The following is a 65,486-nucleotide window of genomic DNA, read 5'->3' on the forward strand; positions in this document are numbered from 1 at the left end:
CATGGCTCAGCATCGGTGATTCTGTGAAACCACCCTCTTCACCCCTCTCCTCCTACCCCCAAGCTCCTCTATGTAGCTCGAAATGCCAAGGACTGTATGGTGTCCTACTACCACTTCCAAAGGATGAACCAGACACTCCCCAGCCCGGGCACCTGGGAGCAGTACTTTGAAACCTTTATCAGTGGAAAAGGTACGAGACTGTCCTCCTGTCTGCCCATCCCCACAGCAGTAAGGCTCAGCCGGACCCACCACACACACACACCACGATGACCCCCTAGGACACCGAGTCCTCCCCCAGCCCCAGCAAACACACCCACCTGATCTGGAAGCTTTATTCCAGGTCACCTGACCTGCAGAAGAATCCCATTGCAAAGGCATCCCTGTCCCAACATGAGGGTGTTTGTGATTACTTGTAATAAATATGATGCCACTTGGGAAGCATGTTGGGATAATCTCCCCCAAGGCTGTCCTGTTCCACTTTACCCCCATGTCAAACAGCTCAGGACTCTCAGGGTATATCTGGCCTGTAATTTGCTTCTCTCTCCAACACACTTCAGGTAAGTAACATCCTAAGTATCACAAGGTTTTGTGTGATCCCTGCATAGGCTGTTTGCCATGTTTCCTGTGTCTTACAGTGGGTTGGGGCTCCTGGTTCGAGCATGTGATAGGATGGTGGGAGATGAGAGACAGATGCCAGATCCTCTTTCTCTTCTACGAGGACATCAAGAGGGTGAGTAAAGGCCATGCAGGTAAAGAGCCACTTCATACCCAGCTGCCAAGAGATCCCGAGCCGTTTCCTGGCTGCATGTCTGGGGGGGATAAGTGCATCCTTCTGACAACGTCTTCCCTTCCAATACGATGTCGCCCTCACCACAGGACCCAAAGCAGGAAATTCAGAAGGTGATGCAGTTCATGGGAAAGAACTTGGATGAAGTCGTGCTGGACAGAATCGTCCAGGAGACAACATTTGAGAAGATGAAGGCAAATCCCATGACAAACCGTTCTACGGCTCCCAAGGCCATCCTGGACCAGTCCATTTCCCCCTTCATGAGAAAAGGTGGGTGGGCTGCAAAGACTACACAAATGTGTAAAGCAAACATTCAGTTTGCCTGGTAGCACGGCGCCTGCCTCTCGGCAAGAAGGCATTAGGCTGTATTAATCCCAGGACAGTGCATTGTGCATCATGTCTGCTGCTGGTGAGGGCGGGAGATGGATGTCGTCACAGAGGAGAGCTTGCTGGGGTGTCTGGTCGCCAGGCACAAAGAGTCCTCCAAGGGACCACTCCAAACGTCCTGGGGATGCCTGGTCTGAGGTCTGGGACCCTGGCAGCTGCAGGGTCTGGCTCTTTGCTCTGAGGCTCCACACGCACAAGACGAGGGCCTTTCTCCACTGAGCAGCTTCCTTCCTCGCTGCCCATCACTCCTTCTTCCTGCTTTACAGCTTCTGCTCATCACCTGGTCTCATCACCTGGTCTCATCATGGCCCAACATCAAGATGTTCAACTGCAACTACTGCTGTGAACTGCCTCTTTCTATGACACCCCTTAGTTCCAATTCCCAAGAGAGGGATTCTAATTGGCCCAGCTAACATTTTCTAAAGGTTAAAAAAAAAAAAGCTTTATCGCTTTTTAATTTAAAAAGTAATACATGTGACTGTGATTGTAAAAACATAAATCAACATAGAAACGCATTTAAAAAGTTTTCTTCACCAAACCCTGCTCCTAGAAGCCCCTCCATAGCACAGTTTTATCAACACAGACTTGGTCCATGGGGACCATCCCTTGGCAACTTCTTTTCTTCTTCTTCTTTTTTAACACATGATTGAATTTATTTTGTTGCATTTTCCAGTCTGCAACAGCATCCCATGTTACTGACACAAGCCAAACAATTCCATTTCTTTTCTCCTCAGGTCATCAGAGATGAAGATCTGGGGAACAGCCCTTCTTCCTGAGCTCACCCCCACCTTCCTGCACCCCCTTCCCTCAGCTCACGCAGACACATAGGCACCACGGTGGGAGGTGACTCCCCAAAATCCAAGTGAGGTCCCATGATACACCATCCCTCACCAGAGGCTCAGACATGCCGCCAGGGCAAGGCAGGTGCATCCACGAATCTCACTGTTTTAGGGTCCGGTGTTGGACCAAAGTACAGATGCATCAGAATTCACTCTCCCCCAAGAGACAGACATTCAGCTCTTACTGTTTTCAATCCTTGTCTTTCTAAAGAAAGCTACGGTAAACTGCTTTGTGTCTACGTTCCTATGTCCTGACCCACTTCTGCTGCATAGTTTTCCAGAAGACGTGTTGGTGGGACAAAGGGTATTTCCACCTTTTTAAGTTATTTTCATAGTTACTCTTTGGTGAAAATAGTATCTCATTCATATTTTTTCCCCAAAGTCTTTTTTCATTAAGCGGGAACTTGCATCCAGTGAACTGAAATGTACAGTTAACAAGTGTTGATAAACGTATGCACCCACACAACCAGCACCCTAATCAAGGATTAAACACTTTCACCCCCCAGAAAGTTCCTTCTCCTGCCCCTTTCCTGTCTGTGTCTGCCCCCAGAGACTACCACTGTGCTCGCCCCTATCACAACACCGATTGTGCCTGATCTTGGCCTCCCCGTAAATGAATCAGGCAGACGTACTGTCTTGTGTCTGCTCTTTTACTCAGTGGATGTCTGGAGACGCTCTCACGTGGCCGAGCGTCAGAAGCTCACTCTTTCTCACTTCTCTGTGGTCGCCCTTCATGTGACTAGACCTCAGGTGGGGCCCAGCCACATCTCCTTTGGGTCGATCTTCCACTGATTTAGGAGCCTGGCCCTGGTGCAGGTGCCCTAGGGCCATGTCTTCACCAAGAGCAGCAGGAGGACAGGTGTCCCCGGGGGACATGGGGTAAGGCAAGTGTGCAGGCACTGACTTTCAGCCAGTGACACTCGCCTGGGCTTTCCCCTTGCAGGAACCGTGGGGGATTGGAAAAACCACTTCACTGTGGCTCAGAACGAGAGGTTTGATGAAATCTACAGGCAAAAGACGGAAGGAACCTCAATCAACTTCCGCACGGAACTCTGAGCAAGATGGAAGCAAAGAGGCGGCAACCAGGGTGCAGGCCCATCCTCCAGCCCAACCCGAGAATCTCGGGGAACACGTTGTACACCGTCTCTGTGACTACATATTAACAGTAGGTACCAACTTCATCTCTAAAATGGATCATGGCTAATGCCCATTTTCTCAACTGTTCTTTCCAAATTAAGAAACAAGATGGTCGGACTTCCTAGGTGGCGCAATGGGTAAGAATCCTCCTGCCAATGCAGGGGACGCGGGTTCGAGCCCTGCCCCAGGAAGATACCATATGCCGCGGAGCAACTAAACCTGTGCACCACAACTATTGACCCTGTGCTCTAGAGCCCGTGAGCCACAACTACTGAGCCCATGTGCCACAACTACTGAAGCCCATGTGTCTAGAGCCCGTGCTCTGCAACCAGAAAGGCCACTGCAATGAAAAGCCCATGCACCACAATGAAGAGTAGCCCCTGCTCGCCGCAACTGGAGAAAGCCTGTGTGCAGCAACAAAGACCCAACACAGCCAATTAAATAAATAAATAAATAAATTTATTTTTAAAAAAAAGAAACAAGATGGTCTCAATAAACTAAATAAAACACAAGACTTCAACACTGCAAGGATTTTTTAAATCTCCATTATTCTGGAAAGTGGATTCTAGTTTTCTAGTCTGTAACATAATAATACTTTGCGTATCTGTAAGCAAAGACTAGGTTGTGTCTTTATGAAGAATATGAAATTTCTGTCTGCCCTGGCCTCTCGAGGAACCCCAGCTGTGCTAGGACCTGGGTCCCACCTGGTCACTATGGGAAGGGACCCATGGATGGCGGGCCAGGTGCACAGCCCTGAGGAGTCATATTCCGAGGTCCTTCCCTGGTGGGGGGGACAAAAAGGGGTGGGGGGAGAGGCTGGAGACCACCCGCTGACCCAAGGAATCTTGGTGCTGGGTTGAGTAGGAAACAGGAAGTTCAGGTGGTGAATTCTCATAAAAGAGGAAAATAGGAGACGGGAGCAGCATCAGATGTCAGCCCAGACATGGTGGTCAGGCTTGGAGGTAACTAAGTCTCGCTTCAGTGCTGGGCCCTCCAGGGACCCCCATCAGTAGGCTGGGTGCCCTTCATGCCCCTACATCTGCTCCAGTTGTAGCCCCACTGCTCATTGCACACTTGTCAATTCACTTGTCTATGTCCCCCACTCGGTTGTAAATTCCTTTGCGTTCGGTCACACGTCTTAATCAACATTTCACTCCAGTACCTAAGGCAGGCACATAACGTGTGTCCAGAAAGTGCTTTTGAGTGAGTGGATGGAGCTTGGATGAATGACCACAGGAAGGCGGGCACATGTCAGGTCACAAATTTCCAGCTTTTCGTCCCAACTACTGTCATTCCAAAGCTGAGGGCAGCAGGAATATTCACCCAGGGACCCGGCCATGAGGGTGCATTAAACCAACTGAAATTCAGACTTTTTTTTATTACCACCCTCCTCCGGCAATTCTCAACAATGTCAGGGATAAAATATTCCTATGGGCAGGGGGGTGGTTCTATGGGCCTAAGCTCTAAACAGTTGTTTGATTACTGCTGAGATTTAATCATAGGTACATAAGCTTCACATTAGCACCTTTTCATTACATGAAAAAATTGTCTGGATACCCCACAGATTTTAGATTGTAAATTTTGTGCTGTTTGGTTCCCCATCTTAATCACCTTTGTGGAAATTAACTGAGAGAACCCCCGGCTCTCATCACTCTGACACACACAGACGCAGCTACATCTGCCTCTTTCCAGGGCAAGTCTGTAACAGTTCAGAATCTTTCAAACTCACTTCAAGTACAATCAGTGAACTTGTAGTATTAAAGTATTTCTGTGTTTTAAACAGTGGTAGAATCAGAAGAAACAATGACACACAGTTGTCATAAAGACAAAGGAGCAGAACTTGAGTTTCTTCACTTCCATCAATCATGTGACTCCTTGGCGTTTCCATTTGTATTCAGAGTTTAAAATGGTGAAATTTAAGAGTGTGAACTGTGATGTGTAACATTGTTGTTTAGTGAGTGCAAAGTTTTGTTCACACAGAAAATAGTTTACTGATTTTGAATAAATTTGAAATTTTCTCTTTTGTAATTGTCAACTGTTTGTTTTAAAACTGGAGAATAAAACAAGAAAATGAAACATTACATCAGTGGTATGATTAATCACTGTCTGAATTGTACTTTGTACAGACATTTCCATTTTATTAAAATGGCCTCGTGATTTTTTTTTTATACCGGAATGACTCTATACACAAAGTTGAATAACAGAAAAGTTTCACTGACTACATTTTTTACTGACCATTATTATTATTTGTTTCTGCTCATGATTAACACTGAAAATAATTCTGTTGGATATGGGAGGAAGTGGTTAAAAAAAATGATTTGCTCCAGAGTCAGATATGGTCCAACTCACATACTGCATTGTGGTTTGTATGTTTATTTACATTCTATTTCCTCTTCCTTGCTAACTAGGAACTAAGCATACTGACTTGGAGTCAGAGGGTTTTAAAGTCTAATTCTGAGATCAGATGGAGCTGCAGGTTTTTAAACTGCCCACAAATCATCTTTACGTCCAGCCTTCCAACAACCCCATGGAAACCACACGCCAACTGGAGCACGTTCTAATCAAGGTCATGCTTGAAAGCAGCCTTGCTAGTAAAACACAGCGTTTGCAATTGGACCAGCTCTCAGCTGCTCATGCAGGAGAAGAGACAAAGATATAAAACCAACCTCAGGGGACTGGGTATTTAAGCAACATGCCAAGATGAGGAGGTCATAGCATGCCCTCTGCCCAGATGCCTGTATTTGTCAATAGCCAGAAAGGATGATTTTAAAAAGATGTTGCTTCTGAGAAAGAGTTACTATCCATCCTGCATTCACTCACGACTGGACACCAGCTTCATGATGCAGGTGGCACAAGGTGAGCAAGCCCCCTCCCAGAAGCTGCTGTCAGGTGAGTGAGACGAAGGTCAGCAGAGTGAGGACCTGCATGTGTGAGGGCTGAAGCGGCCACAGTTCTTTGGAACAGGGGGCTTATGGACTGTGGCTGGGTTTGAGGGCTCAACTTCCCCAGAAGTGGCCCTTCCTGGGCGCTGCAGCCTTGGCCTCGACCAGGAAAAGAAGACTGTGGGTGGAGGGGGTGGGAGCAGGGGCAGGGCTGGAGCATCCAGACCATCAGGGCCCAAGAGGAAGCTGAACACCCACACCAACTTCCAGCATCCCGGTTACAAAAGGTTTTGTTTAAGGTTGATACGTAGGACACAGCTCCCTGTAGAATATCTTTTCATTGCAATTGCACACACATTTCTCCAGTGCCCTGTGTTACCTCATGAAGATCAGCAGGAGAGGAGAGGAAGATCTGGGTGATCAAGCTCAGCTTGGTCTCCATCCAGGAAAGGAACGTATACTCTGAGGGCATCAACAGAGGCTGTCAGGACCGCTCTACACATTCAGCAACATCCGCCCCAGGACAGCACAGCCGAGATCGCCAGGCCAAGTCACCACGAGTCCCAGACACACACGAGTCCTGGTTAGGACTCTCTGGCCAGGCTGCTTGTGTGCCCGGAGAGCAAGGCTGCTGCACACCCACTTAGGGGCACACCTGGGGGCGGAGGTGGCCATTCAGTTCTGCCAAGCCTCTCCCACCTCCTTACAGAGCAAGCCGGTGGGTCATTTGGAAATGACACTGATTGATGACAAACTGAAATCGTAATGAGTGACCCCAGTTCAGGTAAACAAACATGGAGCCGGGCAGCCTGGTTTCAGACCTGTCCCGGTCCCACTGAGAACTTGAACTTTCTGTGACCTGCACCAAACCCAAGGATACCAGCCTTTCATAAAACAGCACCTGCCAGCTGCCACGTGTGCTCTCAAGGCCATTCACTCGGTAACTAGGCAACCACTTCAGACCCCAACCAAACCTACTTAACCAGCTCCCCTACTTCCAGCCACTCGGATCCTAACTCCTGACAAATGGCTCATGGAACTAACTGTGGTCTTGCTGGGTTTGCCTGTATAAGCCTCTCCCACTCCATTGTCCATCGGAACACAATTCAAGTGCTTCTTGGCTCTGTGTCTCCTGGGCTAAAGTCCTAACAAACCCCAAGTAAACACCTCTTTGTTTCCATCAGGTCTCCATGTCTGAAATTTGGGTTAATAACACTAAAAGCATGTGGGAAATGTAGGTCACCTGTGGGCAGAAGCACTTTCTGTGTCCCCCACTGTGCCAGGTTTCCAACCAAAGAATACCATGGTTTACCTGTGCCAGCTACTATGAAGATCGATTTATAAAAAAGAAGAGAGCAAGAGGGGGAGGAGGGAAAGAAGGAAGGAAGGGAGGAAGAAACAGAGGGAGGCAGGGAGAGAGGGAAGGAGGAAGGAAGGGAGAGAGAGAAGGAGAAAAGGAAGGAAGGAGGGAAGAAAGGAAGGAAGGAAGGTAGGAGGAAAGAAAAGAAAAGAAAAAGCTACATCCCCATGAGACTAAAGTAAGTTCTTCTGGGCTCTTGAATCCAGCCCTGGAGGGAGTCAGAACCCAGCTCGGCCCAGTCACATGGAGAAGGAGACACGCTCTCAGGTCACCTTGGGAACCACTGCCAGGCATAGAAGGTACCTCCCTTTGTGCTCAGTCACAGGGTGATGAATAGGAGTGACAGCACTGGGCCATGGCTAACACACAACCCTCAACCCCAACAACTCTCTCCAATGGGTGCTTCCTGCTGGCTAGAATCTTCCTAAGCCAGGCAACACATTCTTTTAGTTGCATTTCTGAAAATCTCTGCTGAGACAACCTGCATCAATTGAAATAAAATACTTTGCCCCCTTTTTAATTTCCTTTTGTTTGTTTCATTTTGGAATACATTTTCCCAAGGGCCCCAGAGAAGAAGGCCAAATTCAGCACCCAAAAGGATGCTGTGGAGGAAGTTTTGTTGACCAAAGCCAGGTATCCCTTTTGGGATGATATCTGGTGCTTTCAGGGTAGGCCCAATGGTCTCATTGCCACGAATCCTAAAACAGGTGTGTGAAGAGAGGGAAGCCGGCTGTGCCGAGAGCAAGGTTCCCACATGCTCACCTCACCCCTCGGGTCAGGCTCCCAGACACGCCATGGCCAAGGGAGTAGCGGCTCAAGATGCCGAAGCATGGCACACATGCACACAGACAGTGTACACACATGTGCATACATGCGCGCACACACACACACACAGAGTCAGGCTGCAGGAGCCAGAAGAGTACAGTTGCCCTTGGTATCCATGGCAACTGGCTCTAGGACCTCTGCAGGTACCAAAATCCACAAATGCTCAAGGCCCTGATAGGAAATGGCACAGTACTTGCACACAACCTACCTACATCCTCCTGTATACTGTAACGCACCTCCAGATTATTTATAATACCTAATACAATGTAAACGCTGTGTAAATAGTTGTAAATACAATGTAAATATAATGTCAATACTATGTAAATAGTTGCTGGCACACAGCAAATTCAAGTTTTGCTTTTTGGAAGTTTCTGGAATTTTTTCCCCTGACATTTTCAACCCAAGATTCATTGAATCTGCAGATACAGAACCCATGGATATGGGGGCCAACTGTACATGGGGAAGTAAATTACCCTAAACCTGCTTGCTCCTGGCCCAGAGCATCCCCTGAGCCATCCATTCAGTTTCCTTATAATCTTATCTAATCTTAGATTTCCTCCTCCTATCTCACTTTTCCTCCGTCAGCTCTTGATTTTGGAAGAAGCAGAAAAGAAACCAATCAGATCCCCAGGCAGCTGGCAGAGGACACACAGTGATATGCATGACCAGGCCTCACTCCCTGGGGTCAAAGTGAGGAGGTTGGAGAGAACGTCTTAAGATACTTGCATACTTTGTTTTAATAAACATGTACTGAATTTCACAGTGCACTCTGTGTTGTGTTATTGTTGTGGGATTTTACAGAGTGAAGCAAGACACAGAGGCTATATGCAGGAAGCAGCGTTTGTGCCAGCACAGGCTCAGCGGATTCGTATCCAAAGGCTGAGCCCCAAACACAGCGGGGCACTCCCTTATATACTTTCATTAAACTCCTATACATTGGAATTTTTTGTCTCCCAAATAAGCTAACAAGCAAAGGAGCATATAACCTGATTGGGTACTTCCCCTTCTACGGCCTCTGGGCCGTTGCTAAGTTACAGAGTTAGGCAGGAGTTACACAGCAACAGATTTATGCAGGAACCATGCGAGAGGGGCTTCAGATATATGGGCACATAAAGATAATGGCAGGATCCAACTGCATTCCCTTCTAGTTGAGCTATGGTCTCTGGGTCCTAGTGTTACTTTGTTCTGGGGGAGCTCCCACCACATTATGACCAGGGGCCTGAAGATGAGGCAGAAAAGCAGTCCTAACATCTAAGTACACAAGGCTGCAATGTGGATAAGCAGGAAAAGAAAGTCCTTTAGCCCAGAATCTGCGTTTATGAGCTGTGTGACCTTGGACAAGTTAATTAACCTCTCTGGGCCCCACTGCTATTTGATCTTCATTCCACTCCTGGCACTGACTTCCTAAAACCCTTGGAATTTCCTAGCAGCAACTGTGCCTTTTGTTATGTTAATGAGATGACTTTTGGAAAGCCCTAAGTCACCTAAGGGTGATTAGAGGGTGGAACTTTCAGCCCCACCCCTGACCTCTGGGGAGGAGAAGAGCTGACTGGAGACTGAGTTCAATCACCAATGGTCAATGGTCTAATCAATCACACCTGTGTGAAAAAAATCACACCTGTGTGATGAAGCCCCTGTGAAAGCCCAAAAGTACAGGGTTTGGAGAGCTCCCGGCTTGGTGGTCACAGGGAGGTTGGGGAACATGGCACCCGGGTCGGGCAGAGGAGCTCCACGCCCCCACCCAGGCCTGGCCCTGTGGCCCTCCTCCAGCTGGCTCTTCCTGAGCTGCGTCCTTTTATAATAAGCTGTTGATATAGTAGGTAAACTCTGAGTTCTGTGAGCCCCTCTAGCAGACTAATCCAACTCGAGGAGGGAGTGATGGGAGCCTCCAATGTGTAGCCAGTTGTACAGCAGCACAGGTGACAACCTGGACAGGTGAGTAGCGTCTCAGTGGGGGGTGGGGGGCAGTCCTCTGGGACTGAGCCCTTAACCCGTGTGGTCTGATCCTGTCTCCAGGCAGATGGTGTCAGAACTGAGTTCAATCTCGGGACACCCAGCTGGCCCTGGAGAACTACTTGGTGGTGGCAGAATTGATGTCAGAATCGTACTTCCCGTAAAACTTGGGGAACAAATGAGCTGAAGAATGGAACGCCCCGGGGAAAGGGTCCAGCTAGGGAGCTCTCAGGGTGCTTTGTTTGCTCTGTGTCATTTTGCTATAAAAGCATCAGTAGTAAGGGGAGTCATATTAGCAACAGCAACACCGGGTTAATTTGGGCAAAGTCAGGTTTACAGTCAGATGACTCAGGATCAGCCTGAGGAAACAACATTATTCTATTTACCAAACAAAGAAAAAAAGTCCTGAAGCTTGTGCAAACCTGAAGCTTATGCAAACCAGGAAGAAGGACATTAAAGTACTTCCCGACCCAAGTGGCTCCTCTGATCTGCTGGAGGCCCCATGCACTATAGCTCCCCAGGGGACATGCACTCATTTGCAGACTCACGATGACACAGGAGGATTTTCTTTCCTTTGCCCCTGGTTCACCCACCCTTGCAGACCATCGCTGTGACCTGAACAGCACGGGGCCCTGCTGTGCTTCACAGGATGACCACAGCCCTGCTGCCCTGGGAGTTGGCCCTCTGAAGCCACTGTAAACAGGGAGGGTGGGTGGATCCCATGGGTCCTATGACGTCTTAGCAAAGTCTCCTCTTTAGGAAAAGAAGGGCGCCAGCCCGATCCAGCCCTGAAGCCGGCTCCACCGGGCATCCACCTAAGTCCCAGTCCCCCAGGGAGCCTTCGTGCACCAGCTCTTAGGCCCACGTTTACTTTTTTCTTTCAATGTGCATGGGTTCCCCATACGAGCACATGAAAGGGTGATGGAAAGAGAAAGGCAAGCCCACATAGAATTCTCTACCTCTGCTAGAGGACATGGACCCTGCACACATGTCCACAAAGCGAGGGGAACGTTCACAAGCTCTGCCCTGCAGGCAGTGGGAGCTGGACAAGGGCCCCTAGAGCCTTGGGGCTGAGAGAGCTGGTTGAACCACAGTGGCCTGTGGAAGTCCAAGAAAAATAGTGTTCTTCCTGTCCGAGAGGTTCTCAGAGGCAAGAGTTATGCAACCAGCTCTACAGCCTCTTTGAGCCTCAAAATGCCTTTATTCTCCTTTGTTCTGAGAGATGATTTGCTTCTCGCTTTATGAAATCCACATAAGGTTATTACCTGCAAGTACCCACCAACCACATAAAACAGTTTTTTCTCCAACTGGTGCTCTAGTTGGCTCAAAAACCACTGGTTATTTTTTCAATTCCCTGGAAAGGTACTGTCATTCTTCGGTGCAGACAAATACTGCCTAATACTTGGATTATCCTACCTGGATATATCCTACCTACCCCTAGATGATTTCACTGCTTTATTTCCTCCAATTTCAAAAATTAAGAAGCAAAGGTCATCTGCATCTATGGTTTATATTATTCATAGCATTCGCCCTTCTTAGAAGCTAAAATAAAGATGCAAAGACATATCCATCAGGCAAGAGAACATTCCAGGTGGGGTTAGCAAATACCTTTCTGATGGAGGGGAGGGGCATCCAGTACAGAATCGAGGATGAGGAAGAGTCTGTAGGAAAGAGAAAAAGATATGAATGGAGAGGGTGGGAGCAGGACATGGCCAGGGAAACTGTGGATAATGTATGATGTCACCAAGATGAGGTTCACGAAGGGGAGAAATTTACCTGTAGGAACAGAGGTCAGAACAGTGCTTAGTTTGACCCGGGGTGGTGGTGAGGCCTTGCCTGGAGGAGGGCAGGTGGTGGAGACATCCTGCATCTTGATCTGGGGGCTGTCACAAGACAAACACACATGTGAAAATTCATCAACACATAAACTGGAGTTCTGTGCACTTTACTGTCTGTTAATTACACCTTGATTTTTAAAAATCTATCTGGTGAGGATTCTATAAAACTCTTAGAGGAAAATATAGGCAGAACATTCTGTGACGTAAATCACAGCAAGATCTTTTTCAATCCACCTCCTAGAGTAATGAAAATAAAAACAAAAATAAACAAATGGGGCCTAATGAAACTTAAAGCTTTTACACAGCAAAGGAAACCATAAAAAAAACAAAAAGCCAACCCTCAGAATGGGAGAAAATATTTGCAAATGAAGCAACAAACAAAGGATTAATCTCCAAAGTATACAAACAGATCAAAAAAGCAAACAACCCAATCAAAAAAATGGGCAGAAATGGTAAATAGACATTTCACCAAAGAAGACATACAGATGGCCAAAAAGCACATGAAAAGATGCTCAACGTCACTGATTATTAGAGAAATGCAAATCAAACTACAAGGTGTCACCTCACACCTGTCAGATTGGCCATCTTCAAAAAATCTAGAAACAACAAATGCTGGAGAGGGTGTGGAGAAAAGGGAACCCTCTTACACTGTTGGTGGGAATATAAGTTGGTGCAGCCACTATTGAGAACAGTATGGAGGTTCCTCAAAAAACTAAAAATAGAACTACCATATGACCCAGCAATCCCACTCATGGGCATATATCTGGGGAAAAACATAATTCAAAAGGATGCATACACCCCTATGTTCATTGCAGCACCATTTACAATAGCCAAGTCATGGAAGCAACCTACATGTTCACTGACACAAGAATGGATAAAGATGTGGTACGTATATATATATCAGAATATTACACAGCCATAAAAAAGAATGAAATAATGCCATTTGCAGCTACATGGATGGACCTAGAGACTCTCATACAGAATGAAGTCAGAAAGAGAAAAACAAATATCGTATAATATGTGGAATCAAGAAAAATGGTATAGACAATCTTATTTGCAAAGCAGAAATAGAGACAGAGATGCAGAGAACACACTTATGGTTACCAAGGAGGGAAGAGGGGGTGAGATGACTTGGGAGATTGAGATTGACATATACACACTACTATGTATAACATAGATAACTAATGAGAATCTACTGTATAGCACAGGGAACCCAGTGTTCTGTGGTGACCTAAATGGGAAGGAAATCCAAAAAACAGGGGATATATGTATACATATGACTGATTCACTTTGCTGTATAGCAAAAACTAACACAACATTGTAAAGTAACTATACTCAAATAAAAATTAATTTAAAAAAAAGTCTATCTGGTGATAGTCTTCAGATATGACGGTCTAAACTCACACTAACAGACAAGACCAGAGCCTTGAGAATTCATTCGGCCTCAGAAGCTGGGGCGGAATTCCTGTGTCTAGCTCATGACATGACAGTTGTCTCTGCTCAACCTGGGAGGGGGTTTATCCAAATACCGAGGACGCAGGATTTCTGACTCCAGGTGAGGAGATGGGGGAGGGTAGTGCCTGGACACATGTCCCAGGTGTTCCTTCAGTGACATCACCCAACTCCCCGTCTTCAAGGGCATCCGTATGTCCAGGAAATGACTCTGGGATGGACGCGGGTGGTTCCCTGACCGAGCGGCTCTACCTTCCTCCAGGCAGCGCTGAGATGGGACCCCACCAGAGCCTCAGTATAATGAAGGTCTGATCTGGCACAGGGTTGAGGATTTTGTACCAGCTTCACTCAGAAGGTACAGAGCCATGCAAATCACCATTCCTTGTTTGCCTGGACACACAAGCCTGCAGGTGAGCAGAGTCCGTGCCCAAGGCACTGAGGATATAAAACACACGTGGGTCCCTCCTTTGCTTACTTTTTACTTTGTGCTGCTGGTGCCCAAACCAAGACGGAGGGAATGGAGAAGGACATGGTGGAGAAGACAGGGGAGTTAGAATGGTCCCTGCTTCCCCGAGGGGAAGCTTCCCAAATAGATGGGATTATTCTACAGAAGAATACATGCAGGATCTGGGATAAAATCTGGGCCTTCCAAGCCAGGCCTAACGACCTGCTCATCGCATCCTACCCCAAAGCAGGTATGTGGTACCTGAGGGGGAGTAGGAGTCCGCACGTGTCAGCTCTGAGTGGACAGTGTGGAGGCCGACAGAGCCTTGTCTGTAAATCAGACAGAAGCGCAAAGGATCTGACATGTGTCTACAAAGTTGTAATTTTTTTTTGTTTTTTTAGAGTTAAGTCATTGCTTTCTTAAAAATACATAACTAGTTAAAGTAGATTCTTCAGGTCAAAACATTCATGCTAATCTTTTTTTTTCTTTCATTCAACAAAACTCTATCAAGACTCTTCTAAACACCAGGGACAATCCCCGGGCATAGTGACAGACAAAGTGCTCATGGTCTCTGTCCTGCTGGCACTTAGGGTCCAGTCTGGAGCTGGACATCAGGCCACTGGACTGCCCCTCACACAGGTCCTTGGTGACAACATGTGATTAGGGCCTTGAAGGAAACATGGGGGCTTAATGAGAGGCCGCCAGTTGGGCCCAATTTAGATCAAGCGAGGGATCGTGAGGGAAATCTTCACACTGTGACGGTCATGCAGGGACTGTATTCATTTACTTTGGCCCCTGTAAACGAGCAGCACAACCCAGGGGACTTGGCAGAAGTGAACTCTCATGGTCCTGGAGGCTGCAGGTTGGAAATCAAGGGTCATCAGGGCTGGTTCCTCCCGGGGGCTATGGAAGGCTCTGCCCGGGCCCCTCCTGGGCTTGCGGGCTGACAGCCATCTTCACACTCACATGCCTTGTTCTCCCCGTGTGCACGTCTATCTCCAAATTTCCCCTTTTCATAAGGACCCCAGTCACACTGGGTCAGGGCCCACCCTAATGACCTCATTTTAGTTCATTGCTTCTGTGAAGACCCTGACCCCAAGTAAGCCCGCTCGAGGTCCAGGTCCCCACCCACTGCTCACCTAAGGCAGCCTGTTGTCACCCCAAGTCCTCGTCCTTGATCCCAAACCAGCCCCTTTCTGCCCACGTCACAGGTTGGGTCCCCAGGAGGCAGGCTGAGTCGGATGTGAGTATGTGGGCTGTTTAAGAGTGAGTGCTCTGGAATCACTTCCTCTGGAAGAAAGGGGAGGAGGCAGGATGGAAGCTTCCACTCTGTCCTGGCAAATCCTCATCCAGCCCGTGGATTGGCCCCTCTAGAGCTGGGGTGGCTCCTCTGAGCTGGCACCACCCCGAGGGGAGGGGGTGAGAGGCCTGGGGGTCAGAGGCAAGCTGCCCCAGGCAAGGGGCATGACCTTGGTCCCAGAGAGGATGAGGAGCTGAGGGCTGTCAGCTGCCAGCACCCCAGCAGCTGGGAAGATAAACTCTTCAGTTTAGAAGGGAATCGGGTGGCACACCCTCAGCCTTAAGAACCTCCATGGACAGCTCTGGGGCATCACTCCAGCCACTGAGAGTCCATTCAGGTTAACATCCAGCCAGTAGGCAGAGTCCACGGAAGGGCAGAGACCAGATCACCCTGGAGGCAGACGGTGGGGTTGACTGTGGGAACCCGTGCTGGTAGGACCAGGCCGTCCTGGGCTGGAGGGGGGTTACTGGTCAGTGTGAGTCACGGTATGAGGCTCCCGAGGCGCAGGGCAAGGCTGGAGGGTGAGGCCACTGAGTCTGGCAGAAACCCGTGCATGGCCCAGACCACTGAGGGAGATTGGGTTTCCAGAGTCACTCACCGTGTCCACGGCAGCAAAGCCAAGTCCAAGGTAGAGTCTGCAGGCATAGGACACCCACAAGGTCCTTGAGAGGCCGGCCCCCACCTCAGAGTCCAGGAGAGGAAGCAGAGCCAGGCCATGGTGAGAAGGTGGCTCCTGCTGCTCTCAGGGCAGCCTGCATTGGGCAAAACCAGATGCTACAGACTTGGGACAGTAAACTTACGGGGAGGCAACGAAAGGGCCAAGGATGAATCAAGTTCTGATTCCAGGACAGAAGGAGAAATGGGAACCAGTCAGGAGCTAAGCAGACAGGGTGCCAGAGCACAAGCCCAGGGACCACCATCCAGGTGCCAGGAAAGGAGCCAGGTCCACAGGAAACAGGTCGGGGCACCTTCCTCCCTGGGTACCTGAGCAAGATGGTCTCACATGGACCAGCCCCGGCCCTCCAGGTCCACTGGTACCAACACAGTCAAAGATTACAACACTCAACATTTATGTAGTGCCTACTGTCAGCTGGCACTTGCGATCTCAAAACCACACCAGCAAAACTGACACTCGGTGGGTTTACATAATTTATCCAGAACCACCCAACTTGTAGCACCCAGGGATAGGATTGCGGTCCATCTGATTCCATGGCCCCACACACGTGCAAACCAGGTTCCTCCCCTAGAAAAAGACCAGGCCAGCCAAGTGTCAGGAAGCCAAACAGGGACAGACTTCCTGGGAGGCCAAGGGTGCACAGGCTGAGAGGAGCCCCAGGGAGAACGGGTATCACCCCCAATGTAGCAAAGGTTGTTTTCCCACTTAAAACCAATTTAACTTCCATGTAGAAGTCAACTGTTTAGGCCCTGAATCTTTCTTGGTCTCTTAAAGAAGAATTCATTCAATCTAGATTTTTCCCATTTTGTTCTGTAGATTGCCTGGAATTCTTACTTTTCCTTCCTTTTCACACTATTGGCATTGGATCAATGTCATGGTTCTAAAAAAAAGTAAACAGAGGGGAGACACAAGATTATTTATTACTTATTAGCGGCCAAAGTGTAATTGTAAAAGTGAGTGTTAGGGAATTTCTGTGATTTTCCTCCAATGGAAATATTTTAAAAATTAACCCCTATTGTTACATACGCTAATTATTTGTATTATCATTTTCTAGCAATACCAATGCATATTCAGATCTTTAAGAGTATGTCATCAGAGTATAAAAATGAATTGCTTCTCTTAAACTTTCTGGTGAGGAAAAGATAACCTTAATAGCTGATTTCAGGACTTCCCTGGTGGTGTGGTGGTGAAGACTCCAAGCTCCCAATGCAGGGGGCCTGGGTTTGATACCTGGTTGGGGAGCTAAGATCCCATATCCATGCCGCAGTTAAGTGTTCACATGTCACAACTAAGGAGCCTGACTGCCGCAACTAAGACCCGGTGCAACCAAATAAATAAATAATAAATATTTTAAAAAATAGTTTATTGTAATTCCATTCAATGTAATGAGTAGCATACGTGAGGTATTGATAGACAAATGAATTCTTTTTCTAGCATAAGATGCTTCTAAACTGTAAGCTGCAGAAAATCAACCATCTGTTCCTCAGTTCCGTTTTCCACACTTTCTCAGGAACGACCTGGACACAGGAGATTGTAGATCTAATACAGAACGGCAGAGACCTTGTGCAGAGCCAGCGGGCTCCCATCCACCTGAGACAGCCTTTCCTGGAGTGGATGCAGACATCGGACTGCTCTGGCAAGTCTCCAGTTTACAAAGTCGTAATCTTCACATAAAGATGGGCGATTTGGGAGTGGAGAATCTGAAAGTCTACCACACACTGAAAGACACACTCCCGAGGGTCCCCAACTCTAAACACTGGATGAAAGTTACCTTTTCCTGTGCAAACCTAGGTAGACAGACCCCTTCACCTAAAAACTCATCTAGCCCTAATGCTAAACAATAGAGAGGCACTCTCTCGCTATTAAATGAGGTGTCACCAAGTTACAAGCAGCAGGGAAAGGGGTCTCTTCCAGCTCCCTCCTCCCCCAGCAGGAGGACTTCATACGCCAATGTCACGGGGGCCTGGCATCAAGGACCCCAGATCTAAGGTCAGCATTCCCGATGCACCTTCCGTGGGGAAATAAACAATGCGTGGTAGCATCCTGGCAGTTTCCACGGGCCAGGCGTTACTCCATTTTTCTGCATTAGTGCATTTTGTCCTCACAACACACTGAGGAGTTGCTGCTTTACACCCATGTTAAAGACAGAGAAACTCAGGCACAGGAAGCTATGAGCCACGGCTGATAAGACCGAGCCAAGATCTGGGCTCGGGGATTCTGTTTCTGAAGCCCATGCTCTTAACCACTAAGCCGTAGTGTGTGTGTGTGTGTGTGTGTGTGTGTGTGTGTCCTGTGGGAACCATGCCAGGCATACGCGTGCACCTGAAGTACAGGGTGGAGTTACATAGATTGAGGGGCCCAGCATGGTGGACAGTCATCTCTAACAACACTGTTCCTGTAGATCCATTCTAATCCAACCTGAAAACTATGGACTTAGGGACTCACCTCCGGAAAATGAATTAACAAACTAACACATATTGTCCTGTCTTGTGTTTTCTTTCTTTTTTCTTTTCTTTCTTTTTTTTTTGACCCAGCCTAACGTGTGCTTTTTTTCTAAACTGCTCAGTGTCACATCAGGGTGCTTGGGGGAAAGCTGTAAAAATAATGGTTAAAAATAACTGGGGACAGATTTTGAGTATTCAAGGCTACACTAAGTAATTTAGGTTTGACATTAGAGGCCTCCTGTGGACAGTCTGTGGAGTCCACAGGCCTCTTCAACAATTTCACTATTATTTTATTTGAGCGGTAACTTGTCCTGCATCTTCTGATCCCACCGCGTGGCTGAGGTGGCCTCATTTCCACAAGGTGGTCTGGTGCTGGGTGGTTCTGCTGTTAATACTGAAGGTTAATGGGATGAGAAAAGGAGGGGGGGGTCGGTGGTAAGTGAGACCCCGAGGGAAGACCGTGCATCAGAGTTTCTAACGCACAGTGCACCATAAAGTGTTAGTGCCAGCAGAGAACAAGGAGGAATGGTTTTCAACATCCAGGCAGGAAGAAGGGCTGAACATGACCTAAACCCCAGAAGCCATAAATGAAAAAAACTGACAGAATCAATTCATAAAAAAATAAAACCTTTTTAAAAACTAATGAACATGGGATGAATTGGGAGATTGGGATTGCCATATATACATTACTAATAAGAAAAAAATCAAATTGTTAAATATTAAAAACAATCAAACATGCTGGAACATTTTTCAGGAATCGACCAGGCAAATGCAATGCCTCCCCCAAGGACTCTGAAAACTCACCTGCCTGTGCAACTGCTGCCCCCATCCTTCTGGGAGAAAAACTGTAAGGTGAGGTCAGAGCAGAAAACACTCAGAGCCGGTTCCTCCATGAGAACGTGGGGCGTGTTCTATTGCATCATCCCCGTGTGTGTCTGCCGGGAGCACCAGGGCAGGTGGGGGCCTGTGACCATCTTCCCTGTCCTTCACCCCTGGTGGACAAGAGCGGGCTGGGTGGGTACACACCACACCGAGTTGGGGGCGGGGGGTGCAGTGCAGGGAGAATGGCCCCTCAGCAATGCTGTTGGGGGAAGTTGAGACCTCACTGGAGCTCAGAGAGGTTACACAAGCTGCCTGATGAGAACCACCTGGCAGGGGGCCAAGATGGGCTGTAAACCTAGGTCTTCCTGACCTGACAGCCCATGATGGTCCCGACAGCCCATGATGGTCCCACCACCCCATGCTACCTGCCCCAAGCCTCCCACACCTGCAAAATACTCCCTAAGCATCTACTTGGCTGGCCTGCTCCCGGCCTTAGGTGGTATCTGAGGAAGCAGAAGGTGGCATTGAAGGAAGCATAGAAACCATCCTCTCACTTCATTTCTCCTATAGCTAAACCACCTCTTTCAAGCATCTAAGGGTGCCTGCAAGTTCTAGCATTTTGAGACCTGATCAAAAACCAGGTTACTGTGTCAAAATTTTACAAACATCAAGATTATTTTCCACATGGAGGCCTACAGGGCACAGATGCATTTTCACAAACATCTTCAACTGGTCACTATGGATTTGTTTCCCTGGTGGCCTCGTGGTCCCCAGAAGGGCTCACCTGTAGGAGGCTCAGATGGGCCCGTGGCAGGAAGCCAAACCTCGGCCTTCCCTTTCTGCATATGTGGGATGGCGATGTGCCCTCTGATGGTCTTGTCAGGATCCCCTACACCACCCCCAGCTCTCCAGGCCGTATCCAGAGCCTCCATCCCTCTACCTCGCCAACCCGACTAAATCTTCCTGCAAGGATCCTCAGCTCAGGGAAAAGAAAAAAATGGCTGCAGGCAAATGTCAATATACCGTTAGTGTAGGCAGAGCCAGGCCTGGCTGGGGGTAACAGTGAAATAAGAATAATTACACCATTGACCTGGAGAATATCACATTGAGGAGCCAGGCAAGGTGCTCCCAGAGCAGAAAGGCAGGTGCACAGACCTCCTCAACACATAGGGTTGACAGGGGTGACAGAGGGGCTGGTCGTGGAAAGTGAACAGGAATTCACTGAGTGACAAGGGAGGAAGAGCATTCCTTTTCACCAGAGGAGCAGAAGCCAGGACCCTGGCGCTTAAGACAATTCTGCGAGGCCAGAATGAGGCCTGAGAGGCTGGCAGGACCCAGAGGAGAAGAGGCCTTGCTGCCAGACCACCACGTCTGGACTTTATCCTACGGGCCTTTCAGGTCCATTGAAGAATTTAAATGAGGAAGTGAAATGATGCCATTTACACTTTGGAAAGCTCCCCTGGGGCCCTGATGGGGTGGGGGTGACCCGAGGTGGGCAAGACTGAAAGCAGAACATCAGCGAGGATGTGGAGGCACCACTTCAGGGTGGCAAGGAGATGAATTCCAAGGGGACAAAACGGACAGAACCTCCAGGACCTGGCCAGGTTCAGCTCTGAAAACAGTAGAGAAAGTGTCTGGTGTAACTCTTTGGTTTTAATGGTGGTGGTGGTGGTGCTGTGAACGGAAAGAGGGGGTGAAGGGAGAAGAATAAGTCTGGGTGAAGATGGGTTGAATTTTGAGCCCTTTGAACCTGAAATGCCCGCTGGACGTTTAGGTGGAGACATGCGAGTCTCTAAGTCGGGAGAGAGGACTGTATCAGGAACAGCTCTGTGAGTCACAGAGGAGTGAAGTTAACAGCAGTGGGGGAAGATGTGGGAAAAAACAGGAAAGGTAAACAAAATGAGAATAAACGTAGGCCCCAGGCAGCCTCCAAAAAAACCAACATTTAATTAAAGGTTTTAAACTTTTAGTGATTCCCAAACCCTAGTGACAAGTTGTGTCTCTGCTCCTGACAAAGGGCACATCTACACAAAATTTTTCGTACTGTTTCAGGGAGGCCTGTCCTCTTGAGGTTCATCAGTTTAAGACCACCTGATTTAAAGGGAGAATGGCAGGAATGGGACAGGATGGGCTGACAAAGGATGGCCAGAGAAATTAGAGCAGCCTGGAAGCCTGCAGGAGGAGGGGTGAGCGTGGCCTGGTGGGGGGATGAGAGAGCCTGGGGAGGACCAGCACACAGGGCCCTGCACACCCGGTTAAGGAGGTTTAACTTAATCCCGAGAGCAATGCATGGATGTTGAATTTTTATACAGGCAGCAACCTGATCAGATTTACAAGTTTATACTGGTGGCTGGTTGATGGGCAGAAGACAGCAGGTGTGTCTGTGGCCTCAAGGACCTGGTAGCTGTGAACACAGATGCTGTGCACGTTGAGTGCCCCCATTTGTCTATCATTTACACTGTTTCTTCCCACCACTCCAGATAATCTACGTGGCAAGGAATGCCAAGGACACCATGGTGTCCTACTGCCATTTTCAGAAGATGAACAGAAGACTCCCCGACCCGGGGACCTGGGACGAGTACTTTGATACATTCCTGGCCGGCAAAGGTAAGCCAGGTGGAATGAACCGGTCTTCACTCCTATCTGCAGGGGATAAGGTTTCCCCATAAAGTTCTCCTTCTGTGAGAAACAAAATTCACCTGCAGAAGGAGCTCTGATTGTCTGAGGGGAGGACTAGAGACATGCCCCTGAGAGGTGCGGCGTGGCCATGACCACTGTCACCAGAGGTCAGTGGATCTGCTTCCAATGACAACATACCCACTGGATGAAGCCAACACAGTATTGTAGGGAAACCAGCTACATGCAGAGAAGGTTCCAACTCTATGCCTATGCTAAATGTTCTACCTGCATTAACTTGTTTAATCTTTAGAGCTTCCACTGAGGGCAGGACAGGCGCAGTGTTCCTAATTACCTTTCCATCAAAGAGACTGACAGATGCTTTCTACCTAAGACTTACCCTCTGTAAACAGGGCACAGGAAAGGCCGATCTGGGGGAGGACCACTGATGAATGTCTGCTTTAGTTTTTGGATAAACCTTAGTGAGCAGTTACTGTGTGCCAGACACCTGCTATCACGCCATGCCCTTGGCACCACCAGGCTAACTTTCAGATGCCTCAGCCTCTCCAGTCATGCCGTTATTTCTCCCATTTTAAAACACAGAATTAAAAACTGCCCTGCTGAACCTCCCCAGCCCAAGCAACTGCTCCCTTTCTTCATTCTCTTGACTGCAAATGCTTCGGAAGGCTGATGCCTGTGTCTCACCCTCAGCTTCACCCCTCAACCCGCCCCTTCACCCCACCATACCTGGCTCGGGGCTGCATGCCCTCCTCACCACCCTCACCCATTAGCCAGCCATGCTCTCCCTGGGGTGTTCTCCTCGAGGCCTCCAGGATGCTGCCCGCTCCCGATGTTCCCCCCCACACACACTCCATGGGCACAGACCCAGCATCTCAGAGGCCATGCGTCCAAACCTGAACTCCTGTTTCTCCTCCCAAACCTGCTCCCCCTGCGGCCTCCATAAGGCTTGCTAATCGTGTCCTACAAGATGCTCAGGCCTGAACTCCTAAGCCTGTCCTGAGCCTCTTCTTCCTCACACACTCCATCAGCCCATCAGCAGATCTGTCAACCCCACCTTCAGAAGACCTCCAGAACCCTCACCTCCTTCTCCCCCCATTCCCCCCATCACAGCCTCCCTGGTCAGTGGACAGCCCGGCCTTTCCCTCAATGGCCACCCTCGCCAACCCACAGGCTCTTCCCAACACAGAAACCAGGGAGATTCCATTAAAAGGGAAGTCAGACCACCTCAATCTTCTGCTCAAAGATCCCATGGTGCTCCAACCCACTCAGAGTGAAAGCCAGACCCCCCCCCTGGAAACTTATGGCCCAGGGACCAGGCTCTTGACCCTGTTTGCCTCTCCATCCCCGGCGTCCTCGCTCTGTTCACACCCCAGTGGCCTCCTCGAGTACCTTGAGTGCGAGCACCTCCTGTCTCCGCGCTATGCCCTGCTGGTCCCTATGCCACGAGCACTTTCCTCCTTTCTTCTGGGTCTCACCCAGCATCGCCTCTCTAAGAGCCCCTCTAGCCAGCTTACCAGCAACCTCCTAGGTCTCCTCCCCATTCATTTTCTCCTGTGCACAGCTCATGATCGAGTGGCCTGCACGTCCACATTTCCCTCATCTGTCTCCCCGCCTAGATGCACGCCCAGAGCACCTGTCATGTCCACTGCTCTATCCCAGTACTAGGAACAGCAGGCTTGTGGAATAAATTAATCCATCCCAATATTGCTTTATGAGGTATGTACTGTTCTTGACCCTTTTCCAGGGATGAGAATTAAAAAACAAAAACAAAAAAAAAAACCAAGGCTCAGAGAGGTTAAGTAACTGGCCCAGGGTCACACAGCTGGGTCAGGGCTGGGATTAGAACCCAGCAGGCTCCACAGCCTGAGAGACTAATTTTGCCAGCTTCCGAGAGAAAGAAAAGTCTTGCGGAAAATAGATGTAAGAGGTGTGAACAGTAAGTTCTCCCGCTCCAGAGCAGCAACACCCACAGCTGCATCTGTATTCTGAGGACAGACCTCACCTTCCCACCCTCACCTTCTCACGGCCCAAATACTTGTGTCTTCCTTTCAGTGATCTGGGGGTCCTGGTACGACCATGTGAAAGGCTGGTGGAGGAAGAGAGACAGCCACCCCATTCTCTGCCTTTTCTAGGAAGAAATGTTGAAAGTAAGAAATACCCTTGAATCTTGACTTCACAATATTTTTTCTCAGAGCTACAGATCCAGGATAGAAATGAAGAAAAGTGACGTGTAAAGGTTTATCCCTACAAAGTATTTTGCATGCCAACCCCACTTCTCCAACCACTTTGCCTGCAGCTGCAAGACTCCCAACATGACACGGGTTCGCCTTCCCAAACCCAGCAGGAGGTGCCTGCTTTTTCCCACAGCCTCCCCTACCTCCCCCAGAAGCTCCTGTTTCAACCAGAAGGTCCCCCCATCCCCAGCTCTCCTTCCAGGATTACTACCTCCCCTGTTAACTTGCTCTGACTTCCGAGGAAAGGAACTAGGACTCTTAACAGGAAAGAACTAGTGAGGAAGAATAGAGCTGTTTTGGTTTGCTTTCTTAAAATATTAAAGTTTTATCATTTTAAACAAAAGTTCCCCATTAGCAACATCTTTTGCATGTGTAATCCTGGTTCAAAGTCTGTTTCGTAAGATTATACGCAAAATAAATCCACGGCCCAGTGTAGTCCCAGCTGCCCCATGGTCACCAACAGCTCTCTCCTCCTCCCCTTTGCCCCTTTCTGTCCTTCTACTTGGTTGGATCAAACCCCTCCCCCCGTCACCCTTGCTCTCTGCAGCTTTCCTGGGTGTCAGCGTAGCCCCCGCAACCCCAGCCCTTAGCCTGTTTGAGAGCCGCAGGGACCAGCCGGCGGGGCTGGGAAGGACATGTGACCCCAATCAGGGCAGCCGGTGGGGATGGGACCCCTGCAGGGGCCTGGAGAGCCCCCCACCAGAGCAACTCCCACCCCAACCTGGAGCCCTCTTCTGCAGAGTGCACGGGGCTCTCACAAGCTCTGCCTGTAAACAGGCATTCCCATGGGGCCAGGAGTCTAGTCACCAGACACCGAAGCAGAAGCCACACAGCTCCACATGCACTTGGAGGAAACATGTCGTGTTTAGTTTGAGAGACACCCCCTCTCCTCCCAAACAGCACCTTATCTGCTCCTGCACAAGTGAAGTTAAATACTGTTTCCCAGAGGAGACACTTCCCAGCATGGCCCTTTGGCATCAGCTCCAGCATGGCGGAAACGCAATTACTTGCATATAATTGCACTTTAAACGGCCACCTTTAGTGATTTGACATTCATAAATCTACATATAATAATAAACATAACTTGTTAGAATTACTTTTATTTATTTATCTTTAATTTATTTATTTATTATTTTGGGGGGGGTACACCAAGTTCAATCATCTGTTTTTATACACATATCCCCATATTCCCTCCCTCCCTCGACTCCCCCCCCACCCTCCCTTGAGTCCCCCCCAAGAATTACTTTTAAACGTAAACTAACAGGCTGTTAAAACACTGGTTTTAAATGTTTTAACTGTTTATTCCCAAACTGAGCTCTCCAAGGTTTGACCGTGGTTACATTTTTTTCCTTGGATAGAAAAAAAATCTACCACCTCTCTTCCACTCTCCCCCACAGGATCCAAAACATGAAATTAGAAAAGTGATGGAATTCCTGGGGAAGAACTTGAAAGAAGAGGTTTTAGACAAAATTGTCTACAACACGTCGTTTGACATCATGAAAACCAACCCCATGACCAACTATATAAATGACGTGAAAATGAATCACCAGCTGTCTCCATTCATGAGAAAAGGTGATGTGTATCTGCTCCTGTCTGTCCCCTGATAATAGACAAATTTTCTGATCCATAAGTGATTTTCTACCCTCCAGGCCCAGTGAGTCACCACCTACAGTGTTTTCTGAAGTGAGCTCTTCGAAGTCCGATTCCAAGAGAGCCCATGTTTTGCCCTCAGAGAAGGGTGGGCATGCGTCCACACACCATCCCTGCCCCTCTGCAGCCTGTGAGCGTAAATAAGTTTCAGAGAAGGAACTTGCTTAATTCCGCTTAACTCAGAGCTTCAAACATGTATTTGACCCAAACTCTTTCTCAAGTGAAGCCTCTAATCTCCAAGAAGCTCATGTTGCTCCTAGCACATTCTGGAGGACAGTGCAAAGGTCATAGGCCTTAAGAGTCAGAAGGCTGGTCCCTGAGTCAAATCATTTCCCCGAGAGTGACCACAGAGGCACAGTGGGCCTCGGAGTCCAGCAAGGGCCAGGCCCTTCAGCCACATACCCAGAGCCCACCGGATGCTACCACACTGCTGACCCTTTAACAGAGACAAACTTCATGAGGCTGTCATCATTTTAGGAAAATGAAAAACAAAAACAAAAACAAAACGCTAGTACATTTTGATTGATAACATAAGCAAAAACTTAAGGCTCAAAGGAGAACTTTTCTCTCTAATTTGACCATTAATGAACCTGATTTCTTTTTTTCTACTGGAAAAAAGGTATTGTCTATTTGTCCAGAGACACATACATTTATAGGCACAGCAAGATACTATACATGCTGGAGGGTGGTTTTTGTTTTTTTTTTTTTTAGGTTTGGGGTTTTCTCCCCAGTTTCACTTAGGGATGGTTGACAAGTAAAAAGTGAATATAAGGTACATGGTGTGATGTTCTGACGTGTGTACACACTGAGAAATGATCACCACAATCAAGCTAATACCACAACGCCTCCATCACATGGTTACTCTTTTTGGTGGGGGAATGAAAATACAACTGAGCTCTGCTCTCAGCAAATTTCAAGTATATAATCAATTATTGATTATAATCATGATGTTGTACGTTAGGTCTCCAGAATTTACTCATCTCATAAATGAAAGTTTGTATCTTTGATCAACATCTCCCCTTTCACCCCATCCCCTGGTAACCACCATTTTAGTGTTATTATGAGTTCAGTTTTTTTTTACATCCACACATAAGTGAGACAGCATAATGTCCTCCAGTTTCACCCATGTCGACACAAATGTAGGATTTCCTTTTTTGTTAATGCTGAATAATATTCCACTGTACAGACAAATGTCTCTTCGAGATAGTATTTTGTTTCCTTTGGATATAACCTAGAAGTGGGATTGCTGGATCATATATATGGTAGCTCTATTTTTAATTTTTTGAGGAATATCCATACCGTTCCCCATGGTGGATGCACCAATTTACCTTCCCACCAACAGCACACAAGGATTCCCTTTTCTTCACATCCTCATGAAAAGTTCCTCTTTTAACTTGTTGTTGATAGCCATCCTAACAGGTGTGAGATGATAGTTCATCATGGTTTCGATTTGCATTTCCCTGATGATTAGTGATGTAGAGCATCTTTTCATACACTTGTTGGCCATCTGTCTCCTTAGAAAATGTCTCTTCAGGTCCTTTGCCCATTTTCAATCTGCTTACTTGTTTTTTGCTATTGAGTTGTATGAATTGAATGAGTTCCTTAGAAATATTTGCTTTCATATATTTTCTCCCATTCTGTAAGTTGACTTCCCATTTTGTGTAGAAGCTTTTTAGTTTGATGCAGTCCCACTTGCTTTCTTGACTTTTGTTGTCTGTGCTTTTCAGTGTCAAATCAAAAAAATCATTGCCAAGTCCAATATCAAGGAGCTTTTTCCCTATGTTTTCTTCTAAAAGTTTTAGTTTCAGGTCTTATATTTAAGCCTTTTGAGGTTGATTTTTGTGTATGGTATAAGATGATTTTATTCTTTTGCATATCTGTCCAGTTTTCCCGGCACCATTTATTGTTTATTTTTTTAATTAATTAATTTATTTATTTCATTGGCTGTGTTGGGTCTTTACTGCTGTGCACAGCTCTCTTTAGTTGCGGTGAGTGGGGGCTCCTCTTCATTGTGGTGCGCGGGCTCCTCATTGCCGTGGCTTCTCTTGTTGTGGAGCATGGGCTCTAGGTGCGTGGGCTTCAGTAGTTGCAGCACATGGGCTCAAAAGTTGTGGCACACAGGCTTAGTTGCTCCATGGCATGTGGGATCTTCTTGGAGCAGGGATCGAACCCATGTCCCCTGTATTGGCAGGCAGATTCTTAACCACTGTGCAAGCTAGGAAGCCCCCTGGCACCATTTATTGAAGAGACTCTCCACTCCTCATCGTGTATTCCTGGCCTCCTTGTTGACAATTAGTTGACCATATATGTTTGGTTTACTTCTGGGTTTTTAGTCTATTCCATTGGTCTGTATATTTCTTTTTATATCAGAACCATACTGTTTGGCTTACTGTAGCTTTGTAATATGATATGAAATCAGGAAGGGTGATGCCTCCAGCTTCATTCTTCTTGATCAAGAGAGATTAGCTATTAGGGGTCTCTTGTGGTTCCATACAATTTTAGGATTGTATTTTTTATTCTGTGAAAAATGCCATTGGACTTTTGATAGGGGTTGCTATCTACTGAATCTGTAGATTGCTTTAGTGATATGGACATTTTAGTAATATTTGTTCTTCCAATCTGTGAACACAGGGTATCTTTCCATTTATTTGCTTTTTCTTCAATTTCTTTAATGATTATCTTACAGTTTTTAGTGTACAGATCTTTTACCTCCTTGGTTATATTTATTTCTAAGTATTTTATTCTTTTTGATGCTATTGTAAACAAATTTTTTTTCCTTAGTTTCTTTTTCAGATAGTTTGTTGTTAGTATATAGAAATGCAACTGATTTTTATATGTTTATTTTGTATCCTGTAACTTTACTGAACTTGTTTAGTGGCTTTTTTGTGGAGTCTTTATGAGTTTTCCACATATATGATCATGTCATCTGCAAACAGAGATAATTTTACTTTTTCCTTTTCATTTTGGATGCCTTTTATTGCTTTTTCTTGCCTAACTGCTGTTTCTAGGACTTTCAGAACTATGTTGAATAGAGGTAGCAAGTGTGAGCAACCTTGTCTTGTTCCTGATCTAAGAGGTTAATTGTTTTCTGGCTCTTTTGTAGTTCCTTTTTTCTTTTCTTCCTCTCTTGCCGTCTTCCTTTGTGATTTGGTGATTTTTTTGTTGTTGTGTTACGCTTTGATTCCTTTCCCCTTATCTTTTATCTACTATAAGTTTTTACTTTATGGTTACCATGAGGCTACATAAGACACCTTATAGATATAGCAGTCTATTTTAAGCTGATAACAACTTAACTTTGACTGCATACACAACTACCCGTTTACTCCCATCCCCCTACATTTTGTTTCTGATGTCACAATTTACATCTTTTTACATTACATCCATTAACAAATTATTATAGCTACAGTTTTTAGTACTTCGTCTTTTAAACTTTATATTGGATTTAAAGGTGATTTTCACACCACCATTACAGTTTAAGAACATTCTGAACTTGACTATATATTAAGCTTTTACCAGCGAGTTTTTTACTTTCATATGTTTTTATGTTACTAATTAGCATCTATTTGTTTCAGCATGAAGAAGTCCCTTTAGAATTTCTTGTCCAGCAGGTCTAGTGGTGATTGAGTCCCTCAGCTTTTATTTGTCTGGGAAAGTCTCTTGTCTCCTTCATTTCTGAAGGATAGCTTTTCCAAATAACGTGTTCTAGGTTGGCAGTTTTTTTTCTTTTAGCACTTTGAATATCTCATCTCACTCTCTCCTGGCCTGCAGTGTTTGTGCTGAGAAATCTATAGATAGCCTTATGAGGGTTCCCTTGCTATGTGATAAGCCTCTTTTCTCTTGTTGCTTTCAAATGTCTCTGTCTTTGATTTTTGACAGCATGATTCCAGTGTGTCTCAGGGAGGACCTCCCTTGGTTGAAACTTCATGTCCTTGGATGCTCATATCTGTCCCCAGATTTGAGAAGTGTCAGCCATTATATCTTTAAATAAGTTTTCTGCCCCTTTCTCTCCTAGTATTTCAATGATTTGTATATTTGTTCTCTTGATGGTGTCTCATAAATCCCATAGGCTTTCTTCATTCTTTTTTGTTCCTCTGAGTTATTTCAAATGACTTGTCTCTGAATCTGCAGATTCTTTCTTCTGCTTGATCAAATCTTCTGTTGACACTCTCTAGTGCATTTTTTTCATTTCATTCATTGCATTCCTCAGCTCCAGAATTCCTATTTGTTTCGTTGTTGTTGTTGTTATGTCTACATCTTTGTTGAAATTCTCATTTTGTTCATGTATTGCTTTCCAATTTCTTTGAGTCATCTATGTTCTCTTGTAGCTCAATGAGTTCCCTAAAATAATTACTTTGAATTCTTTATCTGGCAATTAATAGATATCCATTTCTTTGGGGTTACTAGAAAATTATCACGTTCCTTTGATGGCCTTATATTTCTTTGATTTTTTCGTGTTTCTTGTAGCTGTGTGTTGATGTCTGCATATTTGATGGAGTAGTCACTTCTTCCAGACTTTGTGGTTTGGTTTCAGCAGGAAAAGACCTTCACCAGCTGGCTGGGTTTCAGCCATTCTGGCTCCAGGACAGCACAGCAGCATTGTCTCTGTGCAACTTTGTCAGCTGAGGGCAGCGTCAGGAAGATTGCAGAGGTCCTCAGCATTTCTGACTGTGGGTGTCCACAGCAGCAGCATGGGCCGAAGGCTCCTGGGGTCCTACTCATCTCTTTTTCTCCCACAAGGAGATCCTTCTTGGCACTAGATTTGGCTCGCAGGCACAACTGCAGTAGTGGTGGCATCAATGTCTGATGGCCGGGCCCTCGTGGAGCAGCCATGGGACCAGGGTCCAGAATACAGGAGCTCACAGAGCTATGTGGCTCCAGGGTCCAGGGCCATGTGGCAGTGGCTCTGGTGTCCCAGGTGTGGGACTCATGGAGAAGTTACAGAGCCAGAGTCCAGAATGCAGGTACATGCCAAGTGGTCGTGAGCCCTGGGCATGGAGAGAGGGCATGCACAGAGTGGCTGGGGCACAGGGTTCAGGGTGAGGTGAGTGGAGGCCCCCATCCCAGGGCAGCAAGACCGCAGCTCCTTCTTGGAGAGGAGGGCACACGGCAGCAGCTTCCTCTCTAGAGGGTCTGTGGGGAAGCTGCGGGGTCCCCTGTTGGGCAGGGCACTGGGGGCTATGCTAAAAAACACTAGTGTCCTTCCCCTGGGAAAGTGGCAGAGTCCACACAGGGCGACTGAGGTCCTTGGGGGCAAAGCCTTCAGGAGACCCCTGCAGAGCAGGCCCTGGGGGCACAGTGGCTCCGCTGTGTGTCTGACACTGATAGCCCCCTTCTCTGAGCCTAGTCACCTCCAGGCAGTCCCCCTGGCGAGCCTCTCTGTGTGGTTATCCTCCTGTTTGGGCTCCACTGCGTTGCTTTAGGTTCTTAATTAGACTCTCAAAACCCTGTCCAGGGCTATTTTTGTTCATGGTGGTTAGTTGGTTTTTGTGGGAGATGAAGGCTCATATCTCCTACTCTACCATTTTACTGATGTCACTCAGGCATCTAATTTTCTGTAAGCCAATTGATAAATTACATAATCGTGTAATTTATTACCCCTAGAAAATTAAGCAGATTTACACTTCATGCATGAAAATAACACTACACAGAGCTCAAAGAGCCTACGTGAAGTAGGCAGCATGGAGAAATCAGAAGAGAAATAGCCCTCTATGGGATGTCTGGCCATTTTTAGTTATTGAAGGTGAAAAATTGTGAATACTCTATTGCATGAACATGAAATAAAGCTAACCAACCCTACTATTCCTTCATATTCTATTGCCTTAATTCAATTACACATTAACACAATGATAATTCAGGTTGGAAAGGAGGATTCTCAGCTGTATTCAACTAGGAATGTGGCCTAAACTAGAGATACAGACGGAGGAGAGAGGATGCTCTGAGGATCCAGCCCTCCAGCGACCTCTAAGGAGAGGATAAGAAAATTGGGTCCAGTTACCTTAAGTAGAAAGGTAGATGAACTGAGGGTGTAGGAAGTCCTGGTGGATCAGAGGGCTGCAGGGCATGACACGGAGAATTAGATAAACCACGTCTAGGTTCTCCCCCACCAAGTGTCTTAGAACAAGGTTATTCACAAATGCCTCACCTGTGAGGTGTAGTAATCACACCTGTAGCCTCACATCTCCCTCAGCATCAGGAGATCACCAGCCAGTGTCTGTGTCAGGAATTTAAGTTCTGAGAGGAAAGGGATCATCCACACACAAAATGGTTAAAGTTGGCGAAAGTGTCCGTCTGTGCTATCCATCACTCTTTCCAGGAGTCATGGGAGATTGGAAAAATCAGTTCACTGAAGCTCAGACCAAGAAGTTTAATGAAGACTGAGAAATACATGGCTGATACCTCTCTGTCCTTCTGCATGGATCTGCAAAGAGCAGCCTCTGTGAAGCAGAAGAGAAACTTGTTTCCAAAAAACCATGAATGGCTTGCGTGACATGACATGAGAGTTTTTAAACAATGACCCAGATATTTCAGCCTGGAATTCCTGACCTGCCCTCTGGATGAACCCAGTGTGACTCGGTACCCAGCATCAATATGCATCACTTTCTTTTCCTTCTCTCTCTGCACGATTTCCATCTTTAGGTGAATTTCAATATACCAACATGTAACATATAACATCATACACATTTATCATTTCTATTCCTTCTATATATCCTCTTTCTATCTTCTATTATAATTTTCTTTGAATTAAAACATTTCTCTCAATCTTACTCATCAAAAATGCCCACTCCAGAGTGAAGAAAAAGATGGCGGTGAAATAGAGAGACGTGGAGTGCATCCCTCTCCACAGATGCATTGGGAATGCACGGAAGGACGCAGTAATTCCCACAGAGAACCAGCTGAACACCAGCAGACGGCCTTGGACACCAGAAAGGGCTGCGGGGAGCCCGACATAGCCGGTAGGAAGCATCTACGACGGCTCAAAGAGGGTGAAGCGGCGGAACTGTGGCAGACGGGAGGGAGTGAGAAACATACGGAGGGTCCGCAGCGCAGCTCAGCGTTCCCGGACCGAGACATCGATCCGCGGCTGAACGGAGGGTCCAGGAGCGGGAGCGTGGGAACCGGAGAGCTGGTTCAGGGGGAGAAACATTGTTGCCGGTAGGGTGACGGACCGAGAGGACAGGAGGGAGGAGGTCCGCAGAGAGGAGTGCCCGTCCCTGAGAGCTGCCCGGCCATGATGGCGGCTGGAGGCTGCAGGCTCAGGGGCGGGGGGGGGAGGAGCCGCGCGCGTAGCCTCTCTCTCTCTTTCTGCGCCTCTGCAAGAGGCAGTGGAGAGACGCCCTGCGGGCCACCTAAGGCGCTCAGGGATAAGAAGCACCCTCAGGCACTCGGGCGGGGCTAGATTAAAACCCCTTGCAACGCCAGCAGCAGGGAGGCTGCCGAGAGAAAAAAAAAAAAAAAACAACAGCATCAAAAAGAAAAAAACCCCCGAGAGAGGCCCAACTCTAAGACTTTCTGTTTACGCCTGAGCCACCAGCGCCCTCTGCAACAGGCACCTCCAAGCCTGACTGAAACAACAGTGCGCCACTGCTCACTCACTCCCAGGAGAAGGAGCCACTATTGTAACCCTCTCCCTCCCCACACACCGACGCTTACAGACGAACAATAAAGGAACCTCTGCTGGTCACAGAATAACGCAAAAAAAACCCAAGGCAAGGAGAAGGACACTTATAGCTGAGACGCTAAGGAAACAGAAATAGTAGTATCAATACCTATTGAACTGGTCCATTCTGGGATCAGTTCTGGATTTTTTTTTTTTTCTTTCTCTCTCTCTCTTTTTTTTTTTTTTTTTGATTTATTAAATACGATCTTAGCCCTAAGGGATCTACAAGTTTTATAACATAATTTTTTAATGCTATTTTTTATTCTTTTTTTTTTTTTTTTTGCCTTTTTATATACTTCTATATCTAGCTAAGTTTTTGGTAGTATGGACAAAATATCTCTCATACTTTCCTTTCATCCCTATCTTTTATACATTTCTATTCCTTTCTTTTTATTTGCATATTTCCAACCACATTACGCTCTGCTGTTCCCCTTTCTTCCAGCCATTTTAAGTTTATTTTATCTTAACATACTTACAAGCAACACTATCGCTCTGCTCAGACTCCTTGCTCTATTCTCCAGATGACGCACTGCCTTGGTATTTAATATTAGGCTTTTGTCTTTATCTTAGTTCTTAGTACAGTTGTCTAATTACATTCTGAGAATCTCCATTCTCTCTGGTGGTACTCCAGCTCATTTCTATATTTGATCCTAGCTTACAAAATCTCCCTGGATTGATGTTTGTATGTGTAGGGTGTTATTTGTTGTTTGTTTGCTTTTGCTTTTGTCTCTGATTTGTTCTGTTTCAGTTGTCCATTTCTGCTGAGTTTCTCTTTGAATATCTGATAGCACACTGGGGTTCTGTCAGGTCTTTCTAGAGCCTTATGTCCTAACGGATTCAGTAATTGTGTGTCTTATACATGTATGTGTTTCCTAGACTTAATATTCGTTTAATCCAATACTTGGACATTAGTCTGAGGCTTGGACAGTCTTCTGTAAACACCTCTATTGCCAGGACAAGCAACCCCAAAAGTTTGGACAACCATGAGGAAACAAAGAAACACCATGCAGGCAAAGGAGCAGGAAAAAAACCCACAAGACCAAATAAATGAGGAGGAAATAGGAAAAATGCCTGAAAAAGAGTTTAGAGTAATGATAGTAAAAATGATACAAAATCTCGATAACAAAATAGAGAAAGTACAAGAAACAGTTCATAAGAACTCAGAAAAACAAACAGCAATGGATAACAAAATAACTGAAATTAAAAATACTCTAGATGCTATAACCAGCAGAATGACTGAGGCAGAAGAACGAATAAGTGAGTTGGAAGATAGAATGGGGGAAATAACTGCCACAGAGCAGGAAAAAGAAAAAAGAATAAAAAGATTAGAAGACAGTCTCAGAGACCTCAGTGATAACCTTAAACATACCAACATTTGAATTATAGGCATCCCAGAAGAAGAAGAAAACAAGAAAGGGTCTGAGAAAATATTTGAAGAGGTTATAGTGGAAAACTTCCCCAACATGGGAAAGGAAATAATTCACCAAGTCCAAGAAGCACAGAGAGTCCCATACAGAATAAACCCAAGGAGAAATACACCAAGACACATATTAATCAAACGAACGACAATTAAACACAAAGAAAAAATATTAAAAGCAGCAAGAGAAAAGCAACAAACAACATATAAGGGAAAACCCATCAGGATAACAGCTGACCTTTCTACAGAAACTCTGCAGGCCAGAAGGGAATGGCAGGATATACTGAAAGTCCTGAAAGAGAGAAACCTACAGCCAAGAATACTCTACCCAGCAAGAATCTCATTCAGATTTGAGGGAGAAATCAAAAGCTTTCCCGACAAGCAAAAGTTAAGAGAATTCAGCACCACCAAACCAGGCTTACAAGTGCTAAAGGAACTTCTCTAAGTAGGAAACACAAGAAAAGGAAAACACCTACAAATACAAACCCAAAACAATTCAGAAAATGGTAATTGGAACACACATGTCAATAATCACTTTAAATGTAAATGGATTAAATGCTCCAACCAAAAGACACAGACTGGCTGAATGGATACAAAAACAAGACCCTTCTATATGCTGCCTACAAGAAACCCACTTCAGACCAAGGGATACATATAGACTGAAAGTAAAGGGATGGAACAAGATATTCCATGCAAATGGAAGTCCAAAGAAAGCTGGAGTAGCAATACTCATAACAGACAAATTAGACTTGAAAGTAAAGACTATTACAAGAGACAAGGAAGGACACTACATAATGATCAAGGGATCCATTCAAGAAGAACATATCATAATGGCAAATATCTATGCCCCCAATATAGGAGCACCTCAATACATAAGGCAAATGCTAACAGCCCTAAAAGGGGACATCGACAGTAACACAATAATAGTGGGAGACTTGAACACCCCACTTACATCAATGGACAGATCATCCAAACAGAAAATAAATAAAGACACACAAGCTTTAAATGACACATTAGACCATCTCGACTTCATTGATATTTATAGGACATTCCATCCAAAAACGACAGACTACACTTTCTTCTCAAGTGCACACGGAACATTTTCCAGGATAGATCACATCTTGGGTCACAAATCAAACCTCAGCAAATTCAAGAAAACTGAAATCATATCAAGCATCTTCTCAGACCACAACGCCATGAGACTAGATATCAATTACAGGAAAAAAACTGCAAAAAATACAAACACATGGAGGCTAAACAATTCACTCTTAAACAACCAAGGAATCACTAAAGAAATCAAAGAGGAAATCAAAAAATATCTAGAAACAAATGACAACGAAAACACAACAACCCAAAACCTATGGGATGCAGCAAAAGCAGTTCTAAGAGGGAAGTTTATAGCAATACAGTCCTACCTTAAGAAACAAGAAAATCATCGAATAAACAACCTAACCTTACACATAAAACAACTAGAGAAAGAAGAACAAAGAAACCCCAAAGGGAGCAGAAGGAAAGAAATCATAAAGATCAGAGCAGAAATAAATGAAAAAGAAAGGAAAGAAACCATAAGAAAAATAAATAAAACTAAAAGCTGGTTCTTTGAGAAGATTAACAAAATTGATAAACCATTAGCCAGACTCATCAAGAAAAAAAGGGAGAAGATGCAAATCAACAGAATTAGAAATGAAAAAGGAGAAGTCACAACGGACACCTCAGAAATACAAAACATCACGAGAGACTACTACAAGCAACTATATGCCAATCAATTGGATAACCTGGAAGAAATGGATACATTCTTAGAAAAATACAATCTTCCAAGACTGAACCAGGAAGAAATAGAAACCATGAACAGACCAATCACAAGTACGGAAATTGAGACTGTGATTAAAAATCTCCCAACACACAAAAGCCCAGGACCAGATGGGTTCATGGGCGAATTCTATCAAACATTTCGAGAAGAGTTAACACCTATCCTTCTCAAACTCTTCCAAAATATTGCAGAAGGCAGAGCACTCCCAAACTCATTCTACGAGGCTACCATCACCCTGATACCAAAACCAGGCAAAGATGTCACAAAAAAAGAAAACTACAGACCAATATCACTGATGAATATAGATGCAAAAATCCTCAACAAAATACTAGCTAACAGACTCCAACAGCACATTAAAAAAATCATACACCACGATCAAGTGGGGTTTATCCCTGGGATGCAAGGATTCTTCAATATACGCAAATCAATCAACGTGATACATCATATCAACAAATTGAAGGATAAAAACCATATGATCATTTCAATAGATGCAGAAAAAGCTTTTGACAAAGTTCAACATCCATTTATGATAAAAGCTCTCCAGAAAATGGGCATAGAAGGAAATTACCTCAACATAATAAAAGCCATATATGAAAAACCAAAAGCCAAAATTGTTCTCAATGGGGAAAAACTGGAAGAATTCCCTCTAAGAACATGAACAAGACAAGGGTGTCCACTCTCACCACTATTATTCAACATAGTTTTGGAAGTTTTAGCCACAGCAATCAGAGAAGAAAAAGAAATAAAAGGAATCCAAATTTGGAAAAGAAGAAGTAAAATTGTCACTCTTTGCAGATGACATGATAGTATATATAGAAAACCCTAAAGACTCTACCAGAAAACTGCTAGCACTAATTGATGAGTTTAGTAAAGTAGCAGGATACAAAATTAATGCACAGAAATCTCTTGCATTCCTATACACTAACAACAGAAGAGCAGAAAGAGAAATTAAGGAAACTCTCCCATTCACCATTGCAACAAAAAGAATAAAATACCTAGGAATAAACCTGCCTAAGGAGGCAAAAGATCTGTATGCAGAAAACTTTAAGACATTGATGAAAGAAATCAAAGATGACACAAACAGATGGAGGGACATACCATGTTCCTGGATTGGAAGAATCAACATCGTGAAAATGTCTGTACTACCCAAAGCAATTTACAGATTCAATGCAATCCCGATCAAATTACCAATGGCATTTTTCACAGAACTAGAGCAAGAAATCTTACAATTTGTATGGAAACGCAAAAGACCCCGAATAGCCAAAGCAATCTTGAGAAGGAAAAATGGAGTTGGTGGAATCAGGCTTCCTGACTTCAAACTATACTACAAGGCCATAGTGATCAAGACAGTATGGTACTGGCACAAAAATAGAAAGGAAGATCAATGGAATAGAATAGAGAACTCAGAAGTAAGCCCAAACACATATGGGCACCTTATCTTTGACAAAGGAGGCACGAGTATACAATGGAAAAAAGACAGCCTCTTCAATAAGTGGTGCTGGGAAAATTGGACAGCAACATGTAAAAGAATGAAATTAGAACACTTCCTAACACCATACACAAAAATAAACTCCAAATGGATTAAAGACCTACATGTAAGGCCAGACACTATCAAACTCCTAGAGGAAAACATAGGCAGAACACTCTATGACATCCATCAAAGCAAGATCCTTTTTGACCCACCTCCTAGAATCATGGAAATAAAATCAAGAATAAATGAATGGGACCTCATGAAACTTAAAAGCTTTTGCACAGCAAAAGAAACCATAAACAAGACTAAAAGGCAACCCTCAGAATGGGAAAGAATAATTGCCTATGAAACAACGGACAAAGGATTAACCTCCAAAATATACAAGCAGCTCATGAAGCTTAATACCAAAAAAGCAAATAACCCAATCCACACATGGGCAGAAGACCTAAATAGACATTTCTCCAAAGAAGACATACAGATGGCCAACAAACACATGAAAAGATGCTCAACATCACTCATCATCAGAGAAATGCAAGTCAAAGCCACAATGAGGTATCACCTCACACCAATCAGAATGGCCATCATCACAAAGTCTGGAAACCACAAATGTTGGAGAGGGTGTGGAGAAAAGGGAACTCTCCTGCACTGTTGGTGGACTGTAAGTTGGTACAGACACTATGGAAAACAATTTGGAGGTTCCTTAAAAAACTACAAATAGAACTACCATATGATCCAGTAATCCCACTCCTGGGCATATACCCAAAGAAAACCATAATCCCAAAAGAAACGTGTACCATAATGTTTATTGCAGCACTCTTTACAATAGCCAGGACATGGAAGCAACCTAAATGCCCATCAACAAATGAATGGATACAGAAGATGTGGCATATATATACAATGGAATATTACTCAGCTATAAAAAGGGATGAGATGGAGCTACATGTAATGAGGTGGATAGAACTACAATCTGTCATACATAGTGAAGTAAGTCAGAAAGAGAAGGACAAATATTGTATGCTAACTCACATATACGGAATCTAAAAATGGTACTGCTGAACTCAGTGACAAGAACAAGGGTGCAGATACAGAGAATGGACTGGAGAACTCGAGGTATGGGAGGGGGCGGGGGGTGAAGGGGAAACTGAGAAGAAGCGAGAGAGTAGCACAGACATATATATACTACCAACTGTAAAATAGTCAGTGGGAAGTTGTTGTATAACAAAGGGAGTCCAACTCGAGGATGGAAGATGCCTTAGAGGACTGGGGCGGGGAGGGTGGCGGGGACTCGAGGGGGGGGAGTCAAGGAAGGGAGGGAATACAGGGATATGTGTATAAAAACAGATGATTGAACCTGGTGTACCCCAAAAAAAAAAAAAAATGCCCACTCCATTCATTTGATAGAAGACATGTACTGACTGCCTTATTCACGCTAGGGAGTGGAGGGCATCGAAAGATGATAAAAACAGGATTACTTCCCCCAAGAAATGCGCAGCCTGGTAGGGACCACAGCAAGCTGTGTTATCAAGGAAACTGTGATACACACTAAAATAAACTGAAAGGCACAGCAGCATAGTGAGAAGAAACACAAAGCACCTTGTAGGGAGCCCCAGAGACACTGGGGAGAGTGGGGTGAGGGGCCCTGGGCATCTGCCAACAGCCCACGTCCTGGCCACAAAGCACAACCACTACAGTCAGCACAGTCAGCACCCCTGCTTCCCCAGCACCACAGTCCAAGGCTGTCCTATTAGTACAGGCAGACCTTGTCTCATTGTGCTTCACAGATATTGCAGTTTTTATAAGCGGGAAACCTTGCATGGAGCAGGTCTAATGTGCCATTTTTCTAACAGCATTTGCTCACTTTGTGTCTCTGTGTCACACTTTGGTAACTCTCACAATATTTCAAACTTTCCCATTATTAGTACATTTTTTGGGTGATTTCTGATCAGTGACCTTTGATGTTACTACCACGACTCGCTGAAGGCTCAGATGATGGTTAACATTTTTTTTTGATGGTTAGCATTTTTTAACAATAAAGCATTTTTAGTTAAGGTATGTACGTTGTTTTTTAAACATAATGCTATTGCACACTTAATAGACTACAGTATAGTGTGAACATAACTTTTGTATGTACTGGGAAACCAAAAAATTCGTCTGACTCACTTTATCGCAATATTCACTCTATTATGTGGTCAGGACCCAAACGCACAGTATCTCCGAAGTTGGCCTGTAATTTACCTGTAAAACCTCAGGGACACGTATTTCAGAGGTTTCCTGAGACCCAGAAAGTGGAGACAACCATGGGCTCTCACTTCATGCCTATTACAAAAGCAAAGGTTGGAAAGCCAGATAATGTCCTGCTGGTGAGTATAGACAGAAAAGCAACCTAGCTATACGTGCTCAGTCAAAAGGAGTAAACAAACACTCTCTGACCCAGAAATTCCACCCATAGATGCAGATCCCAAATAAGTGCACATGCAGCCCCGTAAGGGAGCATGTGTAGAGATGCTCACGCCCATGTTCCTCCAGCCGTCCCTGTGCTGAGAGTTGAAGGTCATCTGGGTGTAAACAGGTAAAATGTGGTGGATGCACATCTTGATATCAGAAAGTAATTAATTAGAAGCAACAAATTTACACCTGGCAGCATGAAGACATCTTTAAAATGTGCTTAGAGGAAAAAACTTGAGGAAGCAAATGAGATGTATAACCAATATAGTTTATATGAATTAAAACACACACACTCAAACCAAAAACATTCATTTTGCCAGAACACATACAAACCAAAAGATACATGTTCAATGACATGGATTCTGTGGAGAAGGGAACTGGGAAAGAGAATGGCCTCGCGTGGACCAGTGATGGTGGCATCCCGTGACCAGAGCACTGCACAGAGGAAAGGCGTTGTTACCCGGTCTTGGCCATATCATCCCTGGATTTGGACCTCATTTACTCCTCTCTCAAGTCCCTACACGTTCTCTCCAGTCACCAGACATGACTCAGGAGACAAGAGGTGCCTGGGGATTGAACAGCCCCCCAAACACCTTATTAATCTCTACCTCACCTCGTTGCTGTGAGACCAGCAGCAGGAGACATCAAGACAGGTAAATATCTCAACAGAGTCCAGTCGGTACACATGTCGACTCACCATTTAGAGAGAGAAGCATTGAAAGGAGAGAGGGAACGAGAGAAAAAAGAAGCGGGGAGGAAATAGGGAAGACTGAAGTCTTCACTCGGTATTTGAGTCAGAACTGAGACATTTCAAATTAACTGTGTTCAGTGCTTGTTGATAAGCTTGTGTCATAACTTAAGTACCTGCCATGTACTTTCACATGTACAGGCAAACCTCAGGGATGTTGCAGGGTCGGTTCCAGACCAATATAGCAAATATCACAATAAAGTGAGTCACACAAGAACAAGGACGCAGGTGCAGAGAATGGACTGGAGAACTCAAGGTTTGGGGGGGGGGGGGCAGGGGGTGAAGGGGAAGCTGAGATGAAGCGAGAGAGTAGCACAGACATATATATAGTACCAACTGTTAAATAGATAGCCAGTGGGAAGTTGTTGTATAACAAAGGGAGTCCAACTCGAGGATGGAAGATGCCTTAGAGGACTGGGATGGGGAGGGTGGGGGGGACTCGAGGGAGGGTGGGGGGGGAGTTGAGGGAGGGAGGGAATATGGGGATATGTGTATAAAAACAGATGATTGAACTTGGTGTACCCCCCCAAAAATAATAAATTAAAAAAATAAAAAAATAAAAAAAAATAAAGTGAGTCTGAGTCACAGGAAATTTTTGATTGCCCAGTACATATAAAAGTTATATTTATACTACAGTGTAGTCTATTAAGTGTGCAATAGCATTATGCCTAAAAATGCAACATACATATCTTAATTTAAAAATACTCTATTGCTAAAAATTGCTAACCAACACCTGAGCCTTTAGCGAGTTGTAATCTGTTTACTGGTGGAGGGTCTGGCCTCAGTGTTGACAGCTGCTGACGGATCAGGGTGGTTCCTGGTTGCCGAAGGCTGGAGTGGCTTTGGCAGTTTCTTAAAATAAGACAACAGTGAAGTTTGCTTCATTGATTGACTCTTTCTTTCATGAACACCTCTGTAGCATGCAAAGCTGTTTGATAGCATTTTACCCACAGAACTTCTTTCAAAATTGGAGTCAATCCTTTCAAACCCTGATGCTGCTTTATCAACTAAGTTTAGGTAATATTCTAAATCCTTGGTTGACATTTCAACAATCTTCACAGACTCTTCACCAGGAGTAGATTCCATCTCAAGGAACTACTCTCTTTGCTCATCTGTAAGAAGCAACTTCTCATCCATTCAAATTTTCTCTTGAGATTGCAGCAATTCAGTCACATCTTCAGGCTCCACTTCTAATTCTAGTTCTCTTGCTGTTTTCACCACATCTGCAATTACTTCCTCCACTAAAGTCTTCAATCCCTCAAAGTCATCCATGAGGGTTGGAATCAAATTCTTCCAAACTCTTGTTACTGTTGATATTTTGACCTCTTCCCATGAATCACAAATGTTATTAATGTCATCTGGAATGATGAATCCTTTCCAGAAGGTTTTCAATTGACTTTGCCCAGATCCATCAGAGGAATCCCTCCCTACCTGTGGCAGCTACAGCCATATAAAGTGTGTTTCTTTTTTTTATACATCTTTATTGGAGTATAATTGCTTTACAATGTTGTGCTAGTTTCTGCTGTACAACAAAGTGAATCAGCTGTATTTGTACATATCCCCATATCACCTTCCTCTTAAGCCTCCCTCCCACCCTCCCCAACCCACCCTTTTAGGTCTTCACAAAGCACCAAGCTGATCTCCCTGTGCTATGCAGCAGCTTCCCACTAGCTATTTATTTTTACCATTGACAGTGTATATATGTCAATGCTACTCTCTATGTCCCCGCACCCCCTTCCTCCCCAGTGTCCTCAAGTCTGTTCTCTATGTCTGCATCTTTATTCCTGCCCTGTCACTAGGTTCATCAATACCATTTTTCTAGATTCCATATATATGCGTTAGCATACAGTATTTGTTTTTCTCTTTACAGCTTACGTCACTCTGTATGACAAACTCTAGGTCCATCCACCTCACTACAAACAACTCAATTTTGTTCCTTTTTATGGCTGAGTAGTATGAAATGTATTTCTTAAAAAATACTTGAAAGTTGAAATTACTCCATGATCCATGGGCTGCAGAATGGATATTGTGTTAGCAGGCATGAAAGCAACATTAATCTCATTGTCCATCTCCATCAGAGCTCTTGGGTGACCAGGTACACTGTCAATGAGCAGTAATATTTTGAAAGGAATCTTTTTTTCTGAGCAATAGGTCTCAACAGTGGGCTTAAAATATTCAGTAAACTACGTTGTAAACAGATATGCTGTCATCCAGGCTTTGCTGTTCCATTTACAGAGCACAGGCAGAGTAGGTTTAGCATAATTCTAAGGGCCCTAGGATTTTCAGATGGTAAATGAGCACTGGCTTCAACTTCAAGTCACCAGCTGCATTAGCCCTTAACAAGAGAGTCTGCCTGTCCTTTGAAGATTTGAAGTCAGGCACTGACTTCTCTAGCTTTGAAAGTCCTAGATGGCATCTTCCAAAAGAAGCCTGTTTCATCTGCATTGAAAATCTGTTGTTCATTGTAGCTTCATTAACTCTCGTAGCTGCATCTTCTGGATAACTTGTTACAGCTTCTACATTAGCACTTGCTGCTTCCTCTTGTAATTTTTTTTTTTACTTTTTGATGTCGATTTATTATTTATCCCTTCGCCAATATTCAAACAGGCAGGCAGTCATAAAACATTCAAAAAGATCCTCTAAAACAGTCAAGGCATCTGTTTTACCTCAGTTCTTATGGAGACGTCTTCTTTCCTTAAACCTCATGAACCACCCTCTGCTAGCTTCGAACTTTTTTTCTGCAGCTTCCTCACCTCTCTCAGCCTTAACAGAATTGAAGTTAATTAGGGTCTTGCTCTGCATCAGGGTTTGGCTTAAGAGAACGTTGTGGCTGGTTTGATGTTGTATCCAGACACTGAGACTTTCTGCATATCAGCAAGAAGGCTATTTGCATTCTTATTATTCCTGTGTGTTTACTGAAGTAGCACTTTTAAGTTCCTTCAAGAATTTTTCTGGGGGCTTCCCTGGTTGGCACAGTGGTTAGGAATCCGCCTGCCAATGCAGGGGACACGGGGTCGATCCCTGCTCCCGGAAGATCCCACATCCAGTGGAGCAACTAAGCCCGTGCACCACAACTACTGAGCCCAAGTGCCACAACTACTGAAGCCCGCGCACCTAGAGCCATGCTCCACAATAAGAATAGCCACCACACTGAGAAGCCCCCACAATGCAACGAAGAGCAGCCCCTGCTCTCCGCAACTGGAGAAAGCCTTCGCACAGCAATGAAGACCCAACGCAGCCAATAAATAAATAATAAAATTAAAAAAAAAAAACACCTCAAAAAAAAAAGAAAGAATTTTTCCTGTGCATTCACAACTCAGCTAACTGGTGCAAGAATGTTAGCTTTCAGCCTGTCAGCTTTTGACATGCCTTCCTCACTAAGCTTAATTGTTTCTAGCTTTTGATTTAAAGTGAGAGAGGTATGACTCTGCCTTTCACTTGAACTCTTAGAGGCCATTGTAGGGTTATTAACTGGCCTAATTTCAATATTGTTGTGTGTGAGGGAACAGGAAGGGGCCCGAGGAGAGGGAGAGAGACGGGGGAACAGCAGTCAGTGGAGTTTGAATGCACACAACATTATTGCCTAAGCTTACCATCTTATATGGGTGCAGTTAATGTCCCCCCAAAACCTTTGCAAGAGTAACATCAAAGATCACTGATCACTTACAAATATAATAATAATGAAAAAGACTGAAATATTGTAAGAATTACCAAAACCTGACGGAGAGACATGAAGTGAGCAAATGCTGTCGAAAAAGTGGAGCCAATAGACTTGCTCATTGCAGAGTTGCCACAAACCTTCAATTTGTAAAAAAATGTAATATCCACAAAGTGCAATAAAGAGAAGCACAATAAAAGGATGTGTGCCTGTACTTACACAGTCAACAGATGGTTGAGTCCGTGGGTGCAGAGCCCCTGGATACAGAGGGCTGACTGTGCTGCGCCGTTTTACATCAGGCACTTGAGCACCCGTGCATTCTGGTATCTGTAGGGTCCTGGAGCCAGCCCCAGGATACCAAGAGATTCTGCACTTGTAGCTAGTGGGAAAAACTGAAAATAGTAAAACAAATTTCATTGAGTCTGTTGCTAGTTCTGATAAAAAAAAAAACTAAGGAGACAATATCTTTGGCATGACATTAATATTTTCATTAGCAAGAGTAGTAATATTAACAACTTATTTTAGCATTCCTTTCCTTGCAAGAGCACAGAAGGCTTTCCTAGGCTGGTTGACAAGTGTGAAGACTGTCCAGATGTTTTGCACTCACGTTCAGTAATGTATCTTCATTCAATAAGACTCTGTGTGATTTGAGACCTGAGCCAATAATTATCAGCCACAGAGTTCTTGCTGACAGTCTACAATTTCGAACTCTGGGGACCTGCAGGAAGAGTGAGCTCCAAAGCGGTCTTTCGTTTTAGCACATTCCTCATGCTGTACGTGGCCTGGTTTCATCAATGACAAAATACTCATACACCTTCCCAGGAATCAAAATGCAGCTGTTTTGACTGTAACATGGGTGGAACAGCTGTTTATAATGTCACATAGTGCAAGTGATTCAACTAACTCTTCCCACCTATGAAGAGTTTTTGTGGCCACATTTACCAAAGGCTTTTGTTTTGTTTCTAGCAATGCCTCCACCAACATACCAGCTACACAGCCCCCTCTTCAAATAAATCATTCACTTTGAGTAGACATTCCCAGTATGCGCTGGGAGTTCACACACGTCAGTTCTGAGCTCCACTTCAAAGGCTCCTCACTGTCTCTGCCTTAGGGCGCCAGCTGCCAACAGCAGGGCCGGGGCTTAGAGACTTGGCTGGTTCTGCTGGGGGCAGCGAACACCCAGTCCCATGCCTGACCATCCATCAGCAGATGCACTTTGCAGGGGGCACAGGTGCTTGGGAATCACCTGCCCCTCCAGACTGTGAGCCCTGAGAGTAGAGCATCTGGGCTCCGCGGTCAGACACATGGAACTGAGTCCTCACTTCTCCATGTACTCTCTGAAGTCGGGCCCTTACTTCACCCTCTGAGCTTCGCAACACAACCTTGTGTCAATGCAGGGCGCAATCTCCTCCCTCCAAGGACTTCTGCACATGCTGCCTGTGACAATAACCTGCTGCCGTGTCGCAAGTTTCTCGATGCTGCCCCTTTGGACTCCCTGCTGCCTCTGATCTCCCACAACTTGGCCTTGCCTCCTCTGCCCACCACGTACTCCCCACCCTCCAGCAGCCTGCACGAACCACCTCTCTCCCTACTCGGCCACCTCTGCATCCTTCAAGCCTCACTTTCAATGTCCTGTGTTTTCTGGAAGAGCTCTCCCGACTGCAGGCTGAGTTCAGGCTCCCCTCCAATGCTCTGGAACTCTCTGTCCATACCCCCACTAAAGCAAATACTGTCCTGCCTTCTAAGTGCTTGTTTACATGTCTGTATCTGCACCGGACTGAAACCCCAGCCCCAGCCCCAAAAGCAGAGGCTATGTCTTTCCTCCGTGGTGACTGCGAGATCCCACCGGCAGAAGGCCCTCAGCACACAGGGTCCCCTCTCCGCTCCTCATCTCTGGGGCCTCTGCCTGGATGGTCAAAGTCTCTGCCGCCCTTGGTCTCCATCCTTTCTCCCCTTCCTCAACGCTGACCACTACCTCCTCTAGTGTTCGAAAGCAGCTAAACCCTAGTCCAGGAGATACGTGAAGGTCTGCAGAGACTCGGCTGGGAAGTCAGGAAATACAGACCAGTAAATGTCCCAAGTCCATATGATTCCCCTGCCAGGCTATTCTTTGTGAACCTTCTGTTCCCTTACAGCAATAAACATCAAATCGGGAAAAGAGAAAGCGCCTGTGTGCTTGTTATGGGGTGGGGTGGGGAGGAAGAGGACACCCCAATGGCTGCTTGTAGGGAAGGAGCGGGAGTGGCCACTTCACAGAGAAAGGAAACTGCCTGCGCCCCTGGGGAGCGCTGATCTGGCCAGTGCAGCTGCCTCCCTGTGGTCCCCAAACTGCTCCAGAGAAAGGGCCCCTCCCCTCCAGAGATACAGCCTCCCTGGCAAGCCAGCTCCTGTGCTCCCCCTTTGCTGATGCTGGGAGCTCCAGGGCTCTTTCTCTGATGCCAAAACACTTCTTTCTCCTTTTTCATTTGAGAAAGCTGGGTTTGGGGGATATGCTTTATAGGAATACAAGGAAGTCAGTCTCTGACAATACATTGGTGTCCTGGGGTCCCATGTGCCCACCGTCCCTTCCTGCCCCCCAAATTCCCCAAAACTAGTAAGGAGAGGTCAGGGTCTCATTCCAGACAGTCATTTTGGGCCAGTTTCTGTTAACTCATGGCTCTGACCACATTGAAGATTTTATGTGTCATTTCCTCACCCACAGTCACCCTTAAAGCCGTACCATCACCACAAAACAAGCTGATAGATATCCAGCCCCGAGGAGGAAGCTGCAAAAGATGTGACTACCTGGTAAGTACAGACAGCTCACCTTTCCCTACAAGCCAGCGGAGAGACGAGGCCCCTCAGTTCACATAAAGGTCCAAAGGGCTTTCTGGTTCCATGTGTTTCTAATCCCACTTGTTTAGCATCCAGAGCCAGCAACCTCCCGCCCACGTAGAGATTCCAGATGAAATACAGAACAACAAATGATTTTTTTAAAAATATAAGTGTGTCCCAAATATTGCATGGGACACGCTTATTCTAAAAATTCATTCATTGTTTATCTGAAATTCAAATATAACTTGATGTTCTGTATTTTGACCAGCTTTTTATTCTTCCGAGAATGTAAAGATTCTTGGGGTTTTGTTTTAAGGAATGACCTGAGACTGAAGGTTTCATGCATCCTTACTTCACTAAGAGTTCATAACCAACCCAACCTCTGCAGTTGATCGAAGTGGCAAGTACTAACTAATATACTTCTCTGACTTTCATGTTCTCCCTCCTTAGCCCCTGGAGGGGAGTCCTGCAGCAGCGAGGCCACAAGGCCAGCTAATCAGAAGTGGGACAGGCTGTGGATGACCCTAGATGCATCCAGATCCCCCACAGTCCAGATGTGGTTCCAGTCTTACTGACTATGGTCCTGTTCCTCCTCCTTCCCCCTGGTTTGGTCTCAAGGACTGGATAACAATTGAGGAATTTATAAAAAGCCCAATAAGTGAAAGTGATTCAAGGAAGAAAGACAATTTCAGTCTAATTTTATTCAGTTCGATCTTAGCTCACTTTCCAAGAGTCACCTTTTAAAACAGTTTGCTGAACCAAAATATGTTTTAGATCTGTTCCTTCTGTAGAAACATACAAACGAGAACCTGTTTAAGAAATATGACCTGCATCCTGACTTTTCCCAAGAAAAGCAGGTTAGAAAGCCCTGTTGTAATTTTTTCAAAGGGATCACATTTGAGGCCTAGACAAGCCCCTGGTTTGCACCTGGGACATCCAGAGAGGACAGGAGGGGCGTCTCCTCCCCACACCTGGAGGAAAACAGTGGAAAAGAGGAACCAGGAGGAATTAGAGGAGGAGAGGGCAGTAATGTTATCTCTGGTGCCTACTGTGTGCCAAGACTGCAGGATGGCTTACACGACTCAATTCTTATATTAATCCCAGGAGGCTAAAAGGGCTCAGAAGGGATTAAATAACTAGAAAGTTTACACAGCTCTTAAGGGGCAGCTTCAATTCAACACCAGATATTTGGAATTCCAAAGCAGTGCTTGCCAGATGTAGACTAAGTACCAGACGATTTTTTTTTTTCAGACGATTTTTATAATGACTAAGTAAAACACTTTAATTTTCCTGAACTTGTGAGAAAGTATTATTATTGTGTAAAAATATTAAATGAGAATAGGAACCATCTGGGCAGTCATGATAATTTTTCAGGTTATTTGAAACCTTCAACTTTCCCTGGTTCTGTTTCAACCCCAGCCCCCCATCTCCAGCACACAATGGACTAAACAAAACTGCCAAAATGTTGTTAAGCTCCCCAGCTCTCTACTTTGCTGGCGCACAGAGTGATGAAGACCATAGAAAGAAATATAATTGAAAAATAAAAGATAATTTTTCTGTCTTTTAAAGTGCATGTGAGGACCAGGAATTCCACCTGGCAGTCTGGTCCCAAGTGTCCCTCCATCTCCTGACAGCCAACAGGGAGACTAAGGGGCAGGGAAAGCCCAGGCATCCCCCCGAGGTCACAGGGGAACGTGGGCTACGGGCCCCAGAGGAAGAGGGGCCCATGGTCATGGCTCATTATTCAGAGATAAGCTTCCTGAGCAGTAGACACACTCTTTCCTTTGCACAACGACTCCATAGGGCAGAGGCTGTTATGATCCCCGTTTGCACAGAGGAAAGTCGGGGTGCAGGGGCAGAACTGGTCAGCACCCCGTCCACGGCCCTCAGCTGCCGGGAGCTGGTGCAGGGGTCGGAGCAGGCGTCCAACATCTGCTTCCGTCTCAGACCCCCCAGCCGCAGCCACCAGCTTGCCTGACCCCCACACGGTGGGGGCTCCCAGACCTCACTCCCTTGGTTCTCCAGTGAGTTTCACTCTTTCCTTCTGCCAAGGACACAGATGCCAGACACAGGGCCGGCTGTGGTGTGGACAAAGGCAGAGAAGGACACAGGACTGTGTGCTCCAAAGGACAGGAAGGGGCCACAGCAGGGAAATGGGAGACACCCAAGTTCAGGGACAGGCTCCCCAGAGAGGGGACATTTAGAGAGGACGTTAGAGAAGACTTGAAGGTTCAGACACAGATGAGCAAGAGCCAGAGGGCAAAGCCGGTGAAGGAAGGAAGGCCCTGAGCGGGCGGGAGCCAGTGCCTGGGGGTGGGAAACGGGGTTGGGGGCGGGGGGAGGCACCGGGGTATCAGGGCTGCAGCCTTGCAGAATGGGGAGTGTGCACCGCCTGGGGTCCTGGGTACCACAGGGGCCCGCACGCGGAGGCCCTGGTGGGATACTGTGAAGGTCTGGGTGGGAAGGGGTTTAAGCAAGAAGTGAAGCTCCTGAGGGCAGCAACAGCATCTGGGGCTGCTGGGGGTGGGAGAGGCATCCCAGGGCGGTTCTCTGTCAACTCAATTCTGTTCTGACACCAACCACTCAGGGTTAGTGCAGACCCCGCAGGTCAAGGGCAAAGTCTTTCCCAAGACCCCTCCCCCTTCAGATGCAGCCACAAGTCTTGGGGACCATCTGTGCTGCTGACCAACTAGCTCTAAGTGTGGGGGTCCCATGACCTCTGTAGGTTCCATTCTGACGCGCAGAAATTACTGAAAGCGCTACACCTACAATTACAGTTTCGTTGTAGAGGATACAGATCAGGACAGCCAAACAGAAGAGGTGTTGGGGGTAAGGTCTGAGGGAGAGGGAGCAAAGCTGCTATGCCCTGTCCCCTGTCCCTCGCCGAGCTTGGGCACAGCACCCCCCAGGCCCCTCACCAACCAGGAAAATGCACGGAGCATCAGGGTCCAGAGTTCATGGGGTCTCATGTCACTGGCCACATGGCAGACTCAAGTCTCCAGCCCCTCTCCTCTCCCTGGAGGTGGGGATGGAACTGAAAGGTCCAACCCTGTGATCACTGCTTGATCTTCTGCTGTGGCAGCCCCTCCCCAGCAGGTGTCACCTTGTTGGCACAGACTCCAGTGTGGTCTAAAGGGAGTCACAATGAACAACCAAAGGCTCCAATCACTCAGGAACTTCCAAAGGCTTTTGAAACTCGGAGTCAGGGACCAGAGACAAAGACCAGATGTGTTCTTGATTACATCACAAGGAGAAACAGGAAAGCTGGGTGGGTCTGGTCTTGTTTTCGAGGTGGTCAGCTGAGAAGGGTTGTGGTGGAAACAGGAGGGAAAAAAAAGACAAAAAAAAAAAAAAATCCGCAGGAGCCAGGAATGATTCCAAGGAAAGGAGCCAGCAAGATAAATAAGCACCAGGGATTTTAGGAAAACAAGGGGCTTACCCAGGGATCTGGCACGAGCCCAGGAGGTGAACTCCAGGAAGGGAGATGCCAGAGGGGTGTCTTCTGTAGCTCCCAAGTTTTTGCATCCACTTGGCTTCAAATGAGACAAACATGTTTTATTAGCTGTGAACAGATCCCGACTGATACTGATACTGCACAGCCTACAACAGGAAGGTGACCTTCCCTAATAGAGCTTCCTTTATTTCACTCTTAAAAGTAACCCTCTCGGCCATATGTGCTGGGAGGTTTGATCTAGGCTCTCACTGTTAGCAGCACAGAAACTTCCCTCCAGCCTTTCAGGGAAAGCATTCTGGGTTGCAATCTGTGATTCCACAGGCAGATTCCCTGCAACTTCTTAATTAGCTTAAAATTCCCAGAAGAAACAATTAATGGAGATCTGTGAATTATTTTGTGAACACAGAGGAGAACTACAAGTGAGGCAGCAGTGACTCTTGCTAACGGCCCGGGAGAGAGGAACTGAACACGCGCAGGACTCTGGACGGCAGCCAGAAGCCCAGGGCTCCATGGCTACGTCACAGCTCCGCTAGGGAGGAGGCTGCAGCTCCTCAGGAAGCGCTGTATGCAAAGTCCTAAACAAGAGTCCCAGCTCCCTGGATGGGCCAGCTCAAGGCAGGGCCTGAGGTCTGAGCTCTGCCCTGTCTGTACAGCTCTGAGTGGACTAACACATTCCTGCAACAGAAATCTGATATCTGACACTCTTTGACCCTGAACAAAATGGAGGATCTGAAATTTGACAGCACGAAGCGCCTGGCTGTGGACTACGTGGAGGGAATTCTGCAACCCAAGCCCACCTGTGACACCTGGGATCAGATCTGGAACTTCCAAGCCAGGCCCGATGATCTGCTCATTTCTACCTACCCGAAAGCAGGTAGGTGGGAGGGATGGGGGGGAGATGCAAAGGAGGGTTAGGAAGAGAAGCAGGAGATGCATCAATCCTGAAATAAAGAAAGCGAGCTGGGTTTGAGTGGAAAGCTGTTTACCAGGCAGAGTGATACGGCCAAGGCAAATCAGTGGTGGAATCTGAAGCCACACAAAAAATATTAAAATGACCTACACATTTTAAGAACTTAATTCTTCCTGTGATGTACATGTTTTTTTACTTCCCTTTAAGAGAGTAAATCAAACAGCCCAAAACAAAGGGGCTTGATTTACTTGTTCCCAACACAGGCCCTAACAGCAGAGCCAGACAGGGTACCCTCGTCTGATGTGGGGAGAAGGGTGGTGGGGCTTGGGTTCTGCAAAATTGAGCTCGTAAGTCTCCCAGCTCAGGGTCCCAGAACTACTCTTTTAATTTCCACCCTTCCTGGTGGTATGTTGTGAACCTACTTTCTTATTTCAATAATCAGTTTAACAAAGTTACTGTAGAAACAAGACAAACTTGAGCTCAGTCACTGCCTCATAAAAATGTTGGGGTGAGCAGGGAGGACGAGTTTTCTGCAGCTATTTGTGTGTATCTACAGTTAGACCAAAAATACAGTATTCAACTCATACCCCAACAGCATATACATTTGCTCTTCCCAAAGTCAAGCTGCCTGTCAATAACTTTTGCTACGTGTGCACACTCTACTCCCTCTTTGCCTTTATCTGTAACAACCTGATAAAAAGCTCTACAGGCAGATGGGCCTTAGACTCACCTGTCCATCAGTTTCATATCAGCCCTGATTTTCTGATCTTACTCATCATGAGTCTGTTCAGGACTTAAATTTTCTAAATGTGGATTTCTGAAAGTAACCACTGGTGGGGATTACATCTCACTGCCTTAATTTCACCCACAACTCTTAATTTATTACCATAATTTCAGTACAATGTTTAACCGTTAATCTTTTCTCTACCTGCCAAAGGTGGGCATTAAGATTTGGTTCATTCAGGGTTTTCAAGGCTTACGGGATAGTAGGACTGTACAATCCAAATAACAACAAAAAGTAAAGCACTTGCTGGCTAATGTAAGATTCAATCACTCACTCAAACCTAATATATTAGTAAAGACTATATTGATTAAAGGGAAGAAGAAACAAGTTCAGATGATGGAATGGTTTACACCTAAATTTTATTATTTTTAGCAGAATAATAAATGCTCTGTGACTGAGCCAAGATAAACACATGGTAGATTCACTGACCTCTAGAGGACAAGCTGACCCTGAACCTCCAGCTGCACTGGAATCTGCCCCAGCGTTAGCCTGTGGCTGTAAATTTAGAGTAAACACACAAAACTAGTACAAATGGCGCTAACTTCCTTTGAGTCAACAGCTAAAGAAATATTGGTCACATATCCCGTAATGAAAGAGTTGGTGCCAGAAAATATTAGAGACCAACTCATCGAGGATATAAACTACCGTTGCTCTCTTGTTTTCTAAGCTGTGTCCCCTTGTAAACCTAGAAGTGCTGAACTGGGAGCATGAGAAAGGGTCTCATAACGAGAGTTGATCAGCCCAGACCCACGACTCAGAGCCATCCTAAAGTTACCCAGCCTCCTCCTGACATGGATGTGGTCAGACGCCTGGTCAACAGGTCTTCACCCAAGGCTGCAGAGCAGGTGGCCCCATGCTGGTCAGGATGGCGCAGCCTACAGAAGCTGACCAAAGCTGGGAGATGGAGGCCCTTCTCGGGGGCAGTGGGGGCAATGCTGGCAGTGGGGGCAAAGCTTCTGGGTCGAGGCTCTGGGCAGCAAAATGTGGAGTGGCCTCTGCACATCTTCCATCCAGTGGGGCTGCCATCAGACCTCTATCCCCCTTCCTTCAGATCTCAGAACGTAAATCAAATCTCAGGGCATTCAGAATCTCAGTGGCAAAGAAGCCTAGGGAATGCACTTTTTAAGCTTTCAGGGAAAATAGAGGAAAGCGTGAAAATGAAAAGTAAGCCCTAATCATTCATTCATTCAGCCAGCATGTAATAAGAGCCTCCTGTGTAGTAATCCCACACTATGTGCTTGGGAAACAGAGTCTGAAGACTCTCCACATCATAGGCTAGTGAGAAAGACTCTCGTTCTGCCTTTCTAAGGAACAATGTAGCTAACTCAATAGCATAACAACCCTAAATAAATGGTTGTGACAGAATAAAAAAAGAATTGTATGTTTATGAATCTAATGTCCACTCCAAATTGGAGTCTTTGTATAAAAATCCATATTATGATAATACAAGATATAAACAAAGAAGGATGGTTTCTGAATTCCACTATAAAGCTGGCTTTAAAGTTCACACAGCTGTTCTAACAGGTGTTTGATCACATTCTAAGAACTGCAGTAGATAATATCTATGCCTCATCTTCCTGGGGAATAAGGAACAACCTGGACACAGGAGATGGTGGACTTGATACAAAACGAGGGTGATGTTGACAGAAGCCAGCGGGCACCTACTCATGAGCGGTTCCCCTTCATTGAGTTGATAATCCCAGGCCTGGAATCTGGTGAGTACACCACAGCCGCACTTGACCCCAAGCCTAGACACACATCTGGGATTTTTACTATCCAGCAGCCTCTCAGAATTCTGGGCACTCAAACAACCACTGATGGACTCTGTGACTGTTTTCTTCACTGTCTGGCCATTGCCCTACTCCAGACATTTTCTAATCAAGTTACTGTTTATCCAAAAGTAAGTTTTGATTCTCCAGTCAAAAGTTAACTTCACTCCACAAGGATGAGCCTAGGTAAGATAATTTTATGGTGGAAGGGTTTGAATGTTTTAGGCTCTTCTTTACTTGGTTTATTGTTATGGTTAAAAACTGCTCTAGCCCAAAAAACCCATTCATGGACTAGAAGTATTCTCTCAGATGAGATCCACAGAGAGTTACAGGAGGCCTGCTCCTAACGAGTAGTAACGAAGCAGCAAGATTTTGAAGCAAATAGAGAAAAATAATGGAAAGTGATTGAAAATTAATCTTACAGGCTTGGAACAAGCTAACGCAACTCCCTCACCACGGGCCCTGAAGACACACCTTCCCATCCACTTGCTGCCACCATCCTTCCTGGAGAATAACTGTAAGGTAGAGAGCCAAAGGAATTCAGAGTTGACCCCTTAGAAGGACCTCAGACTGGCCTTCAATCAATTTCCTCTTAAAACACTTCGCTTATTAAATAAAAAAAAAGTCCCCCTTGTCACATCATCAGTATGCAAATTGATATGAACCCTTTCCACCTCCCACAAAAGCCAAGTCACAGAAATGCAGCATCAGAAAAATTCTTCTGTATGGAATATATCCACCCTAACGTAACTATCTGTTGGTCTAATCCTGGTCTTGCTTCTTCCCTTCCTCCCTCTGCTCCCAGATAATCTACGTAGCAAGAAATCCCAAGGACAGCATGGTGTCTTATTACCACTTCCATAGGATGAATAAAGGACTTCCTGATCCAGGAACCTGGGAAGAGTTCTTTGAGAGTTTTCTGGCTGGGAAAGGTGAGAGAACTCAGCTTTGTTTCCATCCTTTCTCAAAATCCTCAAACACTACAAAGAAGGCATCATTTCCTTAGAACAGCAGGAGCTCTGCCTTCTTTACGGTGAAGGAATCACCAGTGTGACCCTCTCCCTCTCTTCAGGATTCTCCTCCCAGGGGGGTGATGGACAGCTGGGTTTTGCGACTCAACGCCCTGTTTCTGATCCCGTCTGCAGTGTGCTGGGGCCCCTGGTACGACCATGTGAAGGGATGGTGGGACGCCAAGGACCAGCACCGCATCCTCTACCTCTTCTACGAGGACATGAAGAGGGTAAGGAGCAGGGCCACCCAATGTGTTCCCGTCTGACCATAAAACGTTTCAGTCACAATGTGCAGATTCCATCAGGGGCTCACAGATCGAAACAGGGCACAGAACACACTGCAGTTCACTGGCTGCACCGTCCACACATCAAAGGCACCTGGGACGTTGTGAGTTTCCGTATCACAGTCTCACCTGAGCTTCCTGGAACTGTTGGCTTTGCGACACGTTTTCCTTCCAGGCAGAAGATGGCAAACACGAGTGATGCCTTTTTTCCCCCCTTGCATGTATATTTTTAAATTCTGTTTAGAAAGGAAAAAAATTCTAGCACATTTTGGTTTTTTTTTTTTACTAGTACTTGAGGAAAGTCATAGTTTCAAGAAAGTTTAAGAAATTATGGTGCAGTGGAAAACACTAATGATTTAGAGTCAAAATTCTTGAATCCAAGTTCTGGCTTTACTGCCTGCTGGTAGTTATTTTTGGTAAAGATACTTAACATCTAGGAATTCAGTTTCCTTAAATCCAGAAAGGAGGTAGTGACAGACACTCCAAGAGCTGTTATGAGGACTAAATGAGATGGTGCCATGAGAGGTTATTGTGAATGGTCACCTATTCAGTACTTTCTGTGACTCCACTGAATACAGGGATCTATACAGAATTACAGTCTCTGTTCTTGAATTTGTAACTGAAAGCCTGGTTCTCAAAAAGTACGTCACAGACAACTGCCTGGGCCCCCAGAGCCCACGCCGGGCTTCTCTGAGATTCCTCAGGGATTCCTATGCACATTAGTTTAGCTGCATTTCTCTTAGATTCCATCAATAATGGGCTTTATCCAGTTGTGTCTACAAAACAGCTGAAGAGTGAAAAACAGAGAATCATTTTTCTGTGTTTTTTATTGAGGTACAAGTGACGTGTAACATTATATTCGTTTCAGGTGTACAGCACAATGATTTGATATTTGTATGTGCTGAGAAATGAGCTCCTTCACCAGCCTAGTTAACATCGGTCACCACACAGTTACAAAAATTTTCCTTCTTGTGGTGAGAACTTTTAAGATCTATTCTCAATACAGTGTTATTATACTGTACGATACAGTATTATTAATTACATAATGCAGTATTAATTATAGTCACCACGCTGTACACTACATCCTAGGACTTATTTTTCTTACAACTGGAAGTCTGAATGTTTTGATCCCCTTCACCCACTTCACCTCCCACCTCTGGCGACCACTGATCTGTTCTGTATGGTTTTTTTAAACTGATAAGTTATTACATTTCTAGGATTCTCAGAACTATGATTCAAGGGCTAGCAGAAAAGCCCATACAGCTATCAGTATAAAACTCTCTCCCATGTGTTTACTTGGTACAAAAGTGTGGACACACCACAGAGGGCACCAAAAAACTAAACAACAGGAGGGCAGACAAAAGGAGACCCTGGTCACATTCACATATACATACTGCTGTAGTTCAGAGAGCTATCTCATCACAGCATCCGGATACAGATATTCAGCTAAGGAATATTATGGCAGGGGTTACAAGGAAGGGTTTACTCGTTTATGACTGGATGTGATGAATAGGGGCCATGGTATCAGGTGCTACTAACCTCAGACCAGGGAAAGTCCACGTAGGTGACGCTTGTCCACATATGTGACAGAGTGGTGTCAAAGGAGGACGTGTCCCTGGGAACGGTGCCCTCACTGGGGCAGATCCTAATGCATTATGAGCGCCAGGAAGAGACTTTACTGAAATAGGCAGTCTAACCTCAGGGTCCCCAGACCCTTCTTCACACCTCTGCCATCATGTTCTGGACCCTCACCTGCCTGTGGTTGGTCACTCAGAGTGCACAGTTCTCGGCACTCTTGCGGACTCCTAGTCTGTGTGAGGCCAACTAAAGTAAGCACTTGTGACATCCAAGCTTCAAAGCAGGAGCCCATTTTATTTATTTATTTATTTATTGGCTGCATTGGGTCTTCGTTGCTGCACACGAGCTTTCTCTACTTGCCACAAGCGGGAGCCACTCTTCATTGTGGTGCATAGGCTCCTCATTGAGGTGGTTTCTCTTGTTGCAGAGCACAGGCTCTAGGTGTGCGGGCTTCAGCAGTTGAGGCACACGGGCTCAATAGTTGTGGCACACGGGCTTAGTTGCTCCACAGCATGTGGGATCTTCCAGGAGCGGGGATCAAACCTGTGTCCCCCACACTGGCAGGTGGATTCCTAGCCACTGTGCAACCAGGGAAGTCACAGGAGCCCATTTTAAAGCAGAAGACACAGTGGTGGGGATAAATCCTTCCACCCGCAGCCGCACCACTCCTCCTGGTCACAGGGGCCTTCCCACACCAAAGCTTCCCCTGTGTGTCCCTCTGAGGAGGAAACAGCAGTGACAATGGAGCTGAGACCTTCTCAGAGATACCAGAGCACCGGCCTCTTGGGTGCAAAGAAGTCCCTCCCACCCTCATGCTCCCACTTGTCAGCACCACTGGGAAGGTCTGGGAGCACTTCTGTCCGTGTCAGAAGTTGGAGACAGGCTGCTGTGGCTAGGTCCCCAAAGCAGCCGCAGCATCTGCTCTCAGCATCAGTCCGGCAAACTCTCCCCATGGGGCATTTAGCTGGACTGACTGGAGCAGGACATTTGGACCTAGCTCTGGACACATCCCTCCGTGGAACACTCCCCATGCACTGTATGTCACTGTGTGGTGAGTGTCTCACTGACAGGACTCTGTTGACGCTTCCATGTTCAAGCAAGAACAGCGTAATGATTTAGAACAATATGAGTCAGTGCGTCAAAATGAGTCATTTCTGAAAAGCTGAGCATCTGTAAGATACAATCTTTTAAAATTTTAACTCGTGACGTTACTGATTATTATTATTAATTTAACATCCTTTAAAAACTATTATTTATTGATATAAATTATCTTATATCAAGTCTTTTCTTTTGACTTTGATCACAGAACCCAAAGCATGAAATTCAGAAGTTGGCAGCATTCATTGGAAAGAGCCTAGATGATAAAGTTCTGGATAAAATTGTCCATCACACTTCATTTGACGTCATGAAGCAGAACCCAATGGCAAACTACACATCGGTTCCAGTTGAATTCATGAACCACTCTATTTCTCCATTCCTGAGAAAAGGTTTTTTTATGTTTCCTTTTCACCATAATCTTAAAGGGATTATCCAATATTTCAGGGTCTTTGGGGAGTTTCTTCTCTATAGATAAGTAAGACGGATAATGAATGATTCTGGGGAAAGCATTATTTAAGAAACCACAGATGAAACGAAATCAGTGTTCAACCACAACTGGAGAATGAGGTTTGGTGTCTAAGGCCAACCCCTTAACATTACGTTCCCTCCAGCGTTCTGGCTGATAAGGTGAAAATATACAGAATTAAGTCAAATGGACCAAACAATTCACTTTATTGAGGGCTCTAAGCTATCAAAAGGGTCCATTCATTCCAAAATACTTACTATGCGGCTACTATGTGCCAGGCACTGTTCTAGGTAATGTTCAGAGCAGTGAACAAAACACACGAAAATTGCTGCCCTCGTGGAAATTATATTCTAGCTGTAACAAATAAGCAAACAAACAAACAAAAAACACACAGGATAATAGGTAATAGTAAGTACCATGGAGAAAAAGCAATCTGGGTAAAGTCACAGGGATCAGAGAATTGCGGGGAATCTTTTTTTTTTTTCCTTCCTTTCTCAAAACTGTACCTTGCGTCCTTCCAGAAGCAGGACCTGCTTGGTCTGCCTGCACATGGCAGCCACAGGCACAGGCCCCGACCATGCTGTGATGAGCAGGAAGTAGAGACAGGAGAGCCCCTCAGACCTGCTGCTCCCGCGGCCGGGTCACCTCCTGACCCACAAGCCAGACAGGTGACTCCTCCTCCCTCCAGGAGGAGACAATGCCAAGCCAGCCAGAGAAATGTCTGTCTAACTCTGCCCCTCCCGGGAGGGGGAGTAGAAATCCTCCCACAGAATCAGGAGAACAGAGAAATCCAAATCGCCCTAAAGGTACTGACTGCCCCCCATGACTGTTTCAGGGACCGTGGGAGACTGGAAGAACCACTTCACTGTGGCCCAGAACGACAGATTCGATGAAGATTATAAACAGAAGATGGCTGACACCATTCTAACTTCCCACTTCCAATTCTTGTAAGGAAGCAAAAGAACCAGTCAATCAGTGTAAAATTTGATTACCCCAGCCACGTGACACTGCATTCAGGTGCCCAGACTAGTGCTTCTCGTGTTTGCTTTTGTTCACCCTAAAAAAAGTGATGGGGCTATGAGAGGTCAGGGCAAGGCGGAGGGTGGGGCAGGGTGGCAGCATTACAACCATGGCCTCATTGCTAATTATCATCGCGTGTCAGCTTTCCACAGATTGTGTGCGTGTTAACTATCAAAAATGCTTCAGCCATCACATAAGAATACACTAAAATTTTCAGATTAAGTTCAAGCTAATTTTTAAATGCAGCACTAAACTGTGTAAATAGTTACTTCTAGCAACTTCTTGGTAACCAAGTAATCATCAAGTGACTCTCTTTCCGAGAAACCTGCTAATTCACTCCACGCTTCTTCCTGCACTGCATCCACCCCCACCTCTCACCACAGCCTCTGCATTTCACTGGACTCACCTCCCACCCCCAGCCAATGCTGCAATCCATCCCAGACTCACATCTTAACCTACATCCCTCCAGTGCCTCCACAATCACATTCTAACCCATCAGCAATACCTGTCAGTTTTTTTTAAGAACTTTTATTGAGATATAATTGACATACAATAAACTGCATATATTTGAAGTGTACAATTTGATATTTTTTTCTTATTAGTAATGTGTATATGGCAATCCCAATCTTCCAGTGCATCCCACCCCAACACCCCCGCCCTGCTTTCCCCACTTGGTGTCCATATGTTTGTTCTCTACATCTGGGTCTCTATTTCTGCCTTGCAAACTGGTTGATCTGCACCATTTTTCTAGATTCCACATATATGCGTTAATATATGATATTTGTTTTTCTCTTTCTGACTTACTTCACTCTGTATGACGGTCTCTAGGTCCATCCATGGCTCTACAAAATGTCCCAATTTCATTCCCTTTTTACAGCTGAGTAATATTCCACTGTATATATGTACCACATCTTCTTTATCCATTCATCTGTTGATGGACATTTAGGTTACTTCCATGACCTGGCTATTGTAAATAGTGCTGCAGTGAACACTGGGGTACATGTGTCTTTTTGAATTATGGTTTTCTCTGGGCATATGCCCAGTAGTGGTATTGCTGGGTCATATGGTAATTCTATTCTTAGTTTTTCAAGGAACCTCCATACTGTTCTCCATAGTGGCTGTATCAATTTACATTCCCACCAATAGTGCAAGAGGGTTCCCTCTTCTCCACACCCTCTCCAGCATTTACTGTTTGTAGATTTTCTGATGATGCCCATACCTGTCAGTTTTACTTCCAGGAAGTCTCATCTCTATAGCCATCCCTCTGGTTCACAAGCCTCTCCCTCTTGCCTATAAGCTACCTAACTTGTTTCTCTGTTCATCATACATCTGCCAAGGTTATTTTCCCACAAGACTCATTCTATTTTCTTTAGCTCAAAATCCAATCCTTCAATGATTCTGAATGTTCGCTGCCTGGAAGATAAATCCCAAGCTTTTTAGCCATCAATTCAAAGGCAGCTACAACCATATGACATGGTTGACCGACCTTCCAAACCACCTTCCAGCTGAATTTCGTCCTGCCAACCACCATCCTTACTTCAGCAAAGAGTCCCCTCACTGGGCCTGAGCGCATCACACAGGTTCCCACCCAACTAGTTTTACTTTCACCCTCCTCCTCCTGACATTTCCTTTCCTTTCTTCCTACCTGCCCCAAATATAAATAACATGTTCAATAACCAGCACAGGCCTCCCATCTTCCTATAATACTGCAACCTGAAGAGACCATCTGCTCTTCTGAAGTCGTTTACACTTAGCATAATTCTCTTGTGATTAAGATTAAAGTATATCACGAAATCTCTTGTATGTCTATATTGTCTCTTTTTTGCTTATTTAAAATTTCATTTGTTTATTTTTTCTCCAAGATAGGGACATTGCTAGATACTTCACTGCACACCAAATGGCAAACAATAAGCTCAGAAATAAGTAACTGAAATGCTGTAACAGTCAAGGAAATCTAAAAAGCCAAGTTTTTATATTCTAAGTAGTCCCTATACAGCTAACATCTATAGCTGTGCTATGTTAGCTACTAGCTGCATATGGCTATTTAAATTATTTAAAATTTGAAAAGATACATGTACCCCAATATTCGTAGCAGCGCATTGACAATAGCCAAGACATAGAAATAATTTAAGTGTCCATCAATAGATGAATGGATAAATAAGATGTGGTACATATATACAATGGAATATTAGTCAGGCATAAAAAAATGCAACCTTGTCATTTGTGACAACATGGACATACTAGAGGATTTTACACCAATAATTACACTAAGTGAGGGCCTCCTAGGTGGTGCAGTGGTTAAGAATCCGCTTGCCAGGACTTCCTAGGTGGCGCAGTGGGTAAGAATCTGCCTGCCAATGCAGGGGACACAGGTTCGATCCCTGCCCCAGGAAGATACCACACGCCGCGGAGCAACTAAGCCCATGCACCATAACTACTGCGCCTGAGCTCTAGAGCCCGTGAGCCACAACTACTGAGCCCATGTACCGCAACTACTGAAGCCCATGTGCCTAGAGCCTGTACTCTGCAACAAGAGAGGCCACCGCAATGAGAAGCCTGCGCACCACAATGAAGAGTAGCCCCCGCTCGCTGCAACTAGAGAAAGCCCATGTGCAGCAACAAAGACTCAACACAGCCAATAAAATAAATGAATAAATAAAATAATAAATAAAAATTTAAAAAAAAGAATCCGCCTGCCAATGCAGGGGACACAGGTTCGATCCCTGCTCCAGGAAGATCCCACATGCCACGGAGCAACTAAGCCCGTGCGACACAACTTTTTTTTTTTTTTTTAAATCTTTAATTATATGTAACCATACTCACAAATTTTTTAATTTATTTTTTTAATAGTAGGTCCTTGTTGGTTATCTATTTTATTTTATTTTATTTTTTTTTATTTTTGGGGGGGGTACACCAAGTTCAATCATCTGTTTTTATACACATATCCCCGTATTCCCTCCCTCCCTTGACTCCCCCCCACCCTCCCTCGAGTCCCCCCCACCCTCCCCATCCCAGTCCTCTAAGGCATCTTCCATCCTCGAGTTGAACTCCCTTTGTTATACAACAACTTCCCACTGGCTATCTATTTTACAGTTGGTAGTATATATATGTCTGTGCTACTCTCTCGCTTCGTCTCAGCTTCCCCTTCACCCCTTGCCCCCTCCAAAACCTCGAGTTCTCCAGTCCATTCTCTGCACCTGCGTCCTTGTTCTTGTCAGCGCCACAATTATTGAGCCTGCACTTTAGAGCCCATGAGCCACAACTATTGAGCCGATGTGCTGCAACTACTGAAGCCTGTGCACCTAGAGCCCGAGCTCCGCTGCAAGAGAAGCCAAGGCAATGAGGAGCCCACACACCACAACGAAGAGTAGCCCCCACTCACCGCAACTAAAGAAAGCCCATACACAGCAAAAAAGACCCAACACAGCCAATAAAATAATTAATTAATTTAAAAAATAATTACACTAAGTGAAATAATCAAAGACAAATATCATATCATTTCACTTACATGTGGACTCTTAAAAGCAAAACAAACAAAACAGAAAACTGACTCACAGGTACAGAATGTGATGGACAGCACAGGGAATACAGTCAAGAGTAGTGCAATAATTTTACATGGTAACTAGATAATTTTAGATGGTTACTAATGTGGGGATCAATCCTTAATGTATATAAGTGTCACTCTGTTGAACACCTGAAACTAATATAATATTGTATGTCAACCATGCTTCAATTTAAAAAAATTTTTTAAAATATGTATTATTTTCAAGTCTACAACCTTGGGTTTACATAAATAATTTGTCTATATTGCTTTTAAACTATATAATTACATTTTTAAATGCTTACACTATTACACTGAAATACTGTCTAAATGAAAATAATAAACTGTCATTCACAAATTTTTTACAAATTAAAAATAAATTTATAAGTCAAACATGCAGAGGCAGAGAGCAGAACGGCAGTTACCAGGAGCTAGAGGTGGGGGAAATGGGGTGATGTTGGTCAAAAGGCACAGAGTTGCAGTTATATAGGATGAATAAGTCTAGAGATGTGGTGTACAGCATGACGACTACAGTTAATATGACTGAATACTGGAAATTGCTAAGACAGTAGATTTCAGATGCTCTCATCACACACACAAAAACTGTAACCATATGTGGAGATGTGTTAATTAGCTTGACTGCAGTAAACACTCTGCTATGTATATGCATATTAAATCATGTATACCTTAAATATACATAATTACTACTAGAAAATAAAATTTTTTAATTAAAATTAAAATGAAACAGACTCTGTCATGTAACATTGCTTTATTTTCTTCGTAACTTATACCTCTAGTAAATTAATGGTTTCCGTGCTTACAGTCGGTCTCTACCACTAGCTCAGCAGTGAGACTTTTTCTGTCTTAACTATAGTTGTACTTCCCCCACCCAGTGCCTAGCAGAACGCTTGGTGCACAGAAGATGCCCTGTTAACGTGTGCAGACTGGATGAACCACTACACAGCAGTAGCACCCCCGGCCCCAATCTTTTCTTGTTCTAGCCCAACCCAAAGTCTGCAACAATTAACCTTCCGCTGCCAGATGTCCTCAGTCTCTGAGCCAAAGGAAAGTGCCAGGCTGACCTCCTTGCCCCCTCTACTGGCCAGTGAGAGGAGAGCTGCTTCGTACCTGCAGTCAGCTTAGAGGAGCCAACCTGCCTAATGACCACAGTGCCTGGAACCTTCCCTTTTGCTTGAACTACCCATGCCTAGTTTCTTTGCCAGTTACCTGGAAGTGGGCAGAAAGGGACCAAATTTTACCTAACAAACCCTGGCCTGGATCACGTGCCTCCTCTGTGTCTGGGTCTTCAGATGATGCTTAAAAACACCATATTCAAAAGTAGCAGAAGAGCTTCATGAGGCCACTGTCCTGACCCATCGAGATGAATCCATCTCAACACAGCAGTCCCCTTATTTTGAACCCTACCTAAATTCACTCCTATAATAATAAACAATCTGAAATGATCAGACCTAAAACAACCTGCAATTGTTAAAGAAATGAGACTATAGCTATGATTTCTTATAAGTTCCTTTAGCTTGACAAAGGTCTCTGTGTCTGGTTTTATTTCATGTGAATAGAAACAAGAAGTCCTTGAGGGCTGTGAACCAGGCGCTCTGAGATATCTGTAGAAGCAGATGGATTAAAGATAATTATCTAAGGGATAGGACGATACTTCTTCTGAGATTCTAACATGATTTTTTAGTCTTCATAGAGGGATGCGTGGCTTACCAAGAGTAAAATCTGGATACCAAGCAGAGGTTGTTTGCTTAGAAAAAGTAATAGCATCTGAAGATCCAGCACACAAAGACCAAACCTTTGGGAGAAGGGGTTTGCCTGCTGCTGCCTTATTGAGTTTACTAAAAGGTGTATCAAATTAAATCAACT

General features: G+C 45.3%; 2 protein-coding genes and 1 pseudogene across 3 annotated transcripts in view; all 3 read left to right on the forward strand.

Moving 5' to 3' along the window:
- The window catches only part of LOC130856810 (sulfotransferase 1C2-like), a 10,691-nt gene extending 7,113 nt beyond the window's left edge, over positions 1–3,578 (forward strand). Inside the window, exons 5-8 of the mRNA XM_057741679.1 lie at positions 64–190; positions 636–730; positions 877–1,057; positions 2,957–3,578. Coding sequence (XP_057597662.1) covers positions 64–190; positions 636–730; positions 877–1,057; positions 2,957–3,069 — 516 coding nt within the window. The 3' untranslated portion in view covers positions 3,070–3,578. The remainder of the gene's footprint in view (positions 1–63; positions 191–635; positions 731–876; positions 1,058–2,956) is intronic.
- Positions 3,579–13,977: 10,399 nt separating this feature from the next.
- LOC130857649 (sulfotransferase 1C4-like) lies at positions 13,978–32,155 on the forward strand (annotated as a pseudogene).
- Positions 32,156–51,626: 19,471 nt separating this feature from the next.
- Positions 51,627–60,633, forward strand: LOC130857522 (sulfotransferase 1C4-like). Of its 2 annotated transcripts, XM_057743254.1 has the most exons (7): positions 51,629–52,016; positions 54,426–54,551; positions 55,030–55,127; positions 55,411–55,537; positions 55,751–55,845; positions 58,784–58,964; positions 59,877–60,633. In XM_057743254.1, the coding sequence occupies exons 1-7, from the start codon at positions 51,863–51,865 to the stop codon at positions 59,990–59,992; spliced, it is 897 nt and encodes a 298-aa protein (XP_057599237.1). In that variant the 5' UTR covers positions 51,629–51,862; the 3' UTR covers positions 59,993–60,633. The 2 variants fall into 2 exon arrangements, with proteins under 2 accessions (XP_057599238.1, XP_057599237.1); XM_057743255.1 differs by lacking the exon at positions 54,426–54,551 and having other exon boundaries at positions 51,627–52,016.
- Positions 60,634–65,486: the final 4,853 nt, after the last annotated feature.

Source organism: Hippopotamus amphibius, chromosome 7 (genome assembly GCF_030028045.1).
Source record: "Hippopotamus amphibius kiboko isolate mHipAmp2 chromosome 7, mHipAmp2.hap2, whole genome shotgun sequence".
NCBI lineage: Eukaryota > Metazoa > Chordata > Mammalia > Artiodactyla > Hippopotamidae > Hippopotamus > Hippopotamus amphibius.

Excerpts from the sequence above, each read along its gene's own strand:
- LOC130857522 (XM_057743254.1), top strand. The coding sequence starts at position 51,863 with ATGGAGGATCTGAAATTTGACAGCACGAAGCGCCTGGCTGTGGACTAC. Across the intron at positions 52,017-54,425 it reads TTCTACCTACCCGAAAGCAG|GAACAACCTGGACACAGGAG; the intron begins GTAGGTGGGAGG and ends CTGGGGAATAAG. Across the intron at positions 54,552-55,029 it reads AATCCCAGGCCTGGAATCTG|GCTTGGAACAAGCTAACGCA; the intron begins GTGAGTACACCA and ends TTAATCTTACAG.